Source organism: Oncorhynchus tshawytscha, linkage group LG22 (genome assembly GCF_018296145.1).
Source record: "Oncorhynchus tshawytscha isolate Ot180627B linkage group LG22, Otsh_v2.0, whole genome shotgun sequence".
Lineage (NCBI taxonomy): Eukaryota > Metazoa > Chordata > Actinopteri > Salmoniformes > Salmonidae > Oncorhynchus > Oncorhynchus tshawytscha.
In genome coordinates, this window is record NC_056450.1 from 12,857,039 (window position 1) to 12,929,127 (window position 72,089).

The 72,089-nt window shown below is 44.2% G+C and overlaps 2 protein-coding genes across 2 annotated transcripts in view; both read right to left on the minus strand.

The window, feature by feature from the left end:
• Nucleotides 1-10,029: 10,029 nt before the first annotated feature.
• Nucleotides 10,030-42,828, minus strand: LOC112221827 (hematopoietic progenitor cell antigen CD34). The gene is made up of 9 exons (XM_024384191.2): nt 42,561-42,828; nt 19,010-19,264; nt 18,632-18,661; nt 17,870-18,165; nt 17,206-17,286; nt 14,351-14,459; nt 14,133-14,185; nt 12,249-12,401; nt 10,030-10,823 (listed from the first exon to the last, which is right to left on the minus strand). The coding sequence occupies exons 1-9, from the start codon at nt 42,640-42,642 to the stop codon at nt 10,641-10,643; spliced, it is 1,242 nt and encodes a 413-aa protein (XP_024239959.1). The 5' UTR covers nt 42,643-42,828; the 3' UTR covers nt 10,030-10,640.
• Nucleotides 42,829-69,825: 26,997 nt separating this feature from the next.
• LOC112221520 (plexin-A2-like) overlaps nt 69,826-72,089 on the minus strand; it is a 314,405-nt gene continuing 312,141 nt past the window's right edge. The window contains exon 32 of the mRNA XM_042303787.1: nt 69,826-70,002. Coding sequence (XP_042159721.1) covers nt 69,907-70,002 — 96 coding nt within the window. The 3' untranslated portion in view covers nt 69,826-69,906. The remainder of the gene's footprint in view (nt 70,003-72,089) is intronic.

A 72,089-nucleotide genomic window follows, 5' to 3' on the forward strand; every position in this document is an offset into this window, starting at 1 on the left:
TAGGCTATTTTTAGAACAAATAAGCTATTGATCCTCTGTGGGTAAATTATAGATCTACTCCTGATGTTTTACTCTGAATTATTTAATTTATTTATGAACATACGGCGGTAATTCTATAACACCAATCGGAATCCACGCTTCAAGATTGTTTTGATCATGCGGATTGGGATATGTTCCGGGTAACCTCTGACAATAATATTGACGAATACACAGATACGGGTGACTGAGTTTATCAGGAAATGTATAGGAGATGTTGTACCCACTGTGAATATTGAAACATACCCAATTCCTAAACCGTGGATAGATGGCAGGATTTGCGCAAAACTGAAAGTGCGAACCTCCGCATTTACCATGGCAAGGTGACTGGGAATATGGCAGAATACAAACAGTGTAGTTATTCTCTCCGTAAGACAATCAAACAGGCAAGACGTCAGCACAGAGACAAAGTGGAGTAGCAAGTCAACGGCTCATAGACAAGACTTATGTGGCAGGGACTACAGACCATCACGGATTACAAAGGGAAAACCTGACACGTCGCGGACACCGACGTCTTGCTCCCGGATAAGCTAAACATCTTTTTCACTCGCTTTGAGGATAACACTGTGCTATGCGGCCAAGAGGAATACCTATGGAAGAATGCTGTTCATTGACTATAACTCAGCATTCAACACCATAGTACCCTCCAAGCTCATCATTAAGCTTGGGGCCCAGGGTCTGAAACCTGCCCTGTGCAACTGGGTCCTAGACATCCTGATGGGCCGACCCCCAGGTGGTGAATGTTGGAAACAACACCTCCACTTTGCTGATCCTCAACATGGGGGGCCCCACAAGGGTGCGTGTTCAGCCCCTTCCTGTACTCCTTGTTCACCCATGACTTCGTGGCCACGCACGCCTCCAACTCAATGATCAAGTTTGCAGATGACACAACAGTAGTAGGCCTGATTACCAACAATAACGAGACAGCCTACAGGGAGGAGGTGAGGGCCCTGGGAGTGTGATGCCAGGAAAATAACCTCTCACCCAACGGCAACAAAATGAAGGAGATGATCGTGGACTTCAGGAAACAGCAGAGGGAGTACATCGACGGGACCGCAGTGGAGAAGGTGGAAAGTTCAAGTTCCTCGGCATACATATCAATGACAAACTGAAATGGTCCACCAACACAGACAGTGTGGTGAAGGCGGTGCAAAAGCACCTCTTCAACCTCAGGAGGCAGAATAAATTTGTCTTGGCACCTGAAACAGTCACAAACTTTTACAGATACACAATTGAGAGCATCCTGTCGGGCTGTATCACCGCCTGGTATGGCAACTGCACCGCCCGCAAACGCATATCTCCAGAGGGTAGTGAGGTCTGCACAACGCATCACCGGGAGGAAACTACCTGCCCTCCAAGACACCTACAGCACCCGATGTCATAGGAAGGCCAACATTTTCATCAAGGACATCAACCACCTGAGCCACTGCCTGTTCACACCGCTATCATCCAGAATGCAAGGTCAGTACAGATGCATCAAAGCTGGGACCGAGAGACTGAAAAACAGCTTCTATCTCAAGCACCTTAGAGGCTGCTGCCTATATACATAGATTTGAAATCACTGGCCACTGTAATAATGGAACACTAGTCACTTTTTGACTATTACTCAGCATTCAACACCATAGTACCCTCCAAGCTCACTTTAATAATGTTTACATATTTTGCACTACTCATCTCATATGTACAGTGCCTTGCGAAAGTATTCGGCCCCCTTGAACTTTGCGACCTTTTGCCACATTTCAGGCTTCCAACATAAAGATATAAAACTGTATTTTTTGGTGAAGAATCAACAACAAGTGGGACACAATCATGAAGTGGAACGACATTTATCGGATATTTCAAACTTTTTTAACAAATCAAAAACTGAAAAATGGGGCGTGCAAAATTATTCAGCCCCTTTACTTTCAGTGCAGCAAACTCTCTCCAGAAGTTCAGTGAGGATCTCTGAATGATCCAATGTTGACCTAAATGACTAATGATGATAAATACAATCCACCTGTGTGTAATCAAGTCTCCATATAAATGCACCTGCACTGTGATAGTCTCAGAGGTCCGTTAAAAGCGCAGAGAGCATCATGAAGAACAAGGAACACACCAGGCAGGTCCGAGATACTGTTGTGAAGAAGTTTAAAGCCGGATTTGGATACAAAAAGATTTCCCAAGCTTTAAACATCCCAAGGAGCACTGTGCAAGCGATAATATTGACATGGAAGGAGTATCAGACCACTGTAAATCTACCAAGACCTGGCCGTCCCTCTAAACTTTCAGCTCATACAAGGAGAAGACTGATCAGAGATGCAGCCAAGAGGCCCATGATCACTCTGGATGAACTGCAGAGATCTACAGCTGAGGTGGGAGACTCTGTCCATAGGACAACAATCAGTCGTATGTTGCACAAATCTGGCCTTTATGGAAGAGTGGCAAGAAGAAAGCCATTTCTTAAAGATATCCGTAAAAAGTGTTGTTTAAAGTTTGCCACAAGCCACCTGGGAGACACACCAAACATGTGGAAGAAGGTGCTCTGGTCAGATGAAACCAAAATTGAACTTTTTGGCAACAATGCAAAACGTTATGTTTGGCGTAAAAGCAACACAGCTCATCACCCCTGAACACACCATCCCCACTGTCAAACATGGTGGTGGCAGCATCATGGTTTGGGCCTGCTTTTCTTCAGCAGGGACAGGGAAGATGGTTAAAATTGATGGGAAGATGGATGGAGCCAAATACAGGACCATTCTGGAAGAAAACCTGATGGAGTCTGCAAAAGACCTGAGACTGGGACGGAGATTTGTCTTCCAACAAGACAATGATCCAAAACATAAAGCAAAATCTACAATGGAATGGTTCAAAAATAAACATATCCAGGTGTTAGAATGGCCAAGTCAAAGTCCAGACCTGAATCCAATCGAGAATCTGTGGAAAGAACTGAAAACTGCTGTTCACAAATGCTCTCCATCCAACCTCACTGAGCTCGAGCTGTTTTGCAAGGAGGAATGGGAAAAAATTTCAGTCTCTCGATGTGCAAAACTGATAGAGACATACCCCAAGCAACTTACAGCTCTAATCGCAGCAAAAGGTGGCGCTACAAAGTATTAACTTAAGGGGGCTGAATAATTTTGCACGCCCAATTTTTCAGTTTTTGATTTGTTAAAAAAGTTTGAAATATCCAATAAATGTCGTTCCACTTCATGATTGTGTCCCACTTGTTGTTGATTCTTCACAAAAAAATACAGTTTTATATCTTTATGTTTGAAGCCTGAAATGTGGCAAAAGGTCGCAAAGTTCAAGGGGGCCGAATACTTTCGCAAGGCACTGTATATACTGTATTCTATTCTATCCTACTCTATTTTAGTCTATGCCGCTCTGACATTGCTAGTCCAAATATTTATATATTCTGTATCCATTCCTTTACTTTAAAATTGTGTGTGTTGTGTGTGTATTGTTGTGAAATGGTTAGATATTACTTGTTAGATTATGTTGCACTGTTGGAGCTAGAAACACAAGAATTTCGCTACACCCGCAATAACTTCTGCTAAACATGTGTATGTGACCAATAAAATGTTATTTGATTTTGATTTGAACTTTGGCAAATTTATTCCAATTTATCAGGGGTGCTGCAGCACTTGTCCAGCACCCTTCACATGGCTATAATTCTACAATGAAATAAATGATGAAGTGCCCTTAACATGGCTATGATTCTACAACGAAATAAATGATGAAGTACCCTTCCCATGGCTATGATTCTACAACGAAATAAATGATGAAGTACCCTTCCCATGGCTATGATTCTACAATGAAATAAATGATGAAGTACCCTTCCCATGGCTATGATTCTACAACGAAATAAATGATGAAGTACCCTTCCCATGGCTATGATTCTACAATGAAATAAATGATGAAGTACCCTTCCCATGGCTATGATTCTACAATGAAATACATGATGAAGTGCAACGCTGGAGAGATGAGAGTTGCAGGTTCATGTCTATCAGAGTAGATAAAGGGAGAGAGATCATAGAAAGTTAATCTCATTCTGGTTCTGTGAGTGATACAGGCAGGCTTCTCTCTCACACAACAGCCACTGCCGCGAGTTGGTCTCTAGGCTACAATGTTGCGCAAATCATAAACCTGGGCTGGCCCAAAATATAACAATTCTTAGAATATCAGGCGCAGGCTGAAAATGAACGTTTTCACATTAGTCTACATATTTTTAAGGGGTATCAGAATTACAGAGGAGGCAACTCGGATTAGAAACAATGAAAATTATGTTTAATGTCAGGAGACATACAGGATACTGGCAAATAGGTTCCGGAACGAAACATTCCAAACCTGAGAGGTGGATCCGGCTCAAAATGAAGCTCGGGATGTAACGCAATTACGTCCGGCACACGAAGAGGGTGTTTGATGCTGAGATAAATTTCAAGAAGTAGGGTGCTTTCGTAAATTCACTCTGGCTATCTACTCCGATTTCAGAGCCAGAGCGCAGGATAACCGATTCATTTACGAACGCTCAACACCAATTGAATATGGCCGGTGTCAGTGAAGTCGGCAAAAGGCGTAATTAAAATGTTGCCAGCAGCAGTTACAGTCACCAACGCGCTAGATAACATGAAAACACCCTAACCAGCTCTGCAAGGGCGAGTACAAATTGTGTATGGAAGTAGCTAGCCCACGTTAGCGTTGGGTGCTTGACTGCGGTTGTGAGGATCAACCCTACTCCTCCGCCACAGCATCCAGTGTGCGCTCTGAACAACGCTCTGCATTTATGAATGGACAATCTGACAAAGCTCTGATTTTACGCATGCCCAGAGGGCACTCTGTCACTCTAGATTGAATTTACGAACACACCCGTATCTAAAATAGGAGCTCTTTTGATTATTTTCAGTTGTTGTTGCCATGACTCCACCTTCAATGACTACTGGTGAGTAATTGAAGGGACGATACATACTTGTGCTGCCACACTATTCCTTGAGAAACTATGCCTTAGTCTGTGTGTAGTATGTAACTACTATAACATTACATAGTCCTAAAAAAATATCAGTGGGATTAGGGAACGATTTTGTTCATTTTTACTTGACAGTTTGAATCATCAGTCTTCCCTGCCATTACGTATTGGCGACACTAATCCTATGGGCCAGATTTACCTGCTACGGGCCTGTCCTCTCCCCTCTCCCTCCATTCCTGACGGATATTATTTTACCATCAGTGAGGGGAGATGGGGTGTCAGGGGCGCGTCTTGGCAGGAAGAGGAAAAACATGACGTGCCGCACAGCTGTGTCTACACCAAGGGAGACCCGCCCGCCATGAAAACAGCCAGTTGAGATGTGTTCATAATCTCTGACTACCCTAGTCACACACAGGGCCGGGTTAGAGGGATGGAGTGGTATAAATGTGAAAGGGAGGAGTGAATGGCTTGAAGTGGCCGTAACGTTGCAGGCTAACTCAGTGCTGCTGCCTCTCATTGGTTAACTCACGTTGAAGGCATACCGGGGTACTGCAGGCTGCCATTAGCAACTAAATTATCCTTATAACTACTTCTGTGTGCGATTTTAAAATAATCGGTTCAAGGACATCTGATTTATTAGAAATAACAATTGGTAACATGATTGTCTTTGAATGTTTTATTTATTTACACGAAGATGAACAATGAAGATCGACTTTTTTTCCCCATTTACTGCTTTCTGTTAACAATGCCTGCAGTACCGCGGTCGGCCTTGAACTTCCGAGAGGGGGCAGTCGTTCGTTTGTCTCACATGGGTGGGTTCCTCTGGTCCTCCCACACAATAAATACAAAACTCAGCTCCACCCCAGCCCAGACACATCTGTCCGGTAAAATATAGATGTCTTCTCTCCGAACGTTGCCTCACCTCTACAGAAAAATGACCTGGTGAAATCATGTTTAAATCATGCAGCAATTTCTCAATATGGAGCAAGATTCCTGCCAATATTACTTTCCTGCCAATATTATTGATGATACAAAAGATAACAGTAGAGAGACGGATTTACAGACAGAATGTTCATGCTTTTATGTGTTCTAAGCTATGGTGCCTGAGAATACTGTCATTCTAATAAACTATGGCTCTACTGTGTACTGTGATTGTAATACTGCCTCTCCACTGTCATATACTGTTTTATACTCCTCTTCTGGACAAAGGCATATCTGTATAAAGTCAGAGTTGTTGATTAGACTGTCCCCAGGCATTGCCTTGCTTTTGTCTAGTGTCTGTGACACATTGGCTCTTGGTATGAGGGCACATTCATAATCTTACTAACGGCCTTGGATGAATATTTTCCCTTTGGGGGGTCACATGGGTGTCTTGTGATTACTGGGAGCGGTGTGTAAATGGTGGCAGATATCTGTTGACTAACCGTGTAGATAAATTGACAGAAAGTGCTATATCCAAAAGTACAGGCTGAATATAGCTTGGGTGTGTAGATATCACGGTGGGCTGAGCAATATTTTACTCTCTTATCTTACAAACTGTCTATAAAGAGACAGCAAATAATAAACTTGTCGGTTTCCCTATCAATCTTAACCTGTCGGGCACTTGGTTATCACGACCAACACAGAGAGACAGCTGTGGGATGCTTTCTTTGCCCCACCCAAACAGTGAAAGTGATGTCATTACTACTGCTTATGCAAACCAGCTGTGTGACCTTATTGGCTGTATGGGATTTACAGCGGTGTTGAGCTTTAAAAAATAAAAAATCCCCCAGCCATAACCTAGTCTGTGTACAGTCGTGGCCATATTACATTCATTTGATGCAAAGAGTCAATATTTGCAGTGTTGACCCTTCTTTTTCATGCTTTCAATTAGCTTCTGGGCCACACTGATGGCAGCCCATTCTTGCATAATCAATGCTTGGAGCTTGTCAGAATTTGTGGGTTTTTGTTTGTTCACCCGCCTCTTGAGGTTTGACCACAGGTTCTCAATGGGATTAAGGTCTGGGGAGTTTCCTGGCCTTGAACCCAAAATATCAATGTTTTGTTCCACGAGCCACTTAGTTATCACTTTTGCCTTATGGCAAGTTGCTCCATCATGCTGGAAAAGGCATCGTTCATCACCAAACTGTTCCTGGATGGTTGGAAGAAGTTGTTCTCTGAGGATGTGTTGGTACCATTCTTTATTCATGGCTTTGTTCTTAGGCAAACAAATGAAGTGAGTGAGCCCACTCCCTTGGCTGAGAAGCAACCCCACACATGAATGGTCTCAGGATGCTTTACTATTGACATGACACAGGACTGATGGTAGCGCTCACCTTGTCTTCTCCGGACAAGCTTTTTTCCGAATGCCCCAAACAATCGGAAAGGGGATTCATCAGAGAAAATGACTTTAACCCAGTCCTCAGCAGTCCAATCCCTGTACCTTTTGCAGGATATCAGTCATTCCCTGATGTTTTTCCTGGAGAGAAGTGGCTTCTTGGCTGCCCTTCTTGACACCAGGCCATCCTCAAAGTCTCCGCTACACTGTGCGTGCAGATACACTCACACCTGCCTGCTGCCATTCCTGAGCAAGCTCTGTACTGGTGGTGCCCCGATCCCACAGCTGAATCAACTTTAGGAGACGGTCCTGGCGGTTTCTGGACTTTCTTGGGGGCCGTGAAGCCTTCTTCACAACAATTGAACCGCTCTCCTTGAAGTTCTTGATGATCCGACAAATGGTTGATTAAGGTGCAATCTTACTGACAGCAATATCCTTGCCTGTGAAGCCCTTTTTGTGCAAAGCAATGATGACGGCACGTGTTTCCTTGCATGTAACCATGGTTGACAGAGGAAGAACAATGATTCCAAGCACCACCCTCCTTTTGTAGCTTCCAGTCTGTTATTCAAACTCGATCAGCATGGCAGTGTGATCTCCAGCCTAGTCCTCGTCAACACTCACACCTGTGTTAATGAGAGAATCACTGACATGTCAGCTGGTCCTTTTTGTGCCAGGGCTGAAATGCAGTGGAAATGTTTTTGGGGGGATTTAGTTCATTTGCATGGCAAAGAGGGACTGAAATTAATTGCAATTTATCTGATCACTCTTCATAACATTCTGGAGTATATGTAAATTGCCATCATACAAACTGAGGCAGCAGTTTGTCATTATTAATATTTGTCATTCTCAAAACTTTTGGCCACGACTGTATATTCCCTTCGACACTGCAGGCGACAACATTCCCTCCGACACTGCAGGCGACAACATTCCCTCCAACACTGCAGGCGACAACATTCCCTCCAACACGGCAGGCGACAACATTCCCTCCAACACTGCAGGCGACAACATTCCCTCCAACACTGCAGGCGACAACATTCCCTCCAACACTGCAGGCGACAACATTCCCTCCAACACTGCAGGCGACAGACAGAGTGAAGGCAACTGGGGGTAACCAGTGGATACATGTAGTTATGGTTAAGAGGCCTACAACTTTTCTTTACACTGGGAATTAGATCAAAATGTCAACTTTATAAAAACATTCTTTTATTTTCCCATTTCCATTCTTGAAATTTATGATGCTAGTAGAATTAACAGTAATTTTGGGATGTTAAAAATATAGAACATTTCTGAAAAGTAGAAATCAAAGTAAGGTAACACTTATGTGCTCAAATGTTTGTTTTTTTAAATGGCAAATTCCTCCAGTTAGATAAAACAAAAACAGTGATGTAATGTTATGCATAATGGAAATTGTAACATTCCTCTTAGTGCCTGATTTTAAGGGTAGACTATATGAATTCATCTACTTGTAGAGGTCTATAAACGAGAAATCACCCGGCTATTCATGCCGAATGTGCTTTTAAACAATAGATTGGGCTGTGTTTTAAATGCAGTTCTGCTGAAATGTATTGCCAAGCATTTGCGCAACATGTATATTTTTTAACTAGGCAACTCGGTTAAGAACAAATTTCTTATTTACAATGACTGCCTAGGAACAGTGGCTAAACTGCCTTGTTCAGGGGCAGAATGACAGATGTTTACCTTGTCAGCTCAGGGATTCTATCTAGCAAACTTTCGGTTACTGGTCCAACACTCTCATCACTAGGCTACCTGCGTATATGGGCAACTAGGCTAAAGACATGTTTCAGACACACTAAAAGAGACCCAAACAACACCTTAACCTCAGAATTCGTATGACATAAAATGAAAAACAAAAAGAAGCTACAAGTACTTTCTGTGTATGATCACTCCTTCCTATACAGAATGTCTGCATGGCAAGCTGGTGAAAATGATTTCTGTGTATGATCACTCCTTCCTATACAGAATGTCTGCATGGCAAGCTGGTGAAAATGATTTCTGTGTATGATCACTCCTTCCTATACAGAATGTCTGCATGGCAAGCTGGTGAAAATGATTTCTGTGTATGATCACTCCTTCCTATACAGAATGTCTGCATGGCAAGCTGGTGAAAATGATTTCTGTGGCTTAGAACAAAGCAAGTGTGAGTACACAAGAGTCACAAAAACATCAAACAGAAGCATATTATATAACATTGTTCAATATAATACTCTATGTATTAAGTGTCTAATTCGATACCATTACAAAAGGTATTGAAAATATCATAATACTGACTTATTTGAAAGGATTGGCACACCTGACCTCTTTATATACACACTACACTGTGACCCAGACATTATCAGTCTGGGGTGGTTTTCAGCAGTTGCCATGGTGACACGGTGTGGATCTTCTTTTTCTACCTCCTGTCAGACCATTGGCTGATCTGGGTTCAGCTTGCAGTAATGCAGGGGAGACTATTTCCTGCTTCGTCTCCTACAGATTGGCAGTGAGATTAAGCACCAAAAGAGGACCCCTCTCCTCACCACTACTGGGGACCTAACTCCCTAAGCCTTCACCTTGTCTAGTCATTTTACAAAATTGAGAAAAAAAAAAAAATGTATAGCTGGTGCACACACGCAAAAACACGCACGCAGACAGTCTTGCGCACACAAAATTGCTAGCTCAAATACACACCCATACACAAAAAAAACAAGCACAAACACACAAGCATGCACAAAGATGAACAAACAAGCTCAGAGCGCTCCTTTATTCCATTCAGAACTTTGTAAACAGATTTAAGGATGTTACTTTTTTTTTGCTATTTTTTTTGCGATCAACTAAGGTCTAAGGACCAATTTGAATTGAACGTGAAGCTTTACTTCTATTTATGGTTAACTGACTTTTGGAAGGAAGCTTTAAACCTGATGACGTGCAGGCAGGGCACATGGCGTGGTTGATGGGACCCCAGCCGCCGTCTTGGAGCCAGTGGTGATTAACAACGTAAAACCCTCCCCACCCAGTCCTGCCTCGGCCCAACCTCCAGGCCTGAATGACGAAAGCATCCAAGGGACAGGGATACAGCCCTCGGCCTCATTATTATCATCATCATTCACATTAGTATCAAGCCTTATCAATCTTATCTGTCTTTACCATGGAGTTGTATGTAGCAGAAGTGGGGGACATGGAGAGTCTGAAGGAGTGTTTATATTGGGGTTATGAGGGGCAGTTTGTCCTTGATGTCCACTGTAGGATGGGGGTCGCTGGAGTTCTGCCATGTTCTGAGGGGAAGGGTTGGTGTTGGAGGGATGGAGGGGTAAGTTTCATTCTTCTCCAGGGGTTCTAGTGGGGTCTTCACAGCTCTGTGTCTGCCAAGTTGGCGGTGGAGTGGCCGTTGGTGGGAGGGGGCTGGGTCTTGGCGGCCTCTTGGGAATCCCCGTTAGCGGGCTTCTCCCGGGTCTCAAGGGGGTTGAGAGGCGCCACAGACACCAGGGTGTTCCCCTGGTTCTCCTCATCCACTGGGTACGCATCCTCAGCCTGGGCAAACACAAACACGATCAACATAACATCATGCTGCTGGACTATTACAAACAAATGTGGATGGATATATTTAAGAATGTGCTACTGTATACAGTACACACCACCGATTTGGAATGTTAGAATCTAATAATCACTGGAGTCGATTGAAAGTATCAAACAACCCTTAGAGGAGTTGAGCTGCAGTTGGGTTTGAGCTACAGTAGTGACTGAACTAAAGCAGTGACGTCCGCAATATGGCTCTACTCTCTGGGTTTCTCTCTATGGCACATACCTGGTGAGGGTTTTTATCATGTGACCTCAGTGACAACAGCTGTAGCTCTTTGGAAAGGAGATGAAACCTTTGCACCCTACACACAGCTGTATAGATCTCATTATATAGGGTGTGTGCTGCTGGAACTCACAGTGTTACTGTAAGTTCTCCCGAGTGGTGCATCGGTCTAAGACACTGCATCTTAGTGCTAAAGGAGTCACTACAGACACCCTGGTTCGAATCCAGGCTCTATCACAACCGGCCATGGTTGGGAGTCCCACAGAGCAGCACACAATTGGCCCTGCATCGTCCAGGTTTGGCCGGTGTAGGCCGTCATTGTAAATGCTAATTTGTTCTTAACTGACTTGCCTAGATAAATCAAGGTTACATTTTTTTTAATGAAAAAATTTATAAAAGTTCCTCTGTGACAGTTTGCCAGAACTTTCCAAATGACAAGGCTGGCAACAATTCCTCTAAAATAAAGTGTTTTGATTATTTTCCCATTTTGATTTGTATGAGTGTTAAAAATATCATGAAACAGAAAAACCTGCCTGCAAAAATGTGTGTATTATATTTTTGGGGAATGTACAATTTTATTGAAAGCACCGAGCATTGCATGTTGAATTAATGGAACACAGGTCAGTGAAAACATTGTTTGAAATCACACAATGCTAAAAACTCCATTAAGCTGCACAGTGTACCATCTACATCAAGTCATTGACAATTTAACCCGGTGGAGCTTCAGATAAGGGGATAGGGCATCTCTGGCTTATGCTCAAGGTTAATCAGTGCTGCAATACAATACAGTACAACTAATGGGTACCACCCTAAGGGCATACACAAATGAGATCTAGGGTAGCCTACATATTGCAACTAGAATCTAGATGCATTGAAACAACGGTCAACCACAACAGTAAACAGGTGAATAGCCCTACGTGTTCATACTATACTACCTCAATCAGCCTGACTAACCAGTGTCTGTATATAGCCTGTCTTTTTACTGTTATTTTATTTCTTTACTTACCTATTGTTCACCTAACACCTTTTTTTGCACTATTGGTTAGAGCCTGTAAGTAAACATTTCACTGTAAGGTCTACACCTGTTGTAGTCGGCACACATGACAACTTTGATTTGATTTGACTAAGTAAATAGCCTAACAACGATGACTGACCAGCCTCATGCCCTTGGCGTTGTGTCTGCAGTGTTTCTTCAGACAGTAGCCTCCGATGAGGGCAGCAGCCAGCAGCAGGCCACTGATGAGCAGAGACACCAGCACGGTGGAAGAGTGTTTACCCCACTGAGGAGCTGCCTTCACCACACCCAGCTACAGAGAAAGAAAAGAAATCAAGAGAACGAACAAACGAGAGAAAGAGAGAGAATGAACAAACGAGAAATAAATAAGAGACAGAGATGACTGGTTAATACTGAGTTATATAATCATAGTGACCCTACTGCAAATATGTTATATTTAAAATTTCTCAGGCAATTAGACTTTCAAACATACAAAAAACACAGAACATCTAAACAGATGAAAAGGCTTTCATCAGTTGGCAGACATATTGGATTTCGCAGGGAAAGTTGCCGTTCAAAGAGTGGTGGGTAGATGGACCAGAAATGGGCAAAATGGGCCACCAAAAGGTTAGCTAGCTAACTAAAAAAGATTGGCAGATGACGGATGCTGAAAGCAGTCAAAGAAGGAGACATTTACGACATAGACGGTAGATTTTTTGCTGGCTTGCAGAGACGTTAGCTTCGTACACAATCTTGTCATCAGCAGTGTATATGTAAAGCTAAACGAATTGTGAATTCAGTAAAGTGTAAATTATGAAGACATTGACAGTTTTCAAATTGGTGACCTTGCTAGCCAGTGGCAATGAATTGGTGATCTTGCTAGCCAGTGGCAATGAATTGGTGACCTTGCTAGCCAGTGGCAATGAATTGGTGACCTTGCTAGCCAGTGGCAATGAATTGGTGACCTTGCTAGCCAGTGGCAATGAATTGGTGACCTTGCTAGCCAGTGGCAATGAATTGGTGACCTTGCTAGCCAGTGGCAATGAATTGGTGACCTTGCTAGCCAGTGGCAATGAATTGGTGACCTTGCTAGCCAGTGGCAATGAATTGGTGACCTTGCTAGCCAGTGGCAATGAATTGGTGACCTTGCTAGCCAGTGGCAATGAATTGGTGACCTTGCTAACCAGTGGCAATGCAGCAAATACATTCCAAAAATAAAAGACATGCAGCTAGCTACTCTGCTCATGAATCTAGGATTGCTTGCTAGCCAATGTGCTAGATCCCACCTGATCTCTTGCCAATTGAACTCCATTGCTGATTGTATTATTTTTTTAACCCTTATTTTACCAGGTAAGTTGACTGAACACATTCTCATTCACAGCAACGACCTGGGAAATAGTTACAGGGGAGAGAAGGGGGGATGAATGAGCCAATTGGAAACATGGCATGACAATAATGATAGCACCAACCGTCTTAACCTTAGCCTCACTCATTGGCATCACAATGAGTGGCAAGAAGTTGACATGATTAGTCCAGGCACATTTCAATATGGCTGTTCAAGTGATTAAAATGAATGGGCTCAATAACTGTATCTAGGAGGGGACCAAGGTAGAGTTTGTAACCTAGACTGGGATACTCAGGACAAGACAACATCACAGGGAGATGGTGGGGAGGAGGGACTCTCGCCAGCGTTGTGATCACAGAGCTGTGTCAGTTGGTAGAGGCGTCATTGGGGTGAAGGGGACGCTGGGAAGCTGGGGGATATTCCTCACCCTGGTGACGGGACTGTTCACTCCCGGGTTTTATATTAAATCAAAGTGATTTGTAAGTGGGGCCTTGTGTTTCCCTTCCCCGTTTGGTTCTTTATACTCGCTGTGTCTCTCCTATAAACAAATTGCTATCGAGGTTGCTATGAAACTACTAACTAAAGCCGTCATGGCACTCGTGTCACAGTACATTCAGAGTTGTGTAGAAAACATAGTATAACATGAATAAATACAGTATTGAACACTCCATCTCTTGTGCTAACAGGGATCATACATACCTGGTCCTTGATGTCTTGGCTGTTCAGGCTCTCTGACAAATCTTTGACTCCACCTGTTAAGGGAGAGACAAATGGCAGTTGTGAAAAAGGCACCTTTCAATTTCCAATAATCAAATAGTCTTATCATTCAAATATTCAAAGTCCCCCCCCCCAAAAAAAAATATTTAAAAAATTAATCGAACACATTATAGTACGACAGACAATACAGGTAAATCTACCATTAGAGCGTGTCAAAACCAGTGTGTTAGAGTTCTCCTCCTGGAACAGTTTAAGGTTGCAGTCTCCTGTGCACCAGGCTGAATCCTCCATGATTCTCTTGGTCACTGACTATGGGAAAAACATTTCAGATTAACGTTATCGTTAACCTATCGTTTTGCTCACTATTTGAACTATCATTTGAACATCACCACACCAAACACACAATGACGCCAGTATTTCAGCCGTCTGCTGCTTTCCCACAAATGTACACTATGCTCTCTCTCGGCATTCTCTCCCTCTCTGTAGTGTTGATACCTCTCAGGTGCTTCACAGTAGACTTGCAGCGTGTTAAAGGTTACTGTAGGTGTAACGTCTGCTTCCAACTCACACTCTCAAATACATAGATCTCCTGAACGCAGCTCACTTTCCATCCCACCTTACAGCTCACACTCTCAAACACATAGATCCCCTGAACGCAGCTCACTTTCCAACCCACCTTACAGCTCACACTCTCAAACACATAGATCCCCTGAACGTAGCTCACTCTCCAGATCCCAATCGCCTGAATTCTGATCACCTGTTCACACACCTGTATGTCATTATCACACACTATTTAGTTCAGTTCTTTGCACCCTGTCATTGTGAGGTATTGTTTGTTTTGTGACACACTTCTATTCGGAGCCCTGGGTTTCCTGTCATTTACACCCATGTATGATAGTTTTTGCCTGCCTCACTAACGATGCCTTTTGCCTGTATTTTAGCCTATCGGATTTCCTGTTATTGACCTCTTGCCTGATCTCCTGGACGACATGACTAGCCTTTTCCCTGCCTGTACTGTTGTCTTTTTGGATCCCCTGTATATGACCTTCTGCCCAGCTACCTGCCTCCTCCCGTGGTCCTTTACAATAAACACCTGCTGCGCCCTGCACTTGAAACTAGCTCTCTGTCTTCCATCGTGTTCATTACAGTAGGCTGTTATGTCCGTGCGTTCACCACGCCATATGCCTTTGCGTAATGGAAGAGACTCACTCACTCACCAGTGTCTTTTTAAAGCAGGATTCCGGATCTCTATGTTCATCACAGTGGGCCTCTCAAATATAAATGTTATTTGTCACATGCGCCGAATACAACGGGTGTAGACTTTACTGTGAAATGCCTGCTTACGAACCCTTCCCAACAAGGCAGAGTAAAACATGTATACTAAAAATAGTAACACAAGAGTAAAAATAAAGAAAAAACCTTCAATGAGTAGGTGTATCCAAACTTTGGACTGGTACTGGATATATATTTACTGCAGATGACCATATTAATGGACACTACTCTAGGTGTGACAGGACCAAAGATTGAATCACCTGACAAAGTAAATGCATTTTCTTGTCTATACATGGTAGTCATCAGCATACATTACCACACTTGCTTTTTAAATTACAAATGGTAAATAATTTGTAAAAATGTAGCAGAAGGGGCCTAGACAGCTGTCTTGCGGAATCCCACAGCTTTAGGTGTATACTGTATGAGAAACTTCCATTAATAGAAATCTGTGTTCTTCTGGATAGATAGCTTTCCATCCAGGATAGAGAAGTGGATGTGAATCCACAACACTTGAGTTTACCTGTCAATAGCACATGATCAATTACATCAAAAGAAACACTAACGTCTAACAACACTGTATCCACTAACTTCCTGTCATCCATACTCTTTAGCCAATCACCTGTCATTTGGGCTAAGGCCATACATGAACAAGGGAACAGCTTAGTAGAAGTTGAAGTCCGATTTGAAGTCGAAATCGAGGTTGGTAATCTGATGTCCAGAAGAAGTGCTTTGACATATGTAATAATAGTATGAACTTTCTGTACAAAAAAAGTATAGATAAAACACAAAAAAGTCACTAAATAGCAAAGTCGGGTAGGAACTCGTAAGATGTCACCCTTCTCCGTCGTGCCTCACTCTTAAACCACGACTCCATGTCTGCATTTCTATTGCTAGGTCTGCGAGAGTGCTGTTTTCTATTGACATTTGAGTGAGACTAATGTCTCTGTTCTTTATAACAATTGTGTTATTATTAGGTGCTGATTTTATAGGGAGTGTTGACTGGTTCTTCAGAAAAAGGGACTGCTTCTCATGGGAATTTACAGGGCACATTTTTTTGAGACCACATTACATGACTTTTCTCATTGAGAGATTTTCCTCTTCTTTGGAATGGATCTCATTTAATGGAAAGGGAAAGGGGAATACCTAGTCAGTTGCCAGCGACTCACGCTACACCCCTACTATTCTTCCACTGACCTTAGACCCCCCCTGAAGCCCACAGAGGCGTCCAGGGAGGAGACATCAGTCCTCCTCCTCATTTATCTCCCATGACGACAGATGGATGGATGATTTAGAATGGCTAAAGAATATCTGAGAAAACATCTGCCTTTATCAGGCCCCATATTTCCAACGAGCAGTTTGAGACGTATTAATCTTCCCGTGGCTAAGTGGAATGAAACAGAGACTTCCTCCCGGGCCAAGGTGCTGGGAGCCAGATAAGGGCCAGGGTATAAAGGAATGTGGCACCAGGATTGAGGGGTAAGGGGCCACAACGTTTTCCTCCTGTCTGTCTATCTCTGTCTGTATGTTGGTCTCACAGGTAGCTGGTTGGTACAGGCTGATATCTCTGTTAGTGTTGTGGTTGGGAAAAGAGTACAGCACAGTATACACTGGTAGAGGACGGGGGAGGGTAACTGTACCAGAGATACCCTTGTTAATGGCTTAGACTATACTGTACTGTAACAGATGAGACCTGGTCGGGTGGTACACCACAGAGGCTAATAGGGCATGTGAAAAGCCCATAAGGATGTATTTCATAACAACAGTAAAACATGTCGATACTCACACAGCTAGTTTCTGAAGAAAGCTCCACCTTGACTGTGTCTTTGTCCTTCACTGCGTCCTTGTCCACACACTCAACGGTGGGCTGCAGAGACAGAGACGGCAGCTTTCAACTCAGTAATTGACATCAGTTTTGTAAACGTATCTCTCCATTCACTAATCATCTGCTACATTCCCTCAAATCAAATCAAATTTGATTGGTCACAGGTGTTTAGCAGACGTTATTGGGTGTAGCGAAGTGCTTGTGTTTCTAGCTGCGACAGTGCAGTCATATCTAACAAGTAATATCTAACAATTTCACAACATTCACCCAATACACACAATGGAATGAAATTAAGAATATATAAATATATGGTATATCTGAGCAACGTCAGAGTGGCATAGACTAAGATACAGTAGAATAGTATAGAATACTGTATATACAGTACATATGAGATGAGTAATGCAAGATACGTAAACATTATTAAAGAGACTAGTGTTCCAATTATTAAAGTGGCCAGTGATTTCAAGTCTATGTATATTGGCAGCAGCCCCTTTACATTGAATTATAATACAGGGAATTTGAAAGAAATGTACTGTCTTGAGCCTTCTTTTAGCACGTTAATATGATACAGCATCTAAATGCATTGTAGGCATTCCCCACCATGATGTAGTTGGGTATTACTCACAAGAACAAAAACAGGGGCCTGATGCACAACAGGTGCGCCCGGGTCATCAGTAGCTTCAGTGCCCTGTGTGTCGACAACAGGTCCAGCTGTGGTGCCAGAGGTGTCACCTGTGGCTAAGGGGTCATGATCTGGCACCATGGAGGTGAAGGCAGTGTCCTGGTCTGGTACTGGAGTGAAGGTAGTGTCCTGGTCTGGTACTGGAGTACTGGTCCCAGAAGTGTTGTCAGCTGTGGAGTTAGCGACAGTAGTGGCCTTGTCGTCTACAGGGGTTTGGGGTTCGATGGTGGCATCAGTACCTGTTTTTTTTAAACATTTTTTTTATTGAAAACATACAGTTCTGAATACACAGTCCCCTTGACCACCCTCCGGAATCCTCACAATCCCACCCACATGCCCCATCACAAACCTAGTTTTTGACCAATCCTAACCCAGTCACCTGATGGAAGACCATGGAAGGGAAGAAGAAAACAAACAAACATGCAACAGGTACTGGTAGAGACGAACTTACTGGACAGGTGGACAGGACAACGTATAATAACAAACCGACAGTTGTGAAAGGGAGGTGACCAAACGAATGGTCAAGTGGATTGAAGTTCATTTGGGAGGAAGACTGTTATTGGGGACGAGTTGTGTTCGGTTTTAGCGACATCTTTCTTTGTCAACACAATTCGTATCTAGTTCAATGTTCTTTAAATAGAGAGAAGGAAATGAAGAACAAAAAGTAAGAGGACTATCAGATAAAATAATAATAAAAATCAATACCTTGAGTGTCGTCTGCGTGGGCTGCGACTCCTAAACCGGCAGAGCAGTGTGATCGTTAGAACTCTCAGCACTAGTAGCTCTGCTGAGGTTATAAATGTCATTAAATGCATTACGAATGGGTTGAATGTAATTCACTTATAAATGATTGACCATTGGTTAATGGAAAGGTATTATACTCATTACTCTACCCTATAGTCATTATCCAGAGCTATACAAAGTCTCTACTTCTATCAATATTATGTTCCTATCATTTTAATAGGCGCAGTAAAAGCCCATCTTAAAATCATGATTCTTTGTCATCTCCTTGGATCCTCCATAGCATATAGGCCTAATTACTGACTTCAAAGGTTTGATGTGGACTTTGGTCAGGGATCTTACCTGTTGCATCTGTGGGTGCAGCACCCAGGGCGTCTGTGGGTGCAGCCCCCGGGGTGTATGTGGGTGCAGCACCCGGGGTGTCTGTGGGTGCAGCACCCGGGGTGTCTGTGGGTGCAGCACCCGGGGTGTCTGTGGGTGCAGCACCCGGGGCGTCTGTGGGTGCAGCACCTGGGGCGTCTGTGGGTGCAGCACCCGGGGAATCTTTGGCATCGGATGTATAAGGTGTATCAATGGAATCTTGACAGTGAACTTCATCTGGGTGAGAGAAACCAACATGAATCAACATGTAGACCTGATACCATTGATAAGATACACTATATGACCAAAAGTATGTGGACACCTGCTTGTTGAACATCTCATTCCAATATCATGGGCATTAATATGGAGCTGGTCCCCTCTTTGCTGCTACAACAGCCTCCAGTCTTCTGGGAAGGCTTTCCACTAGATGTTGGAACATTGCTGTGGGGACTTGCTTCCATTCAGCCACAAGAGCATTAGTGAGGTCGGGCACTGATGTTGGGCAATTAGGCATGGCTTGCAGTCAGCATTCCAATTAACAACGCAGGTGTTTGATGGGGTTGAGGTCGGGGCTCTGTACAGGCCAGTTAAGTTCTTCCACACCGATCTCGACAAACCAGTTCTGTATGGACCTTGCTTTGTGCCTGGGGACATTGTCATGCTGAAACAGGAAAGGGCATTTCCCAAAATGGTGCCACAAAGTTAGAAGCACAGGATCATCTAGAATGTCATTGTATGCTGTAGCGTTAAGGTTTCCCTTCATTGGAATAACATCCCCAGGCCATTATTCCTCCTCCACCAAACTTTAAAGATGGCACTATGCATTGGGGCAGGTAGTGTGATTCATTCACAGTGTCTCCTGACCCCTCCTGTCTCAGCCTCCAGTATTTATGCTGCAGTAGTTAATGTGTCGGGGGGCTAGGGTCAGTTTGTTATATCTGGAGTACCTCTCCTGTCCTATTCGGTGTCCTGTGTGAATCTAAGTGTGCGTTCTCTAATTCTCTCTTTCTCTCTCTCTCGGAGGAGGACCTGAGCCCTAGGACCATGCCCCAGGACTACCTGACATGATGACTCCTTGCTGTCCCCAGTCCACCTGACCGTGCTGCTGCTCCAGTTTCAACTGTTCTGCCTTATTATTATACGACCATGCTGGTCATTTATGAACATTTGAAGATCTTGGCCATGTTCTGTTATAATCTCCACCCGGCACAGCCAGAAGAGGACTGGCCACCCCACATAGCCTGGTTCCTCTCTAGGTTTCTTCCTAGGTTTTGGCCTTTCTAGGGAGTTTTTCCTAGCCACCGTGCTTCTACACCTGCATTGTTTGCTGTTTGGGGTTTTAGGCTGGGTTTCTGTACAGCACTTTGAGATATCAGCTGATGTACGAAGGGCTATATAAATAAATTTGATTTGATTTGATGATCACTCCAGAGAACGCTTTTCCACTGCTCCAGAGTCCAGAGGACAGACAATTTCTACGCGCAACACGCTTCAGCAGTCGGGGGTAACGTTTTGTGAGCTTGAGTGGCCTACCACCTTGCGGCTGAGCCTTTGTTGCTCCTAGATGTTTCCACATCACAATAACAGCACTTACAGTTTTCCCGGGGCAGCTCTAGCAGGGCAGAAATTTAACGAACTGACTTGTTGGAAAGGTGGCATCCTATGACAGTGCCATGTTGAAAGTCACAGAGCTCTTCAGTAAGGCCATTATACTGCCAAAGTTTGTCTATGGAGATTTCATGGACGTGTGCTTGATTTTATACATCTGTCAGCAATGGATGTGGCTGAAATAGTCAAATCCACTCATTTGAAAGGGTGTCCACATACTGTTGTGTATATAGTGTATGTAGCCTTGATCCAAGGCCTTTGTATACCTCACAGAAGGGAGAGCTCAAACACTTCTTTATTTAGTGTTACTTTCCTTTCATAAAGTAGCTCGGCACTCTCAAAAAAATTGTCTGTGGTAACTTAGGTGTAGGTCTACGTGTCACCACCTAATGCTAACACAGCTATACACCTCAGATTCAGATGGCTAATTTGTGGGTTGACTTTTTTAGCACGTGGGTGGTGTGTTTGTGTGAATGTGGTCCGGGGGTGGAAGGCAGATTAACCCAGCCTGGCCCCCCGTGATTGCCACCCTGTGCCTCAGCCCACTGACCACCCCAACAGTGGACTGATTTCGGCTGTTTGCTCAGTAACCCTAGGTAGTTAATGGTCAAAGTGTGTGGTACTAACCTCTACAGACTGCACAAATAAACCCTACCTTCTAAACTCAGGACCCCTGACTCTACACCGACCATCAGGGAAAAAAATCCCATTTATAAAATAAGATTAGTTAGCTGTTGCAGGCAAGCCTGGATGTTGGTAAAGTCAAGTGAAACTGTATAATTTTTTTTACCCATGTGAGTTTATATGAGGTCAATTTATTTAGGCCTATTTTATCATGTTTTGTTATTGTTGGAGTCTACGGTTGCTATAGGCTTATTGGTTCTACACTTGCTATTGGGGCCAGAGTGGACATTTACAAGATAACTGACAAATGTTGCTTTAAGCCTACCCTAGAATGCTGATTCATAACGAGCAAGTACATTTTGAAAATCATTTGATATGATTTATCTGTCCAAATGTTGAGCAATTTCAGCATTGTTCCTATGGGCAGATGAGCTAGCTTCTTAGAGATAGGGGGCAGTATTTTCATGTCCGGATGAAAAGCATTCCCAAAGTAAACCGCCTGTTATTCAGATCCATAAGCTAGGATATGCATATAATAAGTAGATTTGGATAGAAAACACTCTAAAGTTTCTGAAACTGCTAAAATAATGTCTGTGAGTATAACAGAACTGATTTGGCAGGCGAAACCCTGAGGGCAAACCATCCAGGGGGGGAAAAAAACTGACATAGTATTTCCCATTGTTTTTCTATTGAAAGCTCTATTTAATAAGAACCTGGTTGCAGTTCCTATGGCTTCCACTAGATGTCACCAGTCTTTAGAAATTGGTTTATGTTTTTCTTTTGAGAAAGGAAGAAATACTGCTGTTCTTTGTGAGTGTCAAGCCAAGTGGACTCTGTTTGGTGCGCATGAACTGGAACGCGCTTCAAGTTATTTTTATCCGGTATTGAACACAGTATATCCCATCTTAAATTGTATCGATTATTTACATTTTAGGATACGTTAGGTCGTATTAGGAACGTTGTTTGAAATGTTTGGACCAAGTTTACAGGTAACTTATTAGATACTTTGTAGTCATGTTGTGCGAGTTGGAACCGGTGTATTTCTGAATTAAATGTGCCAAATAAATAGACATTTTGGGGATATAAAGAAGGACATTATCAAACAAAAGGACTATTTGTGATGTTTCTGGGACATTTTCGAGTGCCAACAGAAGAAGATCTTCAAAGGTAAGGCATTTATTATATTGTTATTTCTGACTTTTGTGTCACCACCTGCCTGGTTGAAAATTATTTTCATGTATTTGTGTGCGGGGCATTGTCCTCAGATAATCGCATGGTCTGCTTTCACCATAAAGCCTTTTTGAAATCTGACACTGCGGCTGGATCAACAAGAAATTAAGCTTTATTTTGATCTATTACACTCATATTTTCAGTTATCTTGAATGTGGATATTTCTGTAGTTTGAATTTGGCACTCTGCAGTTTCACTGGGTGTTGTCAAATTGACCCCGCTAAAGAGATTGGCGCGCGGAGGGATCACTAACAGGCTAGTGTGTGAGCTGGTATTCTAGAGTACAAACTCATCGTCACCCAGGCTCCAGAATGCAGGCTAACGCTCCATCTGAAAGGACTGGCCATGCTCTACAACCGTCAATACCCCTCAGCTGGGATATCTAGTTACACTTACAAAGGCACACGTATTCTTCTACCCTAACACAGCGGAGGCCTTGTGCTTGTCTCCGTGTGTACAAGTTGTTAAAAGCAGGTTTACTGAGATATGGTACAGTACATGAAGATAACCACTGTTTTCTGGGCACTGGCTCAAAGAGGTAAACTTAGCATATGTCACGTACATTTCTCTGGCCACAACCCTTTAAAGTTAGCAAAACACTGTTTTGTAAAACACACATAAAATCAAATAAATAAAAACATCTGTGTATGGCTAACCGGCACTAACTTTACACCGCAAGTTAACAGTTTAAACACTTCCTGATGTGGGTGGAAACAAGTGTGGTTTGTAAAGCCCTATCTATAACTGGAACAGTTATCTACCCAACGCTGCGGCATAATCAGAGCTTATGAGCACCCCACAACATATTATTTATCTTAATAACTTCCTTTTTCTTCTATTGCGATGATGAATTTAAGAATTGAACATACTGCCAACCACAGATGAGGATGTTAGCCAACCTCTTTGCAAGGTTTAGAAAGTTAGCTAGTTCTAGTTAGCTAGCATCGTCAACAAGTTTAAAGCATTACCTCAACATTTTCCTTGGCTAATAGTTGCCAAGTAGCCACAGTGATAGCATGTGTACAGAACTGCACACTAAGCCCTGTAAAATGTGCTACAATTCAATCTTGACATTGTGCAGAGCAGGGTATACATTTTAATTGGCTTAGCTGGGAATTAACTCAATGTTTAAAAAGGCTCAGTGCAGTCAAAAATGTGAATTTCCTGTGTTTTATATACACTTATACACACTATGAGGTTGGAATAATACCGTAAAATTGACAATGCCCTTTTAGTGTAAGAGCTGTTTGAAAAGACTGCTTGAAATTTCAGCCTGTTTTGGTGGGATGGAGTTTTGGTTTAATTAACTGTAGTCAATGAACAGCATTCTCACATAGGTGTTCTTCTTGCCCAGATGTGTTAGGGCCGTGTGAATAGCGATGGAAATTGATCTCCCGGGGTTCTGTTGGAGTGGGAGGCAAATTGGAGTGGATCCAGTGTGCCTGGCATGCTGGCCTTGATATGGGCCATGACCAGCCTCTCAAGACACTTCATGATGACCGGAGTGAGTGGGACGGGACGATAGTCATTTGGACATGTCACCTTGGTCTTCTTGGGCACTGGGACGATGGTGGTCTCCTTGAAGCAAGTGGGGACAGCAGGGACAGGGGCAGGTTGAAACGTTCTGAGAAGACGCCCATCAGCTGGTCAGAGCACACGCAAGGGGCCATCTGGGCTGGTGGCTTTGTGAGTATTTATTATTTTGAGAGTTTTCCTCAAGTCAGCCTCGGAGATCGAAAACACCTGGTCGTCCGGAGCGTTCCTGGATGGCTCAGTATCGTCTGCCTCGATGCGAGCATGGAATGTGCTAAGCACTTCTGGGAGCGAGGCTTCAGTGGACACTGCACAGCTGAGGTCTGATTGAGAAATCTTACCTACCCCACAGCCAAGCCCTTCCGTTAGCCCCACACTCCACTACCATGTCAGACCACCACATGAGCTTGCTCTCAGCCCACACACACACTCAGGTGCGCAAAAAAAATCACACTCCACATAAACACACACCTTTTCTTCTTTCCTGTATGAGTATGTTTTGTTTTGGAGGTCTTGGAGCATTGAGCCTAAAAACCAGTGAAAGTCAAACCATTGACCTAGTGTGAGGCGGTGGCCACAATCTCTTCAATACACTCAGCCATCCACAGCCAATGCTACCCTGTCTGTTTTTAGCATGTATCACAGTGCGGTGATGAGGCATGGCCGCCATAGGCCACTAAATCATGGGTTGCAGTGTGGCCGTGACAGGGGCCTGGTCTCTGTGGTCTGCCTCTACAGCGTGGCTGTGGCCTGACCCATCAACCGCAATTACACTGTTGGCCCATGATACAGTAGTTAGTAGTAATGTTCTATGGCCAAATAAGAGGAGAGGACAGCCATGGGTCTGCCTGACAGACTGTAGAGACATGTCTGTAGATATTTCTGATGGGTTGATCTATGATGAGGAGGTTGACTCCATGGTTATATTGTCTTAGGGGAGCGGTGTATGTCACTGGATGAGGTCACTGACTTGACATACTTGATATATGTACAACGTGACTGTCTATAGTATCTACATATCCATAAATACGTGTGCACTATCCCCGAAAGTGTGTATTTCACGACCGTACACAATCATTTTATTTTTATATTGAGAGGTCAAGAGGTCACAAGGAATAAATTGTATTTATAAATCGCAGGTCATTTTAACGATGAGCCACCACCACTATCACTATGAACGCACACACCCAAATGTGCAGACCTAAAAACTTATGGTACATTCATAAGCCCCACAAACACATAATGGGTTCTTCTCCCATGTAGCTCCCCTGTTGGAGCTGATACAACACTCACTGAAAAACAGTGAGAGTAGTTCTCTTTATTGGCCCTGTTGCCATAGCAAACAAAGTTGCCATAGCAGATGTTAGAAGCCCCATGGGCTCTGCTCCTGGCCTGGAGAGAGACCAAGTCCTCCCATCGCTGCTCGGGGTAAACCAACCATGGAGGAGTGGAGGGAGAGGATTATGAGCGGGAGGGAAGATGTCTCTTATCATTAATTTATGTGTGTTGATGTCTGTATGAAAGCCAGATCCCACAGTTGTTTTTGCTTCCCAACCAGCCAGGCAACCTCCATTTGGCCCTTCTAGCTAAATCTGAGATATATGGGCCCTCTATACCTCCCCTTTACACTAATCCTGACATGCATATGCTGAGCGATTGAGCTTGGGGGATTGTGTCTGGACTATTTTATTTTATTTAACCAGGTTGGCCAGTTGAGAACAAGTTCTCATTTACAACTTCGACCTGCCCGAGATAAAGCAAAGCAGTGCGACAGAAACAACACAGAGTTACACATAGGATAAACAAACATACAGTGTGTGCAAATGAAGTAAGAAGGTAAGGCAATAAATTGGCCAATAGTGAAATAGTGGCGAAATAATTACAATTGAGCAATTTACACTGGAGTGATATATGTGCAGATGAGGATGTGCAAGTAAAGATACTGGTGTGCAAAAGAGCAGAATAACAAAAACAAATATGGGGATGAGGTAGGTAGTTGGTTGGATGGGCTATTTACAGATGGGCTGTGTACAGCTGCAGCGATCGGTAAGCTGCTCTTCAAGCTAACGCTTGAAGTTAGTGAGGGAGATAAAAGTCTCCAACTTCAGTGATTTTTTGCAATTCGTTCCAGTCATTGGCAGCAGATAACTGGAAGGAAAGGCGGCCAAAGGAGGTGCTATGGGTGGGAGTTGCTATGGTGACCAGTGAGCTGAGATAAGGCGGAGCTTTACCTAGCAAAGACTTATAGATGACCTGGAGCCAGTGGGTTTGGCGTTGAATATTTAGCGATGACCAGCCAATGAGAGCACACAGGTCGCAGTGGTGGGTAGTATATGGGGTTTGGTCACAAAACAGATGGCACTGTGATAGACTGCATCCAATTTGATGAGTAGAGTGTTGGAGGCTATTTTGTAAATGACATCGTCGAAGTCAAGGATCGGTAGGATGGTCAGTTTTACGAGGGTATGCTTGGCAGCATGAGTGAAGGAGGCTTTGTTACAAACTAGGAAGCCGATACTAGGTTTAACTTTGGATGGAGATGCTTAATGTGCGTCTTGAAGGAGAGTTTACAGTCTAACCAGACACCTAGGTATTTATAGTTGACCACATAGTCTAGGTCAGAACCGTCCAGAGTAGCGATTTCCCGTTCGGGTGGGCGGGTGTGGGCAGCGATCGGTTGAAGGGCATGCAATTTGTTTTACTAGCATTTAAGAGCAGTTGGAGGCCACAGAAGGAGTGTTGTATGGCGTTGAAGCTTGTTTGGAGGTTTGTTTACACAGTGTCCAAAGAAGGACCAGATGTATACAGAATGGTGTCGTCTGCGTAGAGGTGGATCAAAGAATCACCCTCAGCAAGAGCGACATCATTGATATATACAAAGAAAAGAGTTGGCCGGAGAATTGAACCCTGTGGCACCCCCATAGAGAATGCCAGAGGTTCGGACAACAGGGCCTCAGAGTTCAGTGTGTCAAATCGATCTGAGAAGTAGTTGGTGAACCAGGCGAGGCAGTCATTAGAGAAACCAAGGCTGTTGAGTCTGCCGATAAGAATACGGTGATTAACAGAGTCGAAAGCCTTGGCCAGGTCGATGAAGACGGCTGCACAGTACTGTCTTTTATTGATTGGCGGTTATGATAACGTTTAGGACCTTGAGCATGGCTGAGGTGCATACGTGATCAGCTCGGAAACCAGATTGCATAGTGGAGAAGGTACAGTGGGATTAGAAATGGTCGGAGATCCCTTTGTTCACTTGGCTATCGAATACTTTAGAAAGGCAGTGCAGGATGGATATAGGTCTGTAACAGTCTGGGTCAAGCGTGTCTCCCCCTTTGAAGAGGGGATGACCGTGGCAGCTTTCCAATCTTTACCAATCTCAGACGATACGAAAGAGAGGTTGAACAGACTACTAATAGGGGTTGCAACAATGGCGGTGGATAATTGTAGGAAGAAAGGGTCCAGATTTTCTAGCCCAACTGATTTGTAGGGATCCAGATTTTGCCTCTCTTTCAGAACATCAGCTGTCTGGATTTGGGTGAAGGAGAAGCAGGGGGGCTTGGGCCAGTTGTTGCGGGGTGTGCAGAGCTGTTGGCCGGGGTTGGGGTAGCCAGGTGGAAAGCATGGCCAGCCGTAGAGAAATGCTTATTGAAATTCTCGATTATCATGGATTTATCAGTGGTGACAGTGTTTCCTAGTCTCAGTGCAGTGGGCAGCTGGGAGGAGGTGCTCTTATTCTCCATAGTCTTTACAGTGTCCCAACACTTTTTGGAATTACTGCTGCAGGATGTAAATTCCTGTTTGAAAAAGCTAGCCTTTGCTTTCCTAACTGACTGTGTGTATTGCTTCCTGGCTTCCCTGAAAAGTTGCATATCGAGGGGACTAGAGAGAGTTATACACATGAATCTATTCGCCCATAATAGTTGATGGCTGCTGTTTTTACGGTTCAATTCATTGCACATATACACAGCGGTACACAGACAATGAAACCAAAAGATCCGACAATCCAAGCGGATATAGTTGTTGAATTTGAGGACAGACTCTTACAGTGAGAGTTTGAGATGTGACTGTGGGTGTGTCTGTGTTTGTGCAGAGAGGAGTCCAGTGTGTGTGTGTCCAGCTCTGTGGAGAGTGTTTCCGGGCCCCTCACTCTGATGTCATCGTGGCACCAATGGAACAGATTGTGCTCCTGAGCAGCTCGGGTCTCCAAAACGAAATGCATAACATTTGGTTGCCAGATTTGCAAGAGCGCAGAGGGGAAAGATTACAAGAGGATAATTTGTTTGTTCCGCACTGCTAGTGCACATGGCAGAGCAGTGTAGTGAGTCTGTGGGTCAGGAACGGGGCAGCCAGTATACCTAACCCACTTGGAAAACACACACACAGGGAGTGTGACAGGACCCATGCCAGGTGAGATGATGACAGCTCGGGGTAAAAATTGTTTGATCACAGCAGGACCAACAGTGGTCGATGGTCCCGTCACATCAACACCGTGGTGAAGAAGGAACAACAGTGCCTCAACCTCAGGCGGCTGAAGAAGTGAAATGTCCACAGATTCACCGTTGAGAGCTGGCTGCATCAACACCTGGTACGACGACTGCACAGTCCTGAACCGCAAGGCTCTTCAGAGGGTGGTACGGTCAGCCCGGCACGCTATCGGGGCACGCTGCCTGCCCTCCAGGATATTTACAGCACTCAGTGTCGAAGGAAGGCCAAGAAAGTCATTAAGGACCTCAGGCACCCGGGCCACGGACTGCTCACTCTGCTACAGTCTAGCAGACGGTACAAGTGCATCAGAGCTGTTACCAAGAGGCTTGGAAACAGCTTCTATCGATAGGCCATCAGACTGTTGAACAGAAATCACAAGCTGTCTACCGGGCCGGTACTCTGTCCTGCACCTCAAAATCAAATCAAATTTATTTATATAGCCCTTCGTACATCAGCTGATATCTCAAAGTGCTGTACAGAAACCCAGCCTAAAACCCCAAACAGCAAGCAATGCAGGTGTAGAAGCACGGTGGCTAGGAAAAACTCCCTAGAAAGGCCAAAACCTAGGAAGAAACCTAGAGAGGAACCAGGCTATGTGGGGTGGCCAGGCCTCTTCTGGCTGTGCCGGGTGGAGATTATAACAGAACATGGCCAAGATGTTCAAATGTTCATAAATGACCAGCATGGTCGAATAATAATAAGGCAGAACAGTTGTAACTGGAGCAGCAGCAGTTTATTCATTTACTGGATTCTTGACATATCTCACTGAAATATATACTGCTGTACATACACTGAGTGAACAAAACATTAGGAAGACCTTCCTAAAAACTTTCTTTAACCTGTCTCCTCCCCTTCATCTACACGGATTAAAGTGAATTTAACAGTTGGCATCAATGAGGGTTCATAGCTTTCACCTGGATTCACCTGGTCAGTCTGTCATGGAAAGAGCAGGTATTCATAATGTTTTGTACACTCAGTGTATTTGTATTTGTTATGGATCCCCATTAGTTCCTGCCAAGGCAGCAGCTACTCATCCTGGGGTTTATTATGGATCCCCATTAGTTCCTGCCAAGGCAGCAGCTACTCATCCTGGGGTTTATTATGGATCCCCATTAGTTCCTGCCAAGGCAGCAACTACTCATCCTGGGGTTTATTATGGATCCCCATTAGTACCTGCCAAGGCAGCAGCTACTCATCCTGGGGTTTATTATGGATCCCCATTAGTACCTGCCAAGGCAGCAGCTACTCATCCTGGGGTTTATTATGGATCCCCATTAGTTCCTGCCAAGGCAGCAGCTACTCATCCTGGGGTTTATTATGGATCCCCATTAGTTCCTGCCAAGGCAGCAGCTACTCATCCTGGGGTTTATTATGGATCCCCATTAGTTCCTGCCAAGGCAGCAGCTACTCTTCCTGGGGTCAAACAAAGTTAAGGCAATTATACATTCTTTTAACATTACAATATATTCACAACATATTAAGTGTGTGCCCTCACGCCCCTACTCTACCACATATTTACACAAAATCCATGTGTTCATGTGTGTGTGTATAGTGTGTATGTTATGTGTGTGTATGCATGTGTCTGTGCCTGTGTTTGTTGCTTTACAGTCTCTGCTGTTCCATAAGGTGTATTTTTTATCTGGTTTTTAAATCTAATTGTACTTCTTGCATGAGTTACTTGATGTGGAATAGAGTTCCATGTAGTCATGGCTCTATGTAGTACTGTGCGCCTCCCATCGTCTGTTCTGGACTTGGGGACTGTGAAAAGACCTCCGGTGGCAGGTCTTGTGGGATATGCATGGGTGTCCGAGTTGTGTGCCAGTAGTTCAAACAGACAGTTCGGTGCATTCAACATGTCAATACCTCTCACACATACAAGTAGTGATGAAGTCAATCTCTCCTCCACTTTGAGCCAGGAGAGATTGACATGCATATTATTAATGTTGCTCTCTGTGTACATCCAGGAACCAATCTTAGTATATATTTTTGGTGTATATACGCATAGATTGCATTTGGATTACTGATAGTGTTCGAGTTGTTAACTGGATTCATTGACATCTCTTGATTTCTATTGTTGATTATTTGTGTACTTGTTTGACATTTTACTGCACTGTTAGGTGCTAGTAAAACAAGCACTTCTCTGCACCCGCTATAACATCAGCTAAACTGTGCACGCAACCAGTACACTTTTATTTGAACGGAAACAGAGAGACGTCTTGATGAGCACGCCTAATAGAAGAGGTCATGGAGAACAGTGGAACATGTTCAATCACCTCAAGCCCCAGTGAATCTTCATGTGTGCGTTTGGTATCCGTGTGTTTGACCTTGCACTAGAAAATGACCCAGTGTCCCCCCCATATCCCCAGGAGGGTCTAAGGAGCACACGACTGAGGTTTGAGTGACTTTTGCCATTTGGCTGCTGTAAACGATCTAGCTGAACGCGGCCGACTCCCCAGCCCAGCCAGGAGGAATGCCGTGTGGAGAGATCAACAAACTGTGTGGCATCATGTTTACTCTGCACCACTGGCCATGCCACGTATCTGTCTGCTTTCGTCGCCCACCACAATGCCTCAATTACAGACCATTAAACCATGATTTACTGGGCTCTTTTGTAGATGCTTGCTTTTGGTATTACAGCGTCTGAAAATGACTAAAATGTCATGTAAATATTATTACGTTTTTGCTGATTTATTGTGAAGATGTCTGCTATTCGCACTTACTCTCACGTGTCCCTGTCTCTTCCTCGCCCCCTCTACTCTTCCTTCCGAAACCTTTTCCCATTGCGATAGCCATCTCTGACCCTTTTTGTTATCCTAGTGTAAGAGATGCAGGGTGGGGAAGGAGAATAGAGACTGAACCAAAACAAACATCTCCACACTGAATTAAAGGGTCACGCAGAGAGCATGGCCTCTCTAACCCCTCTGTAATTAGGGCCTGGGGAGGGCTGTGGATGTGGCCTGGCCTGTAGCAGGGTAGGGTCCTGGGGGCCTCCAACAGGGTGGGGTTCAGCACTGCAGATGTCAGTCTCCCTGGGGAATCCCTGTCTGTCTCTCTCCCTAGCCCTGCCTAGTCTCAGGCAGACGATCAGGAGCCCCTTGACGTCAGAAGCCACTCAGAGACAGACAGGCCTCAGGCTCGGCCTACACCCTTGGGCTCACCTCCAAACTGAAGGGGAGGCGGACTCAAATAATACACAAACAGAACTTCCTTAGGACGGCAAGACTATTAAGCAGTACTTCATTGACACAGCAGTTACTTCGTCAATACAGTGCACTAATACTTCTTGGACAGAATGCGTTTGTCAATGCATCGTCAGCTTCTGGAGACACTCACAAAGGAGGCACACTTGGCTAAGCTTATGAACCAATATTTATTTTTTCTGGGCTCGGGAACTTCCCCCTCCCTCGGGTGATGTGCCTTAATGCACGCTAACAGGTACATTTTGTTAACCACAACCTCAGTTCCACAAGCAGACTGACATAGATGGCAGTTCCTGCAACAACAGGAACCACAGTTATAGATTTTTAAAAAGGCACACAGCATTATTAGCGATAATAAGTACATATACAGTGCCTTCAAAGTATTCACACCTCTTGACTTTTCCCACATTATTGTGTTACAGTGGGATTAAAATGTATTTAATTGTCACTTTTTTTGTCAATGATCTACACAAAATACTAATGTCAAAAGGAGAATAAAAATGCAAACATTTGTAATTTTTTTTTTTTAAATTTAAAAAACATGGGAAAAAAAATACACATTAATATATAGTATATTGATTAGATAAGTATTCAACCCCCTGAGTCAATACATGTTAGAATCACCTTTGGCAGCGATTACAGCCGTGAGTCTCTCAGTGAGTCTAAGATCAACATTTGCCCAGTATTCTTTTCAAAATTCTTCAAGTTGTCAAAGTTGGTTGTTGATCATTGCTAGACAACCATTTTTAGGTCTTGCCATAGATTTACAAACAGATGTAAGTCAAAACGGTAACTTGGCCATTCAGGAACATTCACTGTCTTCTTGGTAAGCAACTCCAGTGTAGATTTGGCCTTCTGTTTAAGGTTATTGTCCTGGTGAAAGGTGATTTCATCTCCCAGTGTCTGGTGGAAAGCAGACAGCCAGGTTTTCCTCTAGGATTTTGACTGTGTTCCATTCTGTTTCTTTTTTTATCTGGAAGATTTTTCCAGTCCTTAACAATTTACCAGCATACCCATAACATGAAGCAGCTACCACTATGCTGAAAATATGGAGATTGGTACTCAGTAATTTGTTGTGTTGGATTTGCGCCAAACATAACACTTTGTATTCATTTTTTGTAGTATTACTTTAGTGCCTCGTTGCAAATAGAATGCATGTTTTGGAATATTCTTTGTGCAAAACTGTCAAGGCGAAGGGTGGCAACTTTGAAGAATCTCAAATATAAAATATATTTTGATTTGTTTAACACTTTTTTGGTTACTACAAGATTCCATAAGTGTTATTTCATAGTTGATGTCTTCACTATTATTCTACAATGTAGAAAATAGTACATCTTGAATGAGTAGGTGTGTCCAAACATTTGACTGATACTGTATGTCGGCTCAATTGGTAATTCTCTTTCAATTTCAATTGCGCTATAAAACTGAAGTCTCGTGTTCTCCTAATAGAGGCCCCCCCTCCCCCACCCCGCCTCAGACCCAGGCCAGGGTGGATTTCCACGGAGGCTGAAAAGGGATCCCATTCCTACTAGTCAGCAAGTCAACCAAGTCCATCTGTACTGGTCACTGTGGGGGCAACTCCTTGAAACAAAGAACATTACAGTTCAAGTCCCGTTGATAGGATAGACTCGAACAAGTTAAAATCAGCAACAACAAAAAACAATAGCAGAATTGGTCAGCAGCCTGTAAAACGTCTGCTATCCACTGTGGCACCATCTAAGTGTTTTTCGCAACCGACGGTGGAATGTTATGATCCATGCACATCCTTGGACAGGATATGGCTCTCACGGCACGCGGCATGCTGAGACTTCACTAAGCCTCAGAGGTGAGTATGCTGGGGCCATCGATAATACCCAGCAGGCCTCCCATAGAAACACACACAGCAGGTTCACCAGTTACCTCATAACGACAGAGAGCCATCACTCATAGGCTACATGTAAGGTTCTATACTGCCACAGGCATATTTCTATATATTGTGACTGTCAAAACTTTGTTGTGGACTATGCCAAGAATCAATTTCCATAAATCTGCTTTTGAAATCAATTCTAGGGCTAAAAAGGCCTGAATGTGGATGAGGCTTTGTTATAAGCTTAATAAATGGGCATGGTATTTTTCCAGCACTAACAACGCTCTCATCAAAATAGTTTGGGCAGGCAGCCCCTCCGTAACTTAAGCCTCTGTTTCCTAAATAGTCCATTCATCTCATTACTGAAGGATAGGACTGGGCCGGCTCCTCGCTCCTCTACACCAAAGTTGCATCCCAAGTGGCAACCTATTCCCTACATAGTGTACTACTTTTTACCAAGGCCCATAGAGCTCCAGTCAAAAGTAGTGCATTATGTAGGGAATAGGGTGCCATTTGGGATACAGACCAAATACCAGCTGCTCTGACAGGCCTGTTCCTCGCCTCACAGCTCCCACTGTCAGAACCAAAGCTGCCTGGGCTGTTACTGTTGCTGAGTGCAGATTTTGCTGGATGAGTTCCCACAGCTTTTTGACATCAGAGTGGGAAGAGAATGGGGAGAGGCTGTGTTTAGGATATCTACATTTATAGTCCTCCTCCACTGGATGGCTTTATGCAGTGGTTTAGGGAGTGAAGAATAAAAGACTGACTGGTTAAACGCCCTCATTACCCTGCACATTGAGACCTTCCCAGACACCAGGGCCCCTACACACACACACACACACACACACATATACACACACAGAGAAAGTGCCATTAAAAGCAGGAACAGGATGTAATCTTATGTTTTCAAATTAGCCAGCAACATAAAGGGCCCCAACGAGTTTCTAGCTGAACATTAATTACCAGGAGCAATTACTCTAGCAGTGAAAGGGCCTCAGCCAACCCTCATTAAAAATCCTTTGTTCCCCAGGCTAAACTAAACACCCTTGAGAGCCGTGCCTCACTCTGCCTTCTCTTGACAAGCATGTCTTGCCTTCGATGTACACTTGCCATACACTTACTGTTCTTGTAAACCCACTGTGGTTTTCTATTCTGACAATCTGTGACGTCAAATGACCATGAGTTCAATTTGTGATACGGTTTCAACACAGAGGCTGAGCTCATGTAAGCATTGGAGAAAGACGCACAGACACAGCGTGAGTCCATGTCGGTGTTTTGAAATGTCCCCTAATTTCATGGTTGTTCATTAGATTCACTGACTTTAGTCTGGAGGAGTGTTGTCTAGAAGCTCCCAAAATGTTTCTTCTCTCTGGCAGGTTGCAGTGGTAAGTTGAAATGAAAGAGAATGTGGCGGAGAGAAGTTGAATGTTGTTGCTCCTTGGTATAATCCCAAATGCCACCGTAATTCCCTAGTGGAGTGGAATCATTTTGACCAGGGTACATAGGGCTCTGTTAAAAAGTTGTGCACCATGTTGAGAAGAGGGTGGTATTTGGGATGCAGATTTTGTTAAAGCCACAACAGTTGTAAAACTGTGCCAGGGGAATAAGGAACAAAAAAGATTGCTAGAAACAGTCATAATGATGAGAGCAATATTTGAATGGTAACACACCGTCTCTAATTCATTAAGACTGTTTAGCTGGGTAAATATTGTTGCTAGAGTCTACAGTCTTTTGTCTTTGTCCAATCCCTTGTCCTGGAAAGGTAATTGTCGGCAGTAGTGATTGTGCTTAACCTTGGGTTTGTTGCCTTCGTTTAAGTTTTGATAGAAGCCAATGCCCAAATGGAGATTTTCTGTTGAAGAGAACGGCTCTTTGTTATTGGAGGAGGTCTTTGATATGGCGCGTGTGTGTTGATATAGTCCAGAGTTCGAGGTAATCGACTGGACAAAGGGGAGCGATTGTGTTTGTTTGTGAGAACATTTCCTGTCGGGCCCTCGAACCAGAAATGACACCGACAAACAAGATGATTTCAACTTCATTTTGACTGGTACATATTTGTCTTTACAAAACCACTGAGGAAACTGCCAGTTAACTGTCATCCAGCTCTAGTCCAAAGAGGACACACACCCAACACCCTGCTCTCACTCGGTCATAAGACCGTTATCTGCCAGCCGGTTACGTAAAAAGCCCCACACCCCACTCTGGATGACGTGAGTCCAACGTTAACCATTCTGACTTGGGACTGATGGAATGCTAGTCAATATCCGAGGGCCATGAGAAAATGTGCCAATATTCTGCCCTTGTTTATGTTGGCCGGAGATGTTGTCTGAGAGCATTGCAGAGTCAAAGCATGGAGACTTGAAGGGCACAATCTTATCTCCCCATTGGCAATGGAATGCCTCTCCTTAAACTGAACTTTGTATTTTGTCCGTTAGTTTATATCACAGAAACGAGATTCAGAACCGATCCCACTCCAACTACGGGTACTCTGGCGTCCAACCGGCTCAAACATAGAGCCATCACTCCTCTTTGTGTTGGTCTTCACTGTGCTGCTTTGGGTGTCCGTATTTTTGTCCAGACTTTATGCTTCACTGCTAACCTGAATGTCTAGCCGGGCTGTCAAAACATCAATCAAGCGGTTGTCATAGAGACAACATACTCAGACGGACGTGGTGTGAGGAGAGCACAGGATTGGAATTCCCCCAAATGATAGGAATGAACATTGTGTCTGTCCAACTTCAGCCGTTCGGAATGGATGCAAATACTTTGGAATGCAATGGCTCACTCCACTGTGCCACAAGCACTGAGTTAGTGGCACATTTAGCAGCTACTGGAGTACCAACCCAACCGTGAAATTAAAACACATTCAAGTGTAATTTTCTCTTCTCCATATAGCTGTAAAGGTAAGAGCTAGATTCCCCCCTCTCTACAGACGCCACGGCTCCTCGCGTTCATGTATTCCAAGAGGCGTTGATATGACATCATGCAGCATTTATGACCCAGTCCGTTTCGGTGATGCATATTTGACACTGTCTAGATGCTGAATCAAAGCAGTGGGAAACGGAAACAAACGATATCAGTGTTCGTGAGGAAAGTGCGTAGTTTAAACAGCAGGCTTGGATATGAAGAGAACGTCGGGTTAGCTCAACACACCATTGAGTTGGTTCAGAGTACGGTTACATGCAGTGGCGATTTGAGCATGTATGTCATGGTGAGGCAAAAAACAAACAACGTGGGATGCATGCCAGCAAAGCCACAACACTAAACAATACATGAATTGAACTATAACGGTGACAAACGTTGCCCATAAACTGTTAGGGCCTACATAAAGCTGTCCCAACAGCAGTCCCAACATCTTACCACTGCTACACCTGGCTATCAGCAGAGCCTTGTCTGGCAGCGAAACAGTTAATTCAGCCTCATTTACGGCCTTTAAAAAAAACCATAGCTGATATGGCTGACTTGCTTAAACAAAATATGGTTTCTACTGACAATTGAGATGTACAAACTATGGCATAAGGGGACGACAAGCGGATAAGAGGCCATCCACAATTTCGATTAAGACATTAATGAGCGAGCTAGGATGGACGTAGTCAATAACTAAGCCTAACCCAGCTTACTACACAACATACACTTAGTATTACTTTCTTAGCTACAGTATACATATCTTCCTGGCATATTACATCATTTATGCAGCAGCATATAAGACATGTTTGACAAGTGGCGCAGTGGTCCTAAGGCTCTGCATCTCAGTGCAAGAGGCCTCACTACAGTCTCTGGTTCGAATCCAGGCTGGCTCACATCCGGCCGTGATTGGGAGTCCTATAGAGCGGTGCACAGTCGTCCGGGTTTGGCCGGGGTAGGGGAGGGTTTGGCCGGGGTAGGGGAGGGTTTGGCCGGGGTAGGGGAAGGGTTTGGCCGGGGTAGGGGAGGGTTTGGCCGGGGTAGGGGAGGGTTTGGCCTGGATAGGCTGTCATTGTAAATAACAATTTGTTGCTAACTGACTTGCCTAGTTAAATAAAGGTTACATTTAAAAAAAAATGGAAATGTGCGTCGGTCCTTCATTTCATCAACGAAAGAGAAAGAGGCCGGATTTACAATTCCGAGTTGGATGACCGTTCAACACTGATTTTCCCAGTCGGAGCTCGTTAGCCACTGTCACCAATTCCTTTCAAACCACTCATTGTTGAGTTCGTGACTTGTTGTGTAATGTTTATGTCCAATGGCCGATGAGCACCAATACATTTTATCTATAATTTAAAAAGGATTTGCCAGTAGATTGTCGACTTGATTCATGATGACTGCTAGCTAAGATTTTAAAAGTTAGATGTTGACATCAGTCCAATCAAAGCTACTGTACATATAACGTGATTTGATGTAATTTTATCTGTGGCCAATGACCTTGAGCCTTCTTGGAAGGGCACTACTAATGTAACTATGACCTGACCCAAAGGGCTTGAACTTTCGATGTCTACCCTTACCAAGGACTTACACTTGGTGGTGACATAGTGTCCCCATGAGTGACAGAACATTAAGCCAATCGCTCCTATTTTCTGCTGGCTGCCCCACCACCACAGAAAGCACTGCGCTAGGCTGAAAAACCTGCATTTTGGAGCTGCCTTACTCCAGAAAACAAAAGAGACCATGTTTGTATGCAGCTTTATTAACTCAATGATGTATATTTTTGACATTGTTTGCAAACTGATGTGACATGTATTAATGCCAAAATAACATGCAAAACAGGCAAGCCCCCCCCCCAAAGTATATTTCTTTGCTAAAAATGTGGGTCTCAAAACAGTTAGGGCGGAGCCCCACCTACCCTGGATGACGGGCCACCACTGGTTACATGCACACAATAATATGATAATTGTGAATATTCAGATTAATATAGTTTTATTTAAATATTTGAATGTTTTGTAAGACGAATGATTTCACTAATAACCCTGTGTACATGAACACATCTGAACTCAGACTACCTGATAGGACTTTGACAAATGCAGGAAAATCGCCAATCAAAATAAAACGTTCCACCACAGCAACCATGCTATTTTTGAGAAGCCTATTCCAGAAAATAACGGACATATGAAGTTTGTGTGTGAAAACTATTTTAAAGACGTATATTTTGAGTTTTTCAAAACTCACTTCACTCGCGCATAAGAGGGAGGCTGGTGCTGCTGGTGCTGGCACCTGCGTAGTTCAAATACACCGCGGGAACACGATTAAAACCATTTACTTGTCCTGATCGTCTGAAAGACTGCTCAGAAAATCAGATGTTTTAAAGTCGGCGTATTCCATTTGGACTATTATGATTATCGAATTATTAGTGTGTATAAAAAAAAAAACTTTCTTTCGTCATATCCCCACAATGTTCCAACAAGCTAAAGAAACGTTCTGGGAACCTTTACAGAACAGACTAAATGCGTTCCGCTAACGTTCTTGTAACATCAGGTGAATTTTTTTTGCAACCCCTAAAAATAAACATTTTAGAATCATCCACACAACTGGACAGTTTTTGTGTTTTGGGAACATATTTTTTCCCACAACTTAATGAAACATTCTGGGAACCTTAAAAGAACAGATTAAATGTTTTCTAGGAACGTTCTTAGAACATCAGGCAAATATTTGGTACAAAAATTCTATTATCATCAGCACGACTGGACAGTTTTTGTGTTACAAAAACACTTGCCGCGCGACCTAATGAAAGTTGTGTGAACTTTCACACAACCAATTTTGGTTGGTTGGGTTGTTGGTCTCAGTGGTAGACACCTCTAAAAAGGTTTGCATTGGCATTCCTGCTGTAACATCTGAGCCCTGCATCTACCACTGGAATGCATGGCCTTCTGTGGTCAGGTGCTTAGGAGCCCCAATGACTACAGTTACAGAGGACTCCCATCTCAGTTACCCACGATAAACCTTGAGTCACCATAGCCACGCTGCAACTGGTGCAGATGACGGTCCAACTAACTGTAGCTTCCAACTGTAACTTACCACAGTGGAGCTCCAGTGTCTTGGGGGGGGTCATGTGGTTGACCTCAATGATATCTCCCCAGAGGCTTTCCATGCTATGCTGCCATCAGACTATCCACAAACATGCATGTTTGTATGAAAGATAAGCCCAGTGGCCCTTGGGGTATGAGTTTATTAGTTTCCAGATATAGCCAGAGGCCTGTACTGTAATGGCTCATGTTTGGCTCTTTTGAGTAGAAGCACAAACAAGGTTATTTAATAGAACTCTGGAATCAGCTGCCTCTCCTCCCAGGGTTGATTACATCACTGGCCCTAATTCCACTGTGTCATTGATTAAACCTTATCCACAGCAAATACCCTTCAAGAAGAAGACCACAACTGTCCTCTGGACTGATGCTGGATTCATCAACTTACCAAGACATGATAAAAACCCCTCCCCAATATAGATACAATGTTAATTCACTGTGAAACATTAAAATAGTATTTCTCTTTGACAATATGTCATTTTCGTGGAACTTAACATCCAACCTCTTCATGTAGTTTAGAAAAGGGACAGAAAAGTGTCAATAACAGGGGGCTGATATGGAACACATGGCCTCTCTATAGACTCATCAGGAGCGTGAATATCTTTACATTTCAAAAGCAGTACCACCAGCTTCTACAAAACATGCCAATGATCTCGGCCACACACACAGAACTGAATCACCCTGGCAACAATCTACAGCCGTTTATGTTCTGAGTTTGGCAGAGGTTTTTCAAATATGTTCCAAATGCTGAGCATTCATTGGCAAATTCACATAGCAGTGCCTTTGGCACAAGTGTCAACTATGTTGCAGGTGAGTGTGACCAGTGGAGCGTGGTTGGCTGTGTCTGGAATGGGGGAGGAGATAGGGGGGACTTGTGGCAACACCTCTGTGCTATTGATTCTCTAAGTGAAAAGCAAGAGCTGAAAAAGCTGCTAACCTGAAACGGGAATGGTAACATTTTACTGACGTACAGTAGTGTTCTGATTCAACCAGTTTCACATTATAAACCTAAATAGTTGATAGTTAGTTGAACATCTAACCATTTGTTTGGGTACTCTCCAATGATACAGTCAAAAGGAAAAAAATCACACTATAGCTGTTTAATGCCAAAAGTTAAAAAGTAAACCGCATCCTTCATGACCTATGGGGAGGGGGGGCTGTCCCTTAATGAACTTCCATTAAAATCTTGTGAATCTAATAACCAGACTGCTCCAATCGGCATGTGTGACGACCCTCCCACTCTGTCTGCCGTATTCTACCTCTTTGCTCTTGTTTTCCTTATTAGGACGTCGGCGACATGGGACACACCTGGGCCCGGGTGTGTCCCGGGATAAATGCACCTCTTCCCCATTCATTGAGGAGACTCTCTCCATGCAGACACACTGATAGATTTTGGTTGTGGCATTTTTGTGGCTGTTTTGTTTGTTTGCGTTGGCACCTTTCAACACCCCTCATTATCACATTTATACACGCAACCACTCACTCACACTGCTGATTACTGACTACACACACCATTGTTAATTGTATTTAGTTTACTTTAGTGAATAAATACATTGTGTTATTCCTTATCTCCACGTCGTCTCCCTTTTTGTTAGGAACTTCGAGCCGGTTCGAGACACATGCGCCTTTCCAATGTGCCGTGTGTATAGAGCGTGTTCTTTCGGACGCCTTCTGGTCCACTTCGGGGTAACATTAAGCCCTACACCATTTATTTTCCTCCTCCTGGTTGGTCTGGCATAGTGTTCACAATGTGCCAGAGAACTAATGTTTTACTGTCCCTGTGCCCAGATGAGCCGGTACTAAACTCTCCAAGCCACAACACTCTGCAATTATCATCTATATTAACAGACTTAACGATGTGATTTGGACCAGACTGCTGAACCTTCTACTCTCACCTTCCCAACATGAGGGAAAAAGAGGTCCCCGTTTAAACAGAAATCCCCACCACACATACAGTTTGACGGTTGCCACCAACCTAAGGGGCGTCCGTTAAGGGACCTATTTTTACATCCTGCTGAATCAACAGATAATGTACAGGCAATTCCCCATCACACACACATCCTGCATCTTCAGAGGACAAGCAGGAAATCAGACACAGGATAAGCTTCCTCCTCCGATTAAACTTCTGGACGCAGATGGAAAGACTCCCAAACACACTGCAGAGATGCCAGAAGTATATTTCCCCATTTTAAGAAAATTATGTCTGAATACAATATGCTTAATGGACCTCCATGTTTCTGAAATGAGCGGAGCCTGTTTTGGAAAAAGCTTGCTCTCCACCCATACACACACGCACGCGCACGCGCGCACGCACGCACGCACGCACGCACGCACGCACACGGCAGATAGACCAGCGGTTAGAGCATTGGTTCGAAATACTTGAGCCGACAAAGGTGAAAAAGCTGTCAATGTGCACTTGAGAAAGGCATTTATCCCTAATTTGCTCCAGGGGCGTAGTACTACTCTGTCTGACCCTGTAAAACAACACATTTCACTGCGCCTATCCGGTGTATGTGACAATGAAACATCTTTATGTTCACACACACACAAACCCTTCTCAGGATGTAGTCTCCAATTATTCTCAACGGCAGCTTTCCACTCCAGAGCAGTTGCATGAGGCCCCTTTGTCAGCTGGCCACCGCTACAACTTTTCACCAGCCCCATAACTCTCCAAACTGCTTCATGTCACATAATAACACAAGCATTGCTGAACACACTTGTGAGAAAACTCACATGCTATTTAAGGTGCTGGGAATTACATCATGGTACATTTGATTGGCACGTTCACATCTTGGCATAAAGTTTAAGTTACGAGTTCATGTTGCGTCATCCTGCTTGCTCACAAACTCTCTCCCCCGTACTCTGCCTTGGGCACCTTCTAACTCTCTCCTAGCGTCTCAGATTCAGAGAGAAGACAAAGGACTACAAGAGTTCGCTTACTGACTCAACCATAGTTTAAGACTGAGCATCTAAGACACAGAGCCAGGTGGGGAGGCTTTAAGAGGTGTAGTACTCACTGTGTAGGAGCAGAGTACAGAGAACCAGGGCTAGAGCCATCCCTCTCCAGGACCCATTCATTCTTCTCATGGACACAGCCATCCTCCAGTCCTTTGTGAGCCGCTGTGTGTGTGTGTGTCTGTAGAAGTGTGTGAAAGAGCGTGATGAATGAGTGAGTGAGGGCTGGGGGAGTCGCGTGTTTCCTGTGCTCGCAGAGCGGGACAGACTGGCAGGATAAAGCGTGGCTTATGCTCTGCTGGTTTCATATGGCCTCTCTCCTTTGCCCCCTCTCTCTCTATCCCTCCTTCTCAGTCTCCTTCACCACACCCCTTTTCTGACTGGCTGAGTTAAACTCTTCTCATGCAGCTGGACGTTTTCATGTGTGTGTGTGTGCGCGTGTGTGTGTAGAAAGTGATTCAGGGCGTGAGCAGGGCGTAGTAGGTCTGTGTGAGTGGTAATATAATACGGGTGTGCATTATCACATCTGTCTATTCAGAATTTGTGCGCTGTTGTCTGGATCAGCAAACCTATCCAGCTATTTCCACAAACCTGGAAAGCTATTGCCGAGAGTAGTATGCCATCTAAACTGTGCATTCTTTTAATGATCCCTAAAATCAAGCTTTACGATACATGTGAACTAGCACCTGCGCTGTATATTTGGAGTAGACCATAACATGACTCGCTGTATCTAACCCTAACTGAGACATCCCAGTCAGCCTGTTGGCTCTGGATGGGCTTGCCTGATCAGTTCTCCTTTGAAGATGCCCCTGGTAAACAGGAAGCGATCTCCCCTGGTCTGCCCGCCTGCTTAATATTGTGCTGCATAGCTCAGAGGCCTGTAGCAGTGCATTGCATCAAACATCACATCTCTCCACATCACTCCATTCTACTCCGCCTGGGCTTTAAGTTTGTCCCTGGACTGGTGAGTCAGTTATGTCCGGTGCGGCTGCTCACACCCACAGAAATCCCCACACAAACAAAATCACCCTATACACCCATGCCATATGCAAACACAGTGTTTTGCAATCTCATACCCTAATCCAAGCAACATTTGGGATCCAGCAGTTTATTTTCTCTCTCTTTGTAAATGCAGCCAGACTGGTGTTTCTTGGGGATTGCCTGCAAAATTGCTGGTGAAACAATCGGGCCAGATGGGGCTGAATCAACGCAAGAGCAGGCAAGTGTCGGGGACTGGGACACTCCTGCTAGTCCCTGTGTATGTTCACTTTCTTTAGGGACTGACTGGGGTGTGGTAATCCGATCCCTTTACTGACCCTTTCCTCAAGCCCACCCTTTCTAAATGCTGAGCAGACTACATCGTAGTACACACATTCCCGAGCGCACACGCTGCCACGAACCGGCTCGATGTCTGCAACAAAAAGGGAGACAAGGTGGAAATCAGGAATAACAAAAATATATTTATTAACTGAGGTAACGCAAATACAATTAGCAATGGTGTGTGTAGTCAGTAATCAGCAGTGTGAGTGAGTGGTTGCGTGTATAAATGTGATAATGAGAGCTGTTGAAAGGTGCCAAAGCAAACAAACAAACAAACAGGCCACAACCAAACTCTATCAGTGTGTCTGCATGGAGAGAGTCTCCTCAATGAATGGGGAAGAGGTGTATTTATCCCGGGACACACCCGGGCCCAGGTGTGTCCCATGTCGCTGACGACCCTCCCAGTTCCGCCCACTAAAATCCTAATAAGGAAAACAAGAGCAAAGAGAAAGAAAACGGCAGACAGAGTGGGAGGGGCGTCACCCCCCCATAAAACCAGGGACCAACAAGGACCCCGGAACACCATACCAGTCACACATAAACAAATACTGCCCTGGATCCTAGTAATTGACCCAGCCTGCATCCCAAATTGATAAGGGGGTATGTGTTCACACTTCCACTTGTCCCAGCCAACCTCATCCTCCCCAGACCTCACGCAACCTTTGCGCACAGGAAGCAACCTTTAAGAGGAAAGAAGAAAACGAGACCAGAAGAGAACAGACAGGAGCGACAGAACAGGACAATACCAAACAAAATAAACAGTGATCAGTCACGTAGACATTCAGGAACAGGGCGCACGAGCAAGCTAGTCAGCAACGAGCTGCAACAAAAAGAGTGTCTCAGAGTCCTTCTCATGACATTTTGGCAACATACGTAAGTTTCCAACAATATCAAATGAGTCTGGGGCACGACCAAGAGAGGAGCGACCCCTAGATAAATCTGGGTCACCTTCCCAGAGCAAACTGTCCCCTGAGAGCTTTCCTTCCTTAACTAACTGTCGCAGCTTGATTATAGCACGTTTAAATTCCAATTCCTTTTCATACTTTACCCGATCATACTCTAGCTGTAACAGAAGCAGTTCTTTCTGCTGTTCAAAAAGACGACTACTGTTGCTAACAGATGGAGCAGCTGTTGTAACGAGACGGAGAGGCGGCGAGTCCTCGGCAGAGGCTGCCCCATCGGTAACTTCAACAATACCACTCTCCATCCGATTGGCTCTCAATGTCAACCTAACAATTGTTTTGTTGACATTTATCACTAATTTCAACCTTTTAGTGTTCAGCGGTCTTCAACAGCTGTTCTTTAGTACAACATTCTAACAGTTCCTCTGACGGAAAGCGAATGAACTCGTCTACATTAGACGCCACCGTCACAAGTAAATACCTCCCCAAAAATAATATTGCTTTTCCCCTCTGCTGAGCACACCAGACCACAACCAGAGAAATGACAATCACACCTGGCACCACAGAAGAGAGATGAGATATATATGGAGCTTCCCCAAAACCTACAGTAACTCAACCCTAGTCTTCATGCGGATTTGCGGTGGGTAATTATGCAATGTAGCCAGCTGGCAAGGAAATAAACCACCCAGCACGCTGGCAGATTCCCCCAATCCACGGATGTGCCCCCTCAGGCCACAGACACCACACAAAATAACCATGTCCAACATATTCCAAAGTGAAACACGTCGCTAAGCCTAATGGGGGAAAAAGGCTATAGCTCCAGGTAGCAAGTGTCACCACTCTACTCAAATCTCCGACTGAGGTACACAGCCGACTGTACTCACCTCCTTGGACCGATGTCCCAACAGCGAGTAGAGCAAGAGTCTCCAGCCTGGTTAGGGGCCTGGAAACTAACCAATGTACTCTCTCCAACGCAGCACACAACTATCCACCGCAGTGGCAAGTTTACCAAACAAACAAAGGCAACCAATTCTGGGCACCAAACATTACAACTCAAAAAAAGCTGTAACAAAAGATGCAAACAAAAGCACCTCCCGAGTGTCTCCCAAACACAACACACATACTGGTAATCCCAACGACGCTAGTATCAGTCCTTCATAACGCAACAAAGCGCTGTACGACAAAATGTCTAGGAAGCTACCTTATGATCCCGGACGAGCCCCATCTTGTCACGAACCGGCTCGAAGTCTGTAACAAACAGGGAGACGACGTGGAGATTAGGAATAACACAAATATATTTATTGAGGTAACGTAAATACAATTAACAATGGTGTGTGTAATGAGTGGTGTTGAAAGGTGGCAAAGCAAACAAACAAACATGCCACAACCAAACTCTATCAGTGTGTCTGCATGGAGAGAGTCTCCTCAATGAATGGGGAAGAGGTGTATTTATCCCGGGACACACCCGGGCCCAGGTGTGTCCCATGTCGCTGACGACCCTCCCAGTTCCGCCCGCCAACATCCTAATAAGGAAAACAAGAGCAAAGAGAAAGAATACGGCAGACAGAGTGGGAGGGGCGTCACAACGTGCACACACACCCTCCCCAGCCAGGAGCACCCATCACTGTGGCAGCAGGCACCGTGACTTTCCCAGCAGTCAGAGTCAATGTGAAGGCTTTCCTGACCTTGTGATTGTGGCAGCTGGGGATTTCTCTGCTGTAAATCTCGTCACTAACAGGAGACCCTGACCAGAGTCCAGTCCTCTCCCACGTACAGTGCATTCGGAAAGTATTCAGACCCCTTCACTTCATCCACATTTTGTTACGTTACAGCCTTATTAATACCCTATAATGACAAAGCTAAAACAGGTTAGAAATGTTTGCAAATGAATTATAAAAAACCTGCTAAAATATCACATTTACAGTATTCAGACCCTTTACTCAGTACTTTGTTGAAGCACCTTTGGCAGCGATTACAGACTCGAGTCTTCTTGGGTATGACGCTACAAGCTTGGCACACCTGTATTTGGGGAGTTTCTCACATTATTCTCTACAGATCCTCTCAAGCTGTGTCAGGTTGGATGGGGAGCATCGCTGCACAGCGATTTTCCGGTCTCTCCTGAGAAGTTTGATCGGATTCAAGTCCGGGCTCTGGTTGGGCCATTCAGAGACTTGAACCCGAAGCCACTCCTGCAGTGTCTTAGCTGTGTCCTTGTGGTCATTGTCCTGTTGGAAAGTGAACCGTCGCCCCAGTCTGAGGTACTGAGTGCTCTGGAGCAGGTTGTCAAGGATCTCTGTATTTTGCTCCATTTATCTTTCCCTCCATCCTGACTAGTCTCCCAGTCCCTGCCGCTGAAAAACATCCCCACAGCATGATGCTGTCACCACAATGCTTCACCGTAAGGATGGTGCCTGATTTCCTCCAAGCGCGACGCTTGGCATTCAGGCCAAATAATTCAATCTTGGTTTCATCAGACCAGAGAATCTTGTTTCTCATGGTCTGAGAGTCCTGTAGGTGCATTTTGGCAAACTCCAAGCGGGCTGATGTGCCTTTTACTGAGGAGTGGCTTCCATCTGGCCACTCTACCATGAAGGCCTGATTGGTGGAGTGCTGCAGAGATGGTTGTCCTTCTGGAAAGTTCTCCCATCTCCACAGGGGAACTCTAGAGCTCTGTCTTGGTCGCCTTCCTGACCAAGGCCCGTCTCTCCCGATTGCTCAGTTTGGTCGGGCGGCCAGCTCTAGGAAGAGTCTTGGTGGTTCCACACCTCTTACATTTAAGAATGATGGAGGCCACTTTGTTCCTGGGGACATTCAATGTTGCAGACATTTTTTGGTACCCTTCCTCTACAGACAATTCCTTCGACCTCATGGCTTGGTTTTTGCTCTGACATGCACTGTCAACTGTGGGACCTTATATTGACAGGTGTGTGCCTTTCCAAATCATGTCCAATCAATTGAATTGACCAAATGTGGACTCCAATCAAGTTGTAGGAACAGCAATGAAAATCAATGGAAACAGGATGCACCTGAGCTCAATTCGAGTCTCATAGCAAACGGTCTGAATACTTAAGCAAACAAGATATTTATGTTTTTGAATTTTAATACATTTGCAAACATTTCTAAAAACCTGTTTTCACTTTGTCATTATGGTGCAGTGTGTGTAGATTGATAAGATTTCTGTAAAGTAACAATGTGGCAAGATGGAAGGAGTCTGAATACTTTCCGAATGCACTGTATGGAGTGGAAAGAGCGACAATTTAATGGACGAGGTGATGGAAGCGCTAAGCCTCATCTCTCCACAGCCGGGGTTCTTACACAATGATGCAGAAGACTGAAAGGCTCTGAGCATGTCCAATGTTCTCTGCTGTTTGTCTGTTCACTAATCTCAGTGGCTTGACACTGTGTGTGTGTGTTAAGGCTCTGAAAGGTATAGGCCAATAGAAATGCTCTGTTATGAGTACTGGACAATGGAGAGGCTCCAGACAGTCCAGCTGGCCAATGACGAGGCCCCGTTCAGCCCAGCCCTGTCCCGAGGGAAGACCGATCAGGGAACCCTGGTTCTGCCAAGGCCTGATGCCATTGCTGATGCAGAGGGACAGCTACGGACTTGTCCCACTAGCGTCATCTCGGTGACTGTCAGGGGAGACAGAGGCAAACAGGAAGGTAGGAAAGACACTGTAGCCTTCGCAACAACCACGTTATGTTCCTGGAAGACAGCGCTGCATTTTAATGTAAACATCACCTACATGTATTCTAAAAAGTGGATGTTACCTTATTATTATTGTAGCCCAAACAGTGTTGACCATATGACCGGGCGCCTGTCAATAAGTTGCAATATAGTCCAAGTGATTTGTTCTCTCAATCTACATCCATTCGTTTCTGACATGCATGCCCTGCTTGTTTTATCGATTTGGAGCAGGCTGCAATGTACTTCCCAAAACAGGGAAGAGTAGAGCCAAGTTCCTTTGCTTCTCTGTTCTCCTCTCCCTACAGATGTTCCGCTTTAATAAAGCTGGTCTCAGGAGAGCGCATACTTTTATTGTCCATAAAACCAACCCACAGGGCCCCGCCAGTACACACACACACACACACACACACACACACACACACACACACACACACACACACACACACACACACACACACACACACACATTCACACACACACATTCACTCACACACACACGCACAGCGAGAGAGAGAGACAGGCAGTGTGTTACACCCCAGCCCTGCACGTACATCAGCAGTCCAGCAAAAAATAATAACAACATCTCCAACGACGATAAACCAAACAGCTAACACATCTGTACCGCTTAAATTCTATGAAACGCCACACAACAACTTAGATGAAACAAACATGCTTCTACTAAGAACTCTCTCGATTGCTTCTATAACGTTGGCCAATTTTGGCATCAGTGTGAGTTTGACTGCCTCGTCGTTTTGGACCTCTCACCTTCACTCTCCATCCATCCTTCTCAATAACTCATCATCTCCACTTCTCCCCCTCCCTCCCTTCCTCCACCCTTCCCTGTAGTGCAGGGCCAGAGCCACGGGGAGAGAGAAAGAGTAGCGGAGAGTCTCATAACAACCACTAATTGGCGGTGATTTGCTGGCTGGGTAGACTTCTTGAAGTGATTTATGTGTAGGGTAAAACAAATCGAATAAAAAAGTCCTCTGGGTCTCACAGAGGACCTGAACTATGGGGTTAACTTCTACAGAGGAACAGGAAAGCACAAGAACAAAATGGAGGAATGAATAAAGGATGAAAAAAAAGAGAAAAAAGATAAACATGAGTAAGATAAACATGAGTATGTGCTTAAACCCTGGTCAGCGCAGAAGAATGTGGTTTTAGTCATCCCCTTTGTCTTGAATTACTACATACGTCCATCTACCTTTATATCATATACCAATACAGTTAGATTTGATTATACACATGTGGTATAAGCGTACATGCAGTAGAAAAAGGCATTATTGGGGTATCAAATCAAACTTCATTTGTCGTATGCACCGGATACAACGCACCGAATGCACCACATACCCATACGGTGTAGACTTCATCTTGAAAAGCTTACTTACAAGCCCAGAACGAACTGGGTGCATTGGTTTTTGGAGGAAACTAGTACAGCGACAGTATTGAGTACAATACTTCCACTTTAGTTTCATCCTGTGAGTTACTAGAGAAAGAGAGGGAGATGGCTGTAACTGATTCCACTTTGGCCGTGTTTCCAGATCAGGCTTGTGGGATTAATTAATTAAGCAGCGCCCAGATGGCTCTGATTATTCTACTGCTGGTTGGGACCCATTCATCTTTGGAGCCCTTCCACTACAATTACGTAAGTCATACTGTTCATCAGTTAGTCAAGAGTTAATTAGGCAGCCCCGTGTTAGAAGGGCGAGTCCACGTTAAGAGGGGTGCAGAGACTCATATTTCTTGCATTAAAAATGTATATCTCAAACAAACACCAATGATTGCAAAGTCAAACAAACCATACACCTCTACGCACGAGGATCATTTGACAAAAACACATTTGCTTGAACAGTGCAGATGAAGTTTAGTAACAGAATGACAGCAGAAACAGAACGAACTGTCATTCTGTTACCACTGTTCAAGTAAATGTTTGTAAACCTTTCTGTGGAAATGGTTCAAATGAGGTATATGGTTGGCTTAACTTTGCAATCATTGGTTTTTGAAATCCTAGGAAAAAGTAGACATTTGTCACTCAGAAATGACCTTGGTCTGTTTGTTATGGGCTCTTACGAGCTCCTGCAGTCTTGTGTTTGTGTCATTTCTTAGTGTGTCCTCCAGGCCTACCCAGATGGCAGCAGCAAAGAGAAGCATCACGCGGCTATCGCTGAGGCCTTGGCTGGGGAGGTCAGTGTAGTGGCACCCTCCCATCTCATGGTCCTGCTGGGAAAGGTTACATGTTCCCATACCCCTGGGCACCCACAGGTTCTTTTTTCACATTAATTCAGCACACAGTCTGATCTGCCACCAGGCTTATTATTCTGTTGCAGCAGCTTGATTTCTCACATTTGAGACGGCTGATTAGCATTTTGACCTCTTCCCGCTGTCCCTAAAAGGGCAGTATCACCAGCGTCTCCTGACCCCAGGTATAACAACTGACTTATTCAGGTGCAAGGCTGCCGTGAAGGACGTGGAAGAGGAGCGCTTCCTCACACAGCTCAGACATATTGCATATGTATGTATGTATGTATGTATGTATGTATGTATGTATGTATGTATGTATGTATGTATGTATGTATGTATGTATGTATGTATGTATGTATGTATGTATGTATGTATGTATGTATGTATGTATGTATGTGTATGTATGTGTGAGTGCGACGCAGGATAACGTCATAATGATGGACGACAGTGCTGTTTATGTGTACCAGCAGGGGGCAGATGGCCACAGGGGCCCAGCACAGAGAAATATAAAAAGGTCTGTACTGACATGATGGGAGTGTCACTTTTCCCTCTTTGTTCAAACTCTTACATTGGGTTGAGTGAATACTCACATTACCTGCACTAACTCGTCTCTCCTCTGATTGGTTGTGGAAGATCCAGAGTGGCCAGTGCTTGCGGTGCTTTGAACACTCCCACAGTAAAAGGTGTCACCTGCCTCAGTTCCTGCAAGGACAGCAGCCAGCTGCTCAGTGCCTCCGTCGACCAAACCATCAGGTGACCTTCACAAATGAATATTTTTCTCTCATATCTTCTTTTTTTTTGCCTATAGATCACCAATAAACCACAACTTATCTTGCGTTCCAAAGGGTTTAGTTTAGTTCAATACTGCAACGATTCTACTGAGTTACAGCTGACAAAAAGGAAAATCAGTCAATTGAAATGAGTTCATTAGACCCTAATCGATGGATTTCCCATGACTGGGAATACAGATGTGCATTTGTTGGTCACAGATAACTTAAAAATAAAAAGTAGGGGCGTGGATCAGAAAACCAGTCAGTATCTGGTGTGACCACCATTTGCTTCATGCAGCGCGACACATCTCCTTCACATAGAGTTGATCAGGCTGTTGATTGTGGCCTGTGGGATGTTTTACCACTCCTCTTCAATGGCTGTGCGAAGTTGCTGGATATTGGCGGGAACTGGAACACACTGTTGAATATGTCGATCCAGAGCATCCCAAACATGCTCAATGGATGACATGTCTGGTGAGTATACAGGCCATGGGAGAACTGGGACATTTTCAGCTTCCAGGAATTGTGTACAGATCCTTGGACATGGGGTCTTGTATTATGCTGAAACATGAGGTGATGGCGGCCGATGAATGGCACAAAAATGGGCCTCAGGATCTCGTCACGGTATCTCTGTGCATTCAAATTGCCATGGATAAAATGCAATTGTTTTCATTGTCCGTAGCTGCACAGGTCAGCTGTTTGTTCACTATCACCCACCTGCAATTGATAACCCATCCGCCAGACTATATATGACATACTGAAAATCTAAGGCCCGCACCGGACCCTAACCCGCAAATATCAAAAATACGCTGTACAGTTTCTTCTGGTTGCACCGTTAGGGAACAGAATAGTGTTCACTGTGCCAGGTTTCAGTTGGTTGCGCCTGGATATGTACCGTGCAGGGTGGATCTCCATATGTGTTGTTTGTTATATGGGTTGCTCACAGTGTTGTTGTAGTTTGTAAAACCAGAGCATCAACAAATGGAGAATGGGGTACATCTCTCCTTCTAGCGCTACAGATGCTGCCATGAAGTCGATGAGAGTACTCAGTTCATCCTGGTAAATACCCTTCATTCGATCCAGTGGGTCTTTGTCCTCGAGCATTTGTCCTATTTCTGGGTATTGCTTGCTGACCGACTCCAGCATGTCAGCCTTGCTGTTCCAGCAATCTTGGATTACTGCACTGGGTAAGTTGGTGACAGCACTGGTCTTCTCTAGGTAAGTCACAAGGCTCTTGAATGCTTCCATCATCTCAGTAAACTTCCTGAACACACTGCCTTCTTTTCTTGGAATGTATGTTTTAGGACTGTGTTCAGCACATAAGCTGTGTAACGGATCCAGTGGTCGTTGCGCAGCGCTGCCTTTGTTCGCGTCTTGGACACAAAGGCGATTCTAGAGAGACGTTCACCTGGATTTCCGAAGTCGTGGAGTTCCTTGCTGATTTGCTCGTGGATGGTCTCTGCCGTCTTCCTCAGGTTTGGGTCAAACTCCATGGTGGTGATGACACAACTTTTCAGTTGCCAATCTTCTGTCTTCCCAATCCTCCCTTTGGTTGAAATCATCCGTCCACGTCTGTGGTAATGGCAACGCCACTGTAATCTAAAGCCTTGTTGATTGACTCGAACAGTGTAGCCTTCTCTGTTGCGGCCTGTTGTTTGGCTCTTTCGCACACTGTCTGTCTGTGTGGGATGACGGAGTTGGCTTTGACAGCTCTATAATGGGTTCCAATGTCAATAAGTCCCTTATACAGTACCAGTCAAAAGTTTGGACAAACCTACTCATTCCAGGGTTTTCCTTTATTTGTACCATTTTCTACGTTGTAGAACAATAGTGAAGACCTCAACACTATGAAATAACACATGGGGAATCATGTAGTAAACAAAAAGTGTTAAAAAGGAACACCCATTAATTGAAATGCATTCCGGGTGACTACCTCATGAAGCTGGTTGAGAGAATGCCAAGAGAGTGCAAAGCTTTCATCAAGGCAAAAGGGTGGCTACTTTGAAGAATCTCAAATATATTTAGATTTGTTTAACACTTTTTTTGGTTACTACATGATTCCATTTGTGTTATTTCATAGTTTTGATGTCTTCACTACTATTCTACAATGTAGAACATAGTAAAAATAAAGAAAAACCCTGGAATGAGTAGGCGTGTCCAAACTTTTGACTGGTACTGTACATTTATGGATTTTTTAAATGAATTGTTTCTCTTTATTCAACCCACCCACCCACACTCCCTCCCTCCTTCAAAACACAATATTTCATGACCCTAAAACCGCCCACCCTGCAGATATAACCACGGAACTGTGGGTTATGAGTCAACCCACACATCACTACCGGAACTTATGGCTGCCCATACCATAAACCCACCAACATTGACATCAGCAAACCAATCGCCCACATGATGTCATGCACGTGGTCTACGGTTGTGAGGCCGGTTGGATGTACCTCCAAATTCTCTAAAGCCACGATGGAGGCGGCTTATGGTAGAGAAATGAACATTAAATTCTCTGGCAACAGCTCTGGTGGACATTCCTGCAGTCAGCATGCGCCCTCAAAACTTGAGACATCTGTGGCATTGCACATTTTAGAGTGGCCTTTTCTTGTCCCCAGCATAAGCTGCACCTGTGTAATGATCAAACCGTTTAATCAGTGTCTTGATATGCCACACCTGGCAGGTGGATGGATTATTTTGGCAAAGAAGAAATGCTTACTAACAGGGATTTATGCAATTTTTTTGCACAACATTTGAGAGAAATAAGTATATTTTTGTATATTTTTGGGAACATTTATTTCAGCTCATGAAACATGGGACCAACATTTTAAATGTTGCATTTAACTTTTGGTTCAGTGTATATACCTTAACTCAAAAAAATGACCAAGAATATTTGATACTTTACCTCTGTGTCAGTTAGGTCATTGCTTAGTTTAACTTTACCCGCAATAAATACAAATCGCTGTCATTGGTCTCTGGTGAATGACTTCGGTTTCAAGGAGCGTCTGTTTCTCTCTCAGGCTGATATAGACTCATCTATGCTTTTATTACAAGCAGGCATGACTACTGTAATGCTCTCCTGTCTGGTCCACCCAAGAAAGCCATTGCTCAACTGCAAAACAAACAGAATGCTGCAGCGCAGGTACTGGCCAAGACCAGACGGAGAGCACAAATTACACCGGGTTTAAAGCCTCTGGACTGGCTGTCTGTGAGTTTTAGAATTCATTTTAATATTCTCCTATTGGTTTATAAATCAATCCACGATTGTGTACCCCAATACATGTTGGACATAAGTTGTGTGTCCAGTAGGTTCCTCAGGTCCCCTGGCACTGGCCCTTTTAACGATCCCAAAACCTAGAACCAAGAGGAATAGAGAGGCAGCTTTTAGTTACTATGCCCCCAGTCACTGGAATAGTCTTTTTAGTTCATCATTTTGTTTTCCCCCCTGTGAAGCACATTGCATTTGCATTCCATGTCTGAAATGCGCTGTGTAAATAAAGCTTCATTTGATTTGTATTACTGCGTGTTCCTAGACGCGAAACGCATGGATTACTGTTATTACACGCGTGAAAGTCTAAGAGCTTTGCCACACCTGGATTGTGCAACATTTGCCCATTATTCTTTTCTAAATTCTTCAAGCTCTGTCAAACTGGTTGTTTATCATTGCTAGACAACCATTTTCAGGTCTTGCCATACATTTTCAAGTAGATTTAAGTCCAAACTAACTCGGCCACTGAGGAACCTGCACTGTCTTCTTGGTAAACCACTCCGGTCTAGATTATGGTCCTGCTGAAAGGTGAAGTCATCTCCCAGTGTCTGGTGGAAAGCAGACTGAACCAGGTTTCAGAGGATTTTGCCTGTGCTTAGCTCCATTCCGTTTCTTTTTTATCCTGATAAACTCCTAAGTCCTTAACGATTACAAGCATAACCATAACCTGATGCAACCACCACTATGCTTGCAAATATGGAGAGTGGTAGTTAGTAATGCATTGTATTGGATTTGCCCCAAACATAACACTTTGTATTAAGGACAAAAAGTGACTTATTTCAAACAGAATGCATGTTTTGGAATATATTTGTTTTCCTTCTTCTTTTCCCTCTGTCCAATTAGGTTAGTATTGTGGAGTAACTACAACTTTGTTGATCCCTCCTTAGTGTTCTATCACAGCCATTAAACTCTGTAACTGATTTGAAGTCACCATTGGCCTCATGGAGAAATCCCGGAGCGGTTCCCTTCCTCATACTTGAGAAAAAGTAAAAGATATCTTAATAGAAAATGACTTAAGTAAAAGTGAGTCACCCAGTAAAATTCTACTTGAGGAAAAGTCTAAAAGTATTTGGTTTGAAACATACTTAAGTATCAAAAGTAAAAGTATATATCATTTCAAATTCCTTATATTAAGCAAACCAGTTGGCACCATTTTTTTGTATAAAAAGTAAAAAGTACAATATTTTCTTAAGGAATGTAGTGAAGTAAAGTACAAGTTGTCAAAAATATAAATACTAAAGTAAAGTACAGATACCCCAAAAAACTACTTACGTAAAAATACTTTAAAGTACTACTTAAGTACGTTTCACCAACTGCCGGCAACTGAGTTAGGAAGGACGCTTGTATCCTTGCTCAAAGGGATATTAATTGTCTGCTTTTTATTATTATTTTTACCCATCTACCAATAGCTGTGCTTCTTTACGAAGCATTGGAAAACCTCCCTGGTCTTTGTGGTTAAATATGTGTTTGAAATTCACTGCTCGACTGAGGGACCTTACAGATAATTGTATGTGTATAAGTTCAGGACTAAATAAGCTTTTCATTTAATTAATTTGTAAAAAATAAAAAATAAATCAAAAACAGAATTCCACTTTGACATTATGGGGTATATTGTGTGTAGACCAGTGACAAACATTTACATGTAATCCATTTTAAATTCAGGCTGTAATAGCAAAATGTGGGTAAAATCCTGTGGTGTGAATACTTTCTGAAGGTACTGTACATTGTGTAGCTTGTCTTCTTTGCTTTCAGGCTTTTCTGGCCATGACCTTGTGATACATTATAGTGAATTTGAGTACAAACAAGGACAACTATTGAGTTGGCCACAAGAGGACACTGTAAGACTATGTTTCTAATAAACCAAGCTGCCGTTAATAGGAAGCAAAGTCATTTCTGTCCGGCTCGTTACCTTCCTCTAGTGGCCATTCTAGGAATTAAAAGTTCGTAGAAAAAAAAGCATCATGATTAAAACACTGAAGAAGCCTGGCATTATGTCATCGATATTCTTGACACAGACAGCACACTATGTGGTAAAGAACTGGAGAGGCATGGGGGAAAAAAATAAAAAAAGACTGCTCTCGAAGCAGTAGAACTTAGTATGATAGAACTGAATCAACACATTTGTGTGGCACTGTATATATCCATGTGTAACATACCCGCTCTTCCTGTGTGTTGAGAATGTAACTCTACCCTTGACTAAAACAAAAGGTATGGGTGGAGTGTGTTTGTAGGGGGTGAAGGTGGAGGGGAGGGGGGGGGGTGTGGCGTCTCACCTCAACCCATCTCTGAAGTGTTGCATTGGGCTAGTGGAAGAGGGGAGGTGGGGAGAGGCACTCCGCTCAGGTCCTCTACATCAAATATTCATTTCACAGAAACTCCTCAGCCTTAAATAATTCTCAAAGAAGTGTGCCGAAAGCAAGCCTTTGCTACCCCAGGCACGTTCACTGTCTGGACAATAGATCCAAGGGAGCACAAAGGGAAACGATAGAGGGAACGGAAAAGTGAGAGGAGAGAAAAGAAGTGAGAGAAAGAGGAAGCGAGTGAGAGAAACAGACAGGAGGGTTGGTTTAGATGTATTCTTTACATTGTATATTACAGATGGCTTGCTTTGAACAGTAATTGAGGGAGGTAGGGGACACTGCACAACATGCTGTGTTTAGCAAATAGTAAACGGTTTTTAAAAAAGGCTTGAAAGCAAATGGTGGAGTAAGGAGTGAAAACGAGCTACCTGTTGTCTACTGACAAAATACAAATCAATCTATGGGCAAAGGACACATGTATGTCTGATCTAGGGTAGGAGAGGAATAGAGTGTGGACGATACACACACACACACGTATGTGGACACTCCTTCAAATTAGTGGATTCGGCTATTTTAGCCACACCCGTTGCTGACAGGTATAACACCGAGCACACAGCCATGCAATCTCCATTGACAAACATTGGCAGAATGGTCTTACTTGAAGAGCTCAGTGACTTTGAATGTGGCACCGTCATAGGATGCCCCCTTTCCAACAAGTCAGTTCGTCAAATTAGCTACAGCTGCCCCAGTCAACTGTAAGTGCTATTGTGAAGTGGAAAAGTTTAGGAGCAACAACGATTCAGACGTGTAGTGGTAGGCCACACAAGCTCACAGAACAGGACCGCCGAGTGCTGAAGCGCATAAAAATGGCTTGTCCTCGGTTGCAACACTCACTTACAGAGTTCCAAACTGCCTCGAAGCAATGCCAGCACAATAACTGTTCGTCAGGAGCTTCATGAAATGGGTTTCCATGGCCGAGCAGCCGCACACAAGCCTAAGATCACAATGCGCAATTCCATGTGTCAGCTGGACTGGTGTAAAGCTCCCCACCATTGGGGAATTTGGGATACCTAGTCAGTTGTACAACTGAATGCCTTCAACTGAAATGTGTCTTCCACATTTAACCCAACCCCTCTGAATCAGAGAGGTGCGGGGGGCTGCCTTAAATCGATATCCACACCTTTGGCACCCGGCGAACAGTGGGTTAACTGCCCTGCTCAGAACAACAGATTTTTACCTTGTCAGCTCAGGGATTTGATCCAGCATACAATGACCATCTAGACAATGCTGTGCTTCCAACTTTGTGGCAACAGTTTGGGGAAGGCATTACAACACCCCTGTACAGAAAGCGAGGTCCATACAGAAATGGTCTATTGAGATTGGTGTTGAAGAACTTGACTGGCCTGCACAGAGACCTGAGCACAACCCTATCAAACACCTTCGGGATGAATTCGAACGCCGACTGCGAGCCAGGCCTAATCTCCCAACATCAGTGTCCGACCTCACTAATGCTCTTGTGGCTGAATGGAAGCAAGTCCCCACAGCAATGTTCAATCATCTAGTGGAAAGCCTTCACAGAAGAGTGGAGGCTGTTATAGCAGCGAAGGGGGGGGACCAACATCATATTAATGCCCATGATTTTGGAATGAGACGTTCGACGAGCAGGTGTCCACATCCTTTTGTAGCCATGTAGTGTATCAATGAAACGAATGAATCCAGAGCTCTTGAATGCTTTACCTGCATTGTGGCAGTGACGTAGCCAGGGGTTGACCACAGAGATACCAGGACCATGAACAGGCAAGATGATGAACAGCACAAAGAGTTCAGGGTCAAAGGGGCTTTTAGTGACATGGTACAAGCGGAAAATCAACAAGCCTAGCTCTGTAACTCTAGAGCATGGAATTCAAAACATCAAATGAGTCAAATGTCCTTCCACAGAGCTGTTGGAGAGCCTTCAGCAGGCCCTGCTGCTCTTCTTGTGGCTGGCTCCCTATGCAGCACATGTACTGCCAACTTAACCCATCACACAGACACCTAATGCTTAATCGGTTAGGTGACCTGTAGGGAAGGGGGTTATGGGAGGTGTAGTGTTCCAACTGGCAGCCATTTAAAGGCAGACCACCCTTGTGACACCGCAGTGATGACCAACACCACACCAAAAGAGCCTCAAACATCCTTCAGCGTCTCCATACTCTCCTAGCCTGACGACCCCACTCTCATCGCTCCAGCTAAAGGCCACGCCCAGCATTTCTTCTCCACAATCAATCTAGACTTGCTTTCCTCCCTGACATTGTGTAGAATGCGAACACATTCTGACCATTCTGATTGGTCCCAGATCCCGATGGGTTGGGCCAGAGCCAGGGCCAGAGCCGTCATTGGCTTTGATACTCGGATTTGTTAGGGACAGTCAAATCCCTGGTGAATTTGTTTTGTACAACACCTTTCATTTTGACGTCAGCACAAACAACTTCTAAGATGGCAGGTTCGGACTGAATGTAATGGAGTGATCGATAGAGCAGCGGGATTAGGTTCAGTATGAGTCGTCAGGCAAATATTCTCCCAGCCTGGGCACTAACTACACACCAGCTGCCAGCCCATCATAGTATCAGATCTCATCTGGCCTGTGTCTCACCCACATAATATCATCACGACCACATCAAATGTTCTGGGCTAATCTGAGGCCAATCACATCTCCGCCTCTGAGACTCTGACTAAACGGTCTCTTCTGGTGTCTGTGTATGGTGTGGCCCTACCCTGGCCTTGTAATGCAGTGTACTGATAAGGCCTGGCTGTGGAGAATCAGAATCAGAGAGAGGCAGGCAGGCTAGACTAGAACCTTTCTGTCCTGTAGCGACCGGTCGGGACGGGAGAAATTAGGCATGAAGGAAATCTGAGGTGGGTTTCTTTATTATCAGCCAGGGGAGTAACCGTAGAAACGACGACCTGCGGGGAGAGAGGAGAGGCACAAGCTGTTCCAGACGCCTGCTGCTGATTGGCCGAGACACGTTCCAGTGGTAATTAACATCTGCATATGTAAATGAGGCGTCTGCAGGGTAAATTTGGCAGGCGCTTCTCACCTGCGTGTCTGTGTGTGTGTGTGTGTGCGTGCGTGTAAGTTTGTGCATACGTGTGTGTTTCTGTCTCTGTGCATATTTGCATGGCTGAGAAATACCTACGCCAGCGTTTTTCTGCAGCGAGTGCAGATGGCAGGGTAGGACCAGGGCTAGGTTATTGTAGTTTAATATACGTTTTTATTTCTGTTATTTTTACATTTGTATATGAAATTCAGTTTCAGTTAGTCTTCAGATCTGATTTACTACTTTTTATTTTGTTTACGTTTCATAAAACAAATTATATTTTGTTTTATATTGTTTTGTTTCATTTTAGTTTCAGCGTTAGGGACAGAAAGTAGCCTATCCATGGGAGACTAGGAAATATGTATGTGTTGCATAGTTTGTGTGTTTTTGGGGATGCCCATTCTTGCCACTGTGGGGCAGTAATGCATAAAGGTGATTTGGTCAGTTCATAGGTTAGGTGAGCTTTAAAAGTAGACTCAGACAGATGACGTAGATGCACAAAGTAAACAGTAGTAGTGGAAGTGTGAGGCTAAACTACCCCATTGTAGCAGTATGACTCTTTGTGAATGCTCATCTCGACGGGCGTGTTGCTCTGCTCAGACGTTGCTGACGCCTGCCAGATATTACAACACCTGGATAGGTATTTTACGTATTAGCTAACCACGTCATGGTGCAGTCGGGCACCAGACTCCTATGCCATATGATGTGGTAAGCTGATACGCAAAATACCTGTCCAGCAGTGGAAGTTCCTCAGAGGAGGAAGGGGAGGACCATCCTCTTCAGTGAAATTTCATTAAAATAGTTTAAACTTTTTCTCTAAAAAGTTGTCATTTTTAAATAAAACTATACTGAATATATTCATATGTCACCAAATAATTGGTTAAAAATGGTTTTGCAATGAAGGTCTACAGTAACTTCAACAGCACTGTCTGGGCTAGCACCATGGTGTAGCTGGAGGACAGCTAGCTTCCATCCTCGTCTGGCTACATTGGCTTCAATGCAAAATCTAAGAGGTTCGTAGGCCTCACCCCCTTCCATAGATATACATGGTAATTAAGACCACTTCCAGAGGACGTCCTCCAGATTGTGCCACAGAGCATTATGGGGGTTCTATGTGTTGTGAAGCTTGGTGACATTGTTGGATAGAGATTAAGAGTGAGGAGTGATAGTTGAGCATTTTTGGGACATTATTCAATTCAAATGTGTTTTTCAAATTACAGGAGGTATGTTATACATTGTTTTCCTGGGTTTAGAATTGTCCAGTTAGTGTATTTCTTTAAATTTGCCTTGCTAACTTCAGTAGGTAGCTAGCTATCAGCGCGAATGTGCAGTTTTCTTCGCCAGAATGGCCAACGCTGCCAAAAATGTTGTGGATTTTTTGTTGAACTCTTATCATTCTCTGGGGTACATGGAAAAGATGTGAATTAAAAGCGAGGGTTGACCTCTGCCTGAGATCAGTTTCATGAAGAAGGATGAAAATGTGAGGGTGCTCAATACCAACTGGTATCAAAAGTATAGCTGGTCAAGCCGCCTGTAATTGCACGTTACATCTTTTCTGGGATGTCGAAAACAATTCCGAATGATTTGATAGCTTCCGTAGCATCATCCATTAAAAGTCAGATAAAGAGAGAGGTTGACGGAGCACAATTTTTTGCATGCCCTCAAGTAGGCTTTGCACTTTCATAAAGCAAGCTCAGCCCAAGCACTGTGAGTACCCCTATCAATTTTCTCTCATTACTGTATGTAGAGTCAATCACATACACAATCACAATATTACACATCAAAGATTTTACTCCTTGCTTGGACTAACTCATTCTTAGCTCTTTTGTCTCACTGTGTAGTGTGTTGTGTTATTCTTTTTTGTCTTCCCTGTCAAATCTTGTCCTGCACTGGTCAAGCCTCTGAACACCTCAACTCATGCCTCATACCCTCATTCAATCACCGCTGTGATCCCTTTCGAACACGGTGTAAGTAGCCTTCTCATTCCCATTACCCCAAATATTGTACTATAAATGTCTTTATGAAATGCTTTAGGTTAAAATAATCAGTCTCTGGCGCTTTTTTGAAACACACTTTGTGGTCTCCGTTTGTTCCGCGCCTATACCGTGGGTCTCCAATCCTCCTCCATTTTCAATTCACCAGACTCCACTGCTGTCTAGGCGTTGAAAGATCTAGCATGCATCCGCAACGTCCGAGCAGGGGAACGCTACCAATATCTGTGGTGTTGCTTGTGGCATCGTCATCTCACTGAGTCTACCTTTAAATTCGATTCAATCTCAATGTGGCTTGCCAGATTCAGAAACTTGAAAACCGATTTGAAAAAAAAGCTTGAAAACCCCCATCGATAATCCCATTGATAATCCCAGTAGATTTTTGCCCAAAAGGTAGAAGAAAAAAATTCATGCTGGTTTTTATTCTATTTTAGTTCATTTTGGAGTCAAATATAATAGTTTCAGTATTGTTTAATTATTTCATTTCAGTTTACTAAATCGTTTTCATTGTTAGTTCTTGTTTTACTTTCAATTTTAGTTTTACTAAGGAACAGAGGGGACTGGGTTGTGTGCCTCCCTACCCATTCTTAGTTTTTCCTGTGCAGTGCTAAAGGAGAGGACACGTCCTTATAACCATCAATGAGAGGAGAGACCAGTCACCCACAGAGAGACACTAAACAGGGGAGAAGGGACAAGAAGAGGGAAACAAATTGTAACCTTTACAAAGCCAGTAACTTCCTATAGTCCATCCATGCACCTGGTCAACATTCCTACAATGTGAAAAATGTTCCTGCTGCATATCTATATCCCCGTGTGTCTGTCAGTGTACCTATACAAGTATTTGTTTAGGTTTGAAATTGAGCATATAAGTGTGTGTTTACATCATGTGCATTATTTACGTGTCCACAGTACAGAACAAGCATTTTGTTTTTCATTTGTAAATGCATTTGTGAGTCTGTGTGTGTGTGTGTGTGTGTGTGTGTGTGTGTGTGTGTGTCATGCATGTCTGTGTGGAGTGGGCATGTGCTGCTGGAGGAGCCTCTGACCTTTGAAATATGCAGAGTGCACACAAATGTAGAGAGAGAGAGCGAAAGAGAGAGAGAGAGAGAGACCAGTCGAGCACACAGAGTGACAGACAAACAGCAGGACACCACACTATAAATAGACCCGGTGCCAAAAGCTGATGACACCTGGATTCTCACTCTCCTTCACACACTCTCTCTTGGTCCCCTTTTCTCTCCTACTGCACTTGCTCTCACTTTCCAAATCATTATCTCTTCATCTCTCTGACGGTTTTCCCTTTCACTTCACTCCACTCATTCCATGTCTCCTTTCCTCCCTCTCTCCTCGCTATATGTCCTTCTCTCTCCAAGTCTGTCCCTCCACTTCTCTCATTCAGACAGGTAGGAGGTGAGAGATGAGCCTCACTTTAGTTCTCCAAGAAATCATTACCAGAGGTCCCAGCTGACCTATCATCCTTTCTGACTGACAGTGAGAGTTGATAGCCATGGACATTGGAGTGGAGGAGTCTTATGCAAAGTTAAACAGGCCAGATCCACTTCCAAAAAGCCCTCAATGATCCGAGTGCTGTGACTGAGAAAGCCCCGGAACACACACAGGGAACTCTGTCTTAGCTGTTCGGTTTGCTGTCATGCAAGAAACGTTCAGCAGTAATCCCGAGTGTCAGTGGGAATATACAATTAGCAACAACGTGTGTTCAGAGCACTGTGCACTCTAGTTCTGTAAGGTGGCAGGCAGGTGACAGGTGTTAAGTACAGTGCCACAGTGCTTCAAGGCCTCCCTGAATTAGGATGCCAAGGCAATGCGACCCCAACAAAAGGAACAATACTAACCCAAAGTTGTTTGGCAATAGCTATCAAGGTACATAGAGTAGAAGGGTCTGGTTTGGTTTCATATTGAAGTTAATATCCCATGCATCACAAACCAGGTTGAAATATCATAGCCTACCCTTTGTGCTATCTTGCATTAATTATTTGAGAATTTGTCTTGTAATCCTAGCAGGGAATCCCACCCAGAACAAATGGAATGTCAGCTTTACGCAACATCCTTGTAAAGGCATTACAGGGCATTAAGTCCCATGTGGGTTTGAATTGGTCTCATCAGTACAGGATTACAGCACTGTGGGGATTAGCCCTCCCCTTAGGAAATACTGGAGGTAGGAGCAGGGGGTGGCCCAGGGGCTGGGGGATAGGGAATTGGGGATGGGAGTAGCCTGCCGTGGGGCTAGGGGATAGAGGTTGGAGTTTGGGCTGGGGTATGGGGGATAAGGTTGGGGCTGGGGGATATGGGGACAAGGTATGGGGGATAAAGTATATCTGAGTCCCATCCCACAGAGGATCCGCTTAGAGCTGCTGACACCTCACCTTCAGCCAAAGCTCTCAGTTACACAGAGCTGGATCAGATGAGCCAGAGCCAATTACCTGGATCCATATCTCTAACTGTTAGGGACCAAACCACCAGCACTGACTCATCTCAATGTAATGTGCAAGTGACGGATTCAGATGCATTGTTTCTAGTCTGTTGCAATCAGAAAAAAATGCAGAATGAATGAAATACCTCTGCAAAGCGTGAGACATCCTGTTTTCATTCATTCATGAATGTGAAGATCCTTCCACCCCAGTCTCCCACCTTGTCTGTGGTTTCCTCAGCACAGAAAACCAGGTCAAATATCCAGCCAGCTGCCTAGCCTGTCTTTCCACTTACAGTCTGGCTGAATAGTGATGAAGAGGATGACGAAGATCTTCTGGACTGCAGGTGCTGAGTTATGACTACGCCTGCATATTACACACGGACCCCCAACCATGGCAGTCGGAGGGACTTATTCACGGAGGGTTAGAGGTACTGTACCATAATCTGTGTTGTTTAACAACCAAGCACTGGTTCATATCCGTCTCGGAGGGTCATAGTAGGAGCACCACCTTTCAAGAGGTGGGCCGGTTTAAGATAAGGAACTATTATCCTGGGTCTCCAGTTAGATAGGTAGCCAAAATATCTTACGTTAGAGCCCTACTATGGCTTTTTCAGGAACTCGTATTGGTGGGTTAATAGGGACAGACAGGAGCAGCGTGGTCAACCTCAGCATCAAACTAGCCGGGGGCCATCTATTACCATCCTAATGGGATTCTTCCATCCCCGGTGTTGTGGAGGATTGTGCAGCCTGAGTCAATGTTGCTGCATGAAGAAGACAAACGGTTGCACTTCTCCATACAAGAGGCATGGGTTATCTTGTTAAGAGCCACGGCGTGAGTGTCCATTGATGGGTTATCTTGTTAGCAGCTAAGTGGCTAGCCTCAGTGTGTGTTTTCCATTGATGGGTTATCTTGTTAGCGGCTAAGTGGCTAGCCTCAGTGTGTGTTTTCCATTGATGGGTTATCTTGTTAGCGGCTAAGCGGCTAGCCTCAGTGTGTGTTTTCCATTGATGGGTTATCTTGTTAGCGGCTAGCCTCAGTGTGTGTGTCCATTGATGGGTTATCTTGTTAGCGGCTAAGCGGCTAGCCTCAGTGTGTGTGTCCATTGATGGCAGGGTTTAGATTAAATCCCAGGAATAACCCAGGCTAAATGGGATGAATGAGAGAAAGCAGCCCTTTGTTCCCTGTAGGCTGATGGCCTGGGGCAAGGGCATAAAGTGGAGTGGCTAGGCTACTATAGGAATCTACCTCAGTAGCTATATCAACTGTCAAGCCAGGAATTTGACCAATGTTAGGCAGTTCCATCGTCATCAAAAACATGATTGGATATCACCTACTTCTGATTACCTGTCTCTATTTGTTATACAGTAGCTAACACATACAGTATGCTTGGAAAGGATTATCCTAGTCTGATCCTCCTGAGGCAGTTCGTTCCTTCTAATGTCAACGAGACAAGGCAGTGTATTTCAGCTCTATGCGTTTTTTTTTAACCAGCAAAGTTTATTTATATATAACAACAGTAAAAAGTGAATTCCTGGCTTGCAAAATAGGTGCTTCATATTTACAATAGGTACACAATAATATATTATCATAACAAAACCTAAGCAAAAAAAAACAAAACAAAAATGAGAACAACTTTAAATACTTTAAACTTTCTTAGAATTTTCACAGCACTTTTATAAAACAACAAGAACAGACAGCCATTATTATTATTATCGTCATTTGTATATACCAAATTACAGAACTCCAGTGTCTACAAAGGGTTGTCTACATTGTGTTGTGTTTAGAATGGAAGGTTATTCATTTCATATTGATACTTCTGCCTTGAGAATAATAGTTGACTTTTCGTTTCCCCCGACTGGTGACATGAGAAAAGGAAAAAGGTGAATTATTGTCTTGTTTTCCTGTAAGTAATGAAGCATGCCAGTAGACCCATCACTTCGCCACCACGTAAAGCCAAGAGTAAAAAAAAGTGCACAGCATACTGTATCTTCTTCAATTAGGCTCCACCTCTTCTGTCGCGGAAATGGAAGTTGCCATTTTAATCATCCTCGACGTGCATCAACTGCAATATGTCTCAGAGACAACTAACTGGCTGTGAGATTCAATTCTGAGCTGCAGAATGGTAAACAAAACGCAATGATAACTTCCACCTTTTCGTTTCTGTCGTCATCATCTCCAAAGTGTACAGTATGAAATCAATCTGTTTACAATTCATTCAAATCTCTTTCACAACACAGAGGGTGCAGACAGCAGTGAGTTAAGACTTCTAATAAGATATAATCATCATCATGTAGAAACGAGCAAGGTCATGGTGCTATAGCATGCTGGCCAGAAGACGAGGTTGGATTCGATGGTTAAATGAAATAACCAGCGAATGGCAGTTTATGAAAAATAAAGACAAGTTAAAAACAGAACATTAAGCAATGGTCCCTCAAGAGAAAAAACTAACTTTGTTTCAGTCAAACTATGCCTCTCTATTTCATTTACCCCATCCCTATCAAGCCAAACAGAGAACAGAGTGGAACACATAGTATAGGAGGTTTCATCACATGGAATATAAAAGGCACCATAACACAGACAAGCAAATATGAGGCATGAGAGGGGCTTGGTTCTCTTGGATGAGGGGAAGAGAATAGAAGGGAGGACACCATTGTTCAACGGCGGATGCTTCACATTGGTGTTTGAGCGTGTGTCTGTATTTAAAGTGTACCTATAGATATTTGTGTAGCAGGGGGCCAACAGCCAGACATCCTGGCAGGACACATTAACACCATGTCAATCATGTGATCGCCTTTCCTTTCTCTATGCCTGTTTTTGATGTGTTTTTTCATCTTCCGATCACACTCTGCACACGACTACACTCAGATCAAAGCACTGCTTCAAAGCCCGGGAGCAGGAAACTAGAGCTAAAAGGGTTTCTCTCTCTCTCTCGTTCTCATTTCTGACTGAGCACCTACTCTTCAAACAGCTCTGGCGAGACGGCTGAAGCACTGCCTTCCCGTACAGCAACAGGCCATGACCTCCTCACCTTCCCTATCCTTCTCAAACAGGTCTTTACACACCGTGGCAAAAGGACCGGGCCAATTTCAACAAAACGGTGCCAACAGAGGCGGTGGATTAATGTTGACGTGAAGACGAGTCAGGAGCACTCAGTGGTTTCGATGGTTGGTTGGTTAGCTTGGTGCTCTAAAGCCACAGACAAAACAAGCACATCCATTAACATTGGTGTTATGCTCTCTCCCTCCATAAGTCATTTCCTCATACTGTTCACCTTGTAATACCACCTAGTTTCAAGTACTTGATGTAAACAGTGAGCCAACAAAGACGTCTGGAGAAAACAGAATGGTGGTGGTCATTCAACCGAGCAGAAAGAATCTACAGTATGCTGTCATCCAGCTAGGATGAGAACATGAAGGTTCCCTCTTATCTATCCTTTCATAAACGGGTTAAGTTTGGTACAGGACAATCCAATCTTACCAAAGATCTACCTGGTACTGTAACACACATTGTCTTTGATGTTCATATCCTCTTTTGACCATGCAAGCAGTTCAGATATTTCCTTCTTGACAAAAAAAATTAAATAAAAAAAGAAGACAACTTTCGACAAGTAACTATATATTTTACAGAGCTGTCTCTCTCCCGAGCCTGCTACTGTCCTGCTTTCGTACCTGCTGCTGGTTCACAAGCTTCCAGTTACGTGAGCACGTCTCCACAGGCTCTTTACTTCAGTTCGAGGGCTTGGATGGCCCCCGCTGTAAAGCATTAACCGATGAATCATTTAAAACAACGGGATCTTTTGGCACTACAAAGGCTTTCTCTTATTCTCATTTGGAAAGACGTTGCTGGTACATCGTTGGGTAGAAAACTAAGTTCGCTAGCATTTAGCCGCTGGCAGTCTCCAGCGAGGCCTGATCCATTGGCACGTACAAAAACAAACAAAGATGGACCTTGAAAACACTTCTTCTGACATGTGATACGATGCATGCAAGTTTTACACACACACTTGATCCGGTCCCCCTAAAGCGATACAAACAGAGGTTATATAATGGAGTGTTTTCACTCCTGCCGCCAGCCTCAGTCCCTAGCTTGGCAGACTCTAGAATCTAGTCTCCAGTATATTATGGTATTTGTACGTTAAGAGCAGCGTAGCCACGGCAACTACGGCTACAATACAGACGGTAGAGTACACACCCTCTTACGGTAGAGATAGAGGATTTGGTAGCAGGGTAAATGATGGTGACAGGGGTAAAGGGATTTGGACGGATGTTCAGTTGGCCATCTATCTTGCCATTAAAGTTCTGTTCAACTAACTCCTATTTGTTTTAAAAAACATACTCAAATGAAAAAGACCCATCAGCATTTGTACATTCACAGTACAGTACAGACGGCGTTACTGCAGAGGAGAGTCTTCCAGAAACCAGTGGGATGCTGGTTGTTGTTGTCCTTATGAGCTAAACGCTCTGTGGGCCTGTGGATCTCCTCTTATCACACAGGGTACAGGGGGTTTGGGGTCGATAAGCATGCTGGTTGAACTTTGACCGCCTCAGAGGAGGTCCGGTCTCCGTACGATGCGGAATGCGTTTTGGGGGTTCCTGTACAGGGATGATGGGTTTACAGTCAGAGCTGGGTTCTGTCCACTTGGTCTGGAGTATCATGTTGATAACGAATGGTAATGCTGTCTGAGGAGAACAGAGAGCAGGACAGGACAGGAAATGACATTAGAACCATGTCTTTCTGATGGCCACGGCACCCTATAAGACGTGTTAAAATGCAACCTATGCCTTTGTACAGCACAGCAATGTCCATATATGTAACAAGAGGAAGATGTTTCCACTGCAACTGATAAAGATCAAAATGTACACATACAAAAATAAAGCAGATATTTTTGGAAGCAAAACTCAGCAACAATATCTCTGGAATCCATCAGGAGAAGTGTTTATCACTTTCGCTAGCTCTTTTTCATACACCGTCTCTAATGTGAGTTTTCAGCAGACAGGGAGAGTGTATCTGGCCATAACATCTCCCCTCTGTTCGTTCCTTCTCATATCTCTCCTCCAGGGCTATACACACACACACACACACACACCACACTGCCCGTCAAACCCAAAATAATATCAGCTGGAAAGAAAGATGCCATGTAGCCTTTATGAAGGTCTGTGGTCGCCCCACCGTACATCATCATCACCACCCATGTCTCCAGAGCCTATGGAGTCTTTTGGAGTTGGTGGCAGTATGGCGTAGGAAGAAAATTTGATTAAAAAAAACAACAACTCTTATTTCTGGATTTAAAAGGTCCCAGGTCAGTGGTGGTTGGTCCCCCCCAATCCCCCCACCCCCACTGTGAGTATCGGGACTGTTGGTTGGGTGGCTGTGGCTGATGGATATCCCGGGCCGGTCCAGTCGTCCAATCCCGTGGTCTGTTTCAGCTCTCCAGGGACATGGCTGAGATGAGCTGCTCCACCTTGTAGGCCAGACGCTGTTTCTTAGCCTGCTCGTCCTGCTCCAGGGCCATGGTGATCTGGGAGGGGGGTTGGGGGGACAAGACAACAACATGCTTTACTGTCATTCCTAACACACTCAAACCAGGAAGACAGCCTACTGTGAACCCAGGACAACAACATGCTTCAGTGTCACACTCAACGCAGGGAAGACATACAGATGTATTGAGGAATGTGTTGTCTGTGGTCTGTTTACAGTATTATGTGTTGAGGAAGTTGACATTTGTGATTTGGCTTTTCTTAAATGCCCCTGAGGGAATACATGAAGTTGTATTGACTTACATAATGCCCATTGTATGTCAACTGGCTTAGAGTATGCTTTGTTGGATGGGTGGGATCATGTGTGATTGATATTTCCTGACTATAACATTAAAGAGGAAATAGAATTGTCTCTGTCAGAGAGAGTGGCACAATAACGGAGGAATCCAACTGGTGTTATGCCCTGTCTTATTCTTTTGTCCCTCTGTAAACGTGGGCATTTGTCAAGCTGTTCAACGTGGAATCCGACAGGGTCTCCTCTCTGCTGTCTGTGGTGTCACACAGAGTCACAACACACTGTATGCACGCCAGGGTGACAACGCGGCAGCCGGGCGGTGCTTTTTCATGTGCTCATATCAAACAGGAGAAACAATACCCAATAAGATCACTGGTACGAGTTATGCCACACAGTGAGTGGATATAAAGTGACATTGATTATAGCTGCGGACCAATGCTAATGCCGCACAGCTCTCCCCTTTCTACATGACCGACATGGACTGTATGTGATTGTGAGCAGTGGGCAAGGAAAGGCGTTGAGGTGAAAACATTATGGGGACATTAACGAAGACTAGTTTCTCTTAAGGTCTGTACATAGCTACAGCAGCCTGTCCCATAGTACACTACCTGCCTCCCTGCCTGTTGTCTCCCTCTCATCTGCCTAAGTGCTCTTAGAGCTGGCAGAGCAGAGCCCAGCGGAGCCTCTCCTCCTCATCCCCCTCTCCCCCTCATACCAATCTATTATGAATCTGTTGTGCTGTATGCAGGCACAGCTCCTTCCCTCCCTCCCTCCCTCCCTCCCTCCGCCATCACCAAAATCCATTTAGCACTGCGCTAGCCCGCTAGAGGGGCCACACAGGGAGCCAGGCATGGAACAAACAACTGATGACGGCCAACGATAAGGGCCTTAGCACTGTGCCCAGGAGAGAGAGCTAGAGAAGAGGAGAGACAGAGAGAGGGCATGAGTGTGTGTGTGTGTGTGTCTGTCTGTCTGTGAGAGAGAAAGAAAGAAAGCTAGAGGTGGGGGAAGAGCGTGGGATAAAAGAAAAGGAAACAAAGTGGGAAGAAAGTGCGAGAAAGAGAGTGGGAGTAAAAGAGGTGGTCTCTGAGAGGTAAAAAGAGAGAGGAGAAGTGAACACTAGCTCCTAGCGGCAGCAGCTTCAAGCTCTTAGGGCAGATGGGGAAGAAGAGAGAGACGAGAGAAACACAGAGGAGAGAGTGAAAGAGAGAGAGATAGATGGAATAGAAAGGGAGAGAGAAGAGGGAGTATGCTCCTCGTCTTGTGAATGGGGCCTCAATAAGGGCAGACTAATGGCTCCCAGAAGAGGTGCTGACATTACAGCCGGAATGTCTCCATTACAGAAGCTTTTCTCTCTCTCTCGCTCTCCCCCGTCTCTTCTTTGTCGCACTCTCCCATCCCTCTCCCTAATTTTCTCCCAAATTTTCTCTCTCCATTTTTCTCTCTCTCTTTGCCCTCTCTCTCTCTCTCGTTCTCTTTCTTTCCCTCAACCCCCCCTCTCCACGTCTTGATTCTGCTCAAGAGAGCCACAGAGAAAGAAAGAGAGAGCAAGCGAGAGAGAGAGAGAGAGAGAACAGGGCTGTGTTCCTTCACACCACTCAGGGGATGGAGTAGCATGCTGAGCTGCTTGTACAGCCGCTGTTCCTGTCTCTCCTCCACATATCATCCACCCACAACTCTCATTGGCCCAGGACATATGGCACTTAGGATGGGTTGTGTGACTTGGTTGTGGCGGCGGCGCCGGGGGGGGTATGGTTCTTTGTGACGAATACCATCAGATCAGAGAAGCTCTTGGCATCTCTGAAAGTTTTTGAAACACTCTAAATGAGTTAG

Coding starts and splice junctions, on each gene's coding strand:
- LOC112221827 (XM_024384191.2), bottom strand. CDS start 42,642: ATGGCTGTGTCCATGAGAAGAATGAATGGGTCCTGGAGAGGGATGGCT. Junction 14,186..14,350: donor GGTTTTGACACGCTCTAATG/GTAGATTTACCT, acceptor CTCCCTTAACAG/GTGGAGTCAAAGATTTGTCA. Junction 12,402..14,132: donor GCCAAGACATCAAGGACCAG/GTATGTATGATC, acceptor CTTTCTCTGTAG/CTGGGTGTGGTGAAGGCAGC.